At 26.6% G+C, this 72,089-nt stretch overlaps 5 protein-coding genes across 14 annotated transcripts in view; 2 read left to right on the forward strand and 3 right to left on the reverse strand.

Moving 5' to 3' along the window:
• Window positions 1-7,658: 7,658 nt before the first annotated feature.
• LOC113560209 (vesicle-associated membrane protein 7) lies at window positions 7,659-15,081 on the reverse strand. Of its 2 annotated transcripts, none has more exons than XM_026965977.1 (6): window positions 14,449-15,081; window positions 9,176-9,405; window positions 8,888-9,025; window positions 8,731-8,821; window positions 8,511-8,671; window positions 7,659-7,929 (listed from the first exon to the last, which is right to left on the reverse strand). In XM_026965977.1, the coding sequence occupies exons 2-6, from the start codon at window positions 9,377-9,379 to the stop codon at window positions 7,870-7,872; spliced, it is 654 nt and encodes a 217-aa protein (XP_026821778.1). In that variant the 5' UTR covers window positions 9,380-9,405; window positions 14,449-15,081; the 3' UTR covers window positions 7,659-7,869. The 2 variants fall into 2 exon arrangements, with proteins under 2 accessions (XP_026821778.1, XP_026821777.1); XM_026965976.1 differs by having other exon boundaries at window positions 7,660-7,929; window positions 14,445-15,081.
• Window positions 15,082-15,242: 161 nt separating this feature from the next.
• On the forward strand, window positions 15,243-43,140 carry LOC113560208 (probable phospholipid-transporting ATPase IA). Of its 9 annotated transcripts, none has more exons than XM_026965966.1 (24): window positions 15,708-15,724; window positions 30,407-30,513; window positions 30,722-30,875; window positions 32,547-32,767; window positions 36,227-36,325; window positions 36,392-36,552; window positions 36,637-36,834; window positions 36,894-37,171; window positions 37,246-37,355; window positions 37,417-37,512; window positions 37,584-37,700; window positions 37,777-37,903; window positions 37,969-38,165; window positions 38,225-38,509; window positions 38,575-38,727; window positions 38,789-38,989; window positions 39,047-39,205; window positions 39,262-39,447; window positions 39,519-39,776; window positions 39,847-39,965; window positions 40,531-40,665; window positions 40,751-40,846; window positions 41,234-41,325; window positions 41,468-43,140. In XM_026965966.1, exons 3-24 carry the CDS (start codon window positions 30,824-30,826, stop codon window positions 41,563-41,565), a joined length of 3,438 nt encoding a protein of 1,145 aa, XP_026821767.1. In that variant the 5' UTR covers window positions 15,708-15,724; window positions 30,407-30,513; window positions 30,722-30,823; the 3' UTR covers window positions 41,566-43,140. The 9 variants fall into 9 exon arrangements, with proteins under 9 accessions (XP_026821769.1, XP_026821771.1, XP_026821773.1 ...); XM_026965965.1 differs by lacking the exon at window positions 15,708-15,724 and adding an exon at window positions 28,374-28,503; XM_026965969.1 differs by lacking the exon at window positions 15,708-15,724 and adding an exon at window positions 28,374-28,503 and having other exon boundaries at window positions 30,777-30,875.
• Window positions 43,141-51,505: 8,365 nt separating this feature from the next.
• Window positions 51,506-52,834, forward strand: LOC113560118 (facilitated trehalose transporter Tret1-2 homolog). The gene has a single exon (XM_026965887.1). The coding sequence runs from the start codon at window positions 51,506-51,508 to the stop codon at window positions 52,832-52,834; it is 1,329 nt and encodes a 442-aa protein (XP_026821688.1).
• A 9,399-nt stretch (window positions 52,835-62,233) lies between these two features.
• On the reverse strand, window positions 62,234-66,089 carry LOC113559901. Its single transcript, XM_026965681.1, has 6 exons — window positions 65,840-66,089; window positions 65,334-65,655; window positions 65,081-65,170; window positions 64,378-64,570; window positions 62,674-62,760; window positions 62,234-62,574 (listed from the first exon to the last, which is right to left on the reverse strand). Exons 1-6 carry the CDS (start codon window positions 65,955-65,957, stop codon window positions 62,263-62,265), a joined length of 1,122 nt encoding a protein of 373 aa, XP_026821482.1. The 5' UTR covers window positions 65,958-66,089; the 3' UTR covers window positions 62,234-62,262.
• A 4,127-nt stretch (window positions 66,090-70,216) lies between these two features.
• LOC113559854 (golgin subfamily A member 6-like protein 6) overlaps window positions 70,217-72,089 on the reverse strand; it is a 4,315-nt gene continuing 2,442 nt past the window's right edge. Inside the window, exons 6-9 of the mRNA XM_026965629.1 lie at window positions 71,420-71,598; window positions 71,180-71,356; window positions 70,894-71,106; window positions 70,217-70,503 (exon numbers count right to left, since the gene is read on the reverse strand). Coding sequence (XP_026821430.1) covers window positions 70,405-70,503; window positions 70,894-71,106; window positions 71,180-71,356; window positions 71,420-71,598 — 668 coding nt within the window. The 3' untranslated portion in view covers window positions 70,217-70,404. The remainder of the gene's footprint in view (window positions 70,504-70,893; window positions 71,107-71,179; window positions 71,357-71,419; window positions 71,599-72,089) is intronic.

Raw genomic sequence — 72,089 nt, forward strand, 5'->3', positions numbered from 1 at the left:
GGTACTAGGCAGTTAACTTTAACCTCCCCAAGTACCAACTACATTAAATTTGCTAACAAAAACCACCTCCAAGTTGAAAATCTAATAATTTTTATAGCTCCAAAAGATGATAACAAATACAAAAAAAAAAATTTAAAAACGCAAAGAAATATATTTATAAGTTATAACCCTGGACCACGTAAGGACGTCAGGTCCATAACAGCAACATACCACCGTCGCTCGTTTCTACCTTGTTCCACTTTCCAAGCCAAAGATGGTGAGGGGACCAAGTCGGCTGCATGCGTAAGTATCTACGACCAGTGGTAAAGTCAAAATATCACGATTTGCCTTGGTGAGTGATAACGTCCTACGATTACCAACTATTACAAGTGACAGGATGTATAATTAATATTAGTATTTTGATTTAATATAAAATCTGACATAGATATCTAAATATTACAATCAATTTAATTAGTATTTTATCCTTACTACTCGAGAAACATCAATTTTGGCGTACAAAAATAAATAACAATCAATCGATGTCATCCCAGTCCGCGTCAACCATCTCCCTCCCCTCCCAATAAAGGTAAAAAAAAAATCGTATCTATGCCACTAGTCACTACTGAATGTCAGCAAGTGCCTGCAAGGCTGCAACTGCCAAGTGTCTTGTACTCTTGTGTTAGAACGAACTCAACGAACCTCCAGGAACAAGAACCAACACGTTCGATTGTGTTCACATTCTTTCCTGACGGTTATAAAATTATTATTGATTTATCTTGTGTAAGTACTAGGTACGTCGTACGTTTACATATTGCATGAATAACAGATTGTACGACGATGATTGTATATTTGTATATTATAATAATTTTTACCCTAAGGCCAAAATAGTGTTTTTATAACACGCAATGACGCGACGCGGTGGACGGGTTTATCATTTCTAACAATACAGGCATTGTACTCAATGTAGGTCTAAAAATAATTAAAAATAATACAAAAAAATCGTACGTATGGTTATTTATATACAAATATTATTATAATATATTATGCAGCCAGTGACAGGCTCGTGGATTATTTATATAATATAATATTCATATATAACTCGTATTACACCAGATGTTCAATAAATTTGGAAGTTCTTGATAGTTACCTACCTTATATTATGCATATTGTAATACCCACATGGGCAATAATAGATAACAGTGTTGTACATTTATAATGTGAAATATTTAATAACCTCATTAATTAATAATTATCGTTTATCAGTCCCGATTAGTCTAATGACCGTTTCCAATCGTATTGAACACTCTATAGGCTGTATAAGTATTATAATATAATGCATTAATACAAAAATTATTTTATTTTATGCCAATACAGGCCGAGGTTCAGAAACAAAAAGTGATAAATAAAAGATTACCATTTTACAAATATTTTAATAAAAATAATAATAGTTACAGTAATAAGCTAATAACAACAATGATGATAAATAAGTATATATTATATACCTACTACAATGGAACAAACCACTTTTGTGAACTCGATAGAAAAAAACTAATTAGAAACATTTTTTTTTTTGGATCGTTTGTAAAAGTTTAATTTACAACTTAGGTGCTTAAGTGTATTAGTGTATTTAAGTATATAACTTCAAAAAAATCTATTGTTTTAATAATTCAGTTATTATTTATTAATTTGAATACATGTTTTGTATTTTAAAATACAATTTATCAAAGGAATTTGTTTAAATAAAAAATATTTTTAACTTATATTAATACAAAATACAATTTTTTTTTTACAATTATTGAATCAAATATATATCAAATTTAAAGATACGCGCCTTAATTATTGAACTACATCAGTTTTTTTTTTGAACAATTATCTCCATTGATTATGTTACTTGTAGTTAGAAAACGTATTATTTGTTGTAAGTATTTCAGTTCCCTTTTCTTATATGTATATTGCTCGTATAATTTTTAGTAAAATATTTTCTTTAAATTACAATTTTTTTTGTCGTATAACTATAAACATATTTAAAACCATCCAAAATCTAAATTTTTACCTTTGACAAATTCCATTTTAATAACGGTAATTACTGTTGATGAAATAACACGCAGGTACTGAATAAATGAAAAATTCTTAATTCATCGTCTTGTCAAAATATAGCAATTTAACTTTTATTACATACTATAGTGTTTTTATAAATACACACACGCAAATTATTTACAAATTTCAAAGCACTGCGTTACATTACAATTACATAAAATTTACATTTATTGTTATTAACTAAAATTAAAATCAATGATATGTATATTTTTTTTTTGCAGAAGTTGTAGCTTTTTTTTGGCCCTTGAAAATATTTTTTCCTTTAAGTTTATTTATCTATAGGTTAATTTACTCTAATATTTATTAATTTATTTATTATTCTAAATAGCAATTACCAAGTTACGTATCAATACTAACGAGTAACGACACAAAATGAATCTGTTGAACGAAAATTTATCATTATATTATCACAAATAAAATAAAATAATAATAATAATGTATATTTTTATTTAATATGTGATATTATGTTGTATGCGAATCGGAGAGAAGACATTGATATCCTAGGGATCGTAAACCTTTCATATTTAACTATTTAAGGTGTTCAATATAGGCAATACGATGTGAATGACGTATGAGTTATTGTGAGCATGTAATAATAAATAATGATTACGGTAGTCACTAAGTAGTGAATAATAGTGTGGCGTATTGGCGTGTATATGAATTAATTACAGTATGGGCCATTTTTTTTCACTCAAATCTAATCATGTATATCATGATTATGATGCACACACTAAAAAAATATAAAGAATAAGAAATATCGTTGTATTTTTAAAAGTTGTTTTAAAACTGAATGCACTATAGAACTTAAAAATAACATTATGTATAACTGTAAATATTTAGATAGGTAAGTTGTAAGTAATTAAATTATATTATATTATGAATTAACTTACTAAAAAATTATTAAGTTATTTTTAAATTACATATCTAATTGTTTTTATTTGGTCAAGCATTAGGTACTTTTTGGTTAATATAGTAACTTCAATATTTATATTGAAATAATTTATTTAACATAAAACATTTATTTTGTTAATAAATTAACTAAAAAAAGATAATCACATATATGAAATATATAAAATGATGTTAATTTAAAAATAATAATTGTTTAACACATTTGCATTTTCTAAAATATTATAGATACATATTATAAATAAAACTTTTTGTCGAATAGCAATTACAAAAATTGTATTTTTAAAATATTGAACTTATATGATTTATTTATTTCATTATCAATTAGTTCTTAAAATGTGTTAAAAAAGAAGTAAGTCAAGTAACAAATAATTGTATTATAAAAAAGTAACTTAAATTACATATACAGATGTTATATATTACATAGTTATTTCATTACAGTAACTTGTAACTTAGTTAAGTTATTCCCCAATACTGGTTTACAGATTGAAGTATTATTAGTATTATTATTTATTAGAAATGTGTCATGAATTTACATATTCACTGTGCTCACAAATAATTCTTTTATCAGGGCAATACAAATTCCTAGAAATTATTCATGTCATAACTTTATTATATTAAGAACAATAAATACTGTTTAAAATTAGTCAAATAATTTATACATTTTTAACCGCCATAATTTTTAACATAATATTATAATAATGTCTAAACTGAAAACACAATAAATAAAAATAAAAACAAGTAATGTAAAAAAATAACTAAAAATAATTCATGTAAATAATATCTAGAAATGTATTAAACCAACAACCTATCTACTATAAAATATTTAATTGTAGTAATGATTTATGTAAGTAAGTTAAAACTTACATAAATGTAAATTTCTAGCTATAAGTATTGAAGATTTAGTACTTAAGAGTTATTTTATTTATATTTCTACCAATTTTTTTGGCCATCAACCTATAGATAATTTGCTAATGGTCATTACATAATTATTGTTGACATTTTATTATACGAAAATAGATTTTATCTCACTTACATTAAAATTTGGTATACAAATTAATATTTTCAATTCAATTTTAACACAAGGAAATGTTTCCTGTAGAGGTATTTTCTCATTTTTTAATGCTGTTTCATAAACGTCAATTGATTTAAATATTTTATATTAGAAAAAAATTCAAATTATATTATCAGATTAAATGTTAAAACAATATTATTTAGTTGAAATGTATTTGAATTGTTATTGTATATTTCTTAGATGGGTACCTAAATAAAAGAAAGGTAAATTCAAATAATTTGTAGTTACCTATTTGAATAGTAATTAATTTTGCTTTGTGTTCAATAGAATTCCTTTGATTTGAACCAGTAAATAAAAACTCGAAAACTGTAATAACTTTAATTATCCGAATATTCAATCTTAATTGATTTTGATACTAAATACCTCAAAGACTAGTAAATTGGATATTTTATATAAAATATATTTTTAATAAATTAATAACAATTAAGTGTAAATCTAGTTGTTTGCAGCTTTTGTCATTGTACAGTAACTAGATAATTATAAGAACATTAAGAACACAAGATTCTAAAAATTAAGTAATTAATAAATAGGATGTAAAAATTACCTATTTTAGTTGCAAATTATAAAAAATATACTCAATGATTTTGGTAGTATATTAAATTTACATAAAACGCTTTTTCAAAACATTCATAAAAACAATTTATTTAACTACAGAGTTGATTTTTGTTAATATTAATATACATAAAATTTTTTTTAAAAAACAATTTATTAATGATTATTTATTATTTATAGAATAGGTTTATAAGTAGATATGCTATAAATCAGTGGTTCTTAACGGGAGCGGTATAACCACTTGGGGGCATTTCAGTCTCTGTGGGGGGCGATAGTTTTGAAGGGGGCGTTAAGGGGTCGATGAGCTTTTTCAAACGAAACAAAGAAATCAGTTGGACATTTGCAACAAAGATGATCTACGTTTAGCTTTGACCAATATCAAACCAGACATCGCTATATTAGTAACTACTCATCAGGCTCAGGACAGTCATTGATGGGTATAATTTTTATATTTTATAAATTTTTTTTCACAATTAAGTAAATCTTTTTGTACAGTAAATTAAAATTGTTTTATTAAGTGGTGTACAATATAACCATAACTATTTAAAAATAAAAGTTTTTGCTTTAATTAATAATGTTATACTGATGAATAAATAAATAAATATATATATATATATATTTATAAGAAGAAAATTTGATTTTGCATGAGGGGGGGCATTAACAGTTAGTTATTACAATAAAGGGGGCGCTGAACTAAAAAAGGTTAAGAACCACTGCTATAAATCATTAGCATTTAAAAAATATGCAAGTTTTACATGCTTTAATTTCTGAGTTTTAGTATTAATAAAATCAATACAACAATGAATGGAAATCACTTTAAATTTAATAGCATTTATTATCTAAGTTTTTATGTAAGTCATATAGATAATAGATTAATCTGTTGGTAGATAATAAATATAATAAAACAACATATAACGTGAACATCAGTACATCACTCGTTTTCAGTATTTCAGCTAAACGTAAATTTAAATTGAACCAGAATTTTCACTATAGGCTATAACTTATTTGTTTCCCCCTTAATGTGTAAATTGTATATAAATGACTATAAAATAATTTTTAACATAATAAGGTTAATATGTAGTAGATAAATCAACCAGTATTAAGTTAAGCTAGACTACAAGCCAAATTTATCTTACACATCATAATTTAACATTTTAATACAATATAATATAGGTATGAGTTTTACATATGCATTACCTCATTTATCCTAACCTTAGAATTTTATTATAAATATTAAAATTATTTTTTATTTTATCATTTTAACTAATGAACAAATAAAAATAATTTATTAATTTATTATTATTTTTTTATGCTTAATGTAGTCGAATTAATTTTTTTTTTGCATCTTGAATATCTGTTTTTACCTTCCAGTTTCCCCATACTGACAGGTTCTAATAAAATGGTTATTATTTTAAACCAAATATATAAAATATGTGGTTCTCGACTTTTTTTAAGTAGTCTGCAAGCCACCAGGATCATTGGAAAAAAATAATAATAAATAAAACTTTTAATTTTGTTTTGTAACCATGCTGGAGAAAGGAAAAATTTAAATATATTTATATATCTACTTTCCCAGAAATAATTGTTATTAATTTGTATAAAATATTTTATTATTAGGGCTAATATTTCTCTGCATTTGCATGTTTTTTTCTTTGAGTCCGAATTATTGATTGATTGTCAAATATGTCCACAATTTGGCTTATTCTCAATTAAATAGAACAATTGTTATTTCATATTTTTAACATAATGTATACAATTGTATATTATATATTTTTATGAGAATTTTTTTAACTTTATATGGTATATATTTAATTAATGTCTATAATTATTGGATTATCATAAATATACTACTTATCTAAACTAAAATGGACTTTGTACTAAAGAAAAATAAGGGATTCAAAACACTTAAAAAAATGTGTAGCAATTTAAACAGTGAATATGAAATGGAAGAAAAATATGTTAATATTATTTTAAATCCGGGACAAATGGTGTTGTTTAAATATGTATCAACAACATCATGGGATGGGGAAAGGAGTTTCAGCCAATATAAATCCATTCTTCAATCTAACCGTTGGTCTTTAGAAAATTTAAAAAAACATATACTAATAGCAAAATAACATTAAATAATAACATAAACTAATATTTAATGTAATAAATCAGCGGTTCTCAAACTTTTTTTTTTATGTACCACTTAGGTACATTATCAATCAGTCGCGTACCACTAATAACTAAAAATAGAACGATTTAAATTCCAAATTGTACACTTAAATACATTTATTTTAAATAATAAGGCAGTAAAATACTACATCTAAAGAGCAATTATTATTTGTTTTTTAAAAATGATATGTATTAAATAATTGAATAGGTTTATTATCGAAAAGCGGCTATCCGTGTTCCTCTATGTAGTTTTTCACATACCACAGTTGGAGTATCGCTGTAATAAATAATAATATAAACTAATATCAGAAAAAAAATTGTTTTTGCATATTTTACAATTTTTACTGCATAGAAATCATAGCCCTATTTATAATTGATACTTTATATTTAACATGTTTGTTTTAAGTTGTTCTGTCAAACACCAATGGCCATACAACATTAACGTAAGATCATTATTTATAAGTAAATTGTAGATAATAAATTAACTAACACATAATAATTATTATATAATTTTAATAGTACATCACTCAATAAAATAAAATATAAAGTGATTTTCTAAACTTAGTTTTGATATGGAAATAAAATATTAAAAACTTATTTTAAGCCATGTAAAATTGTTAACTAAATAAAAATTACAACATTTTAAAATGGCATATTATGTACTGTATTTATGTAAAAGATTTAAGAGTTTTTGGATTATTCTAGTGAAATATTTTGTTCTTGAGTTAGAAAAAATAACTGCTTACTAACCGAATAAATTATTCTAATTAAAAAAGAAAAAAAATTGAACAGATTTTTCATATAAATAAAATAAAATTTGTCACATAAAAGACTATTTTTATAATAAAAATTGATTATAGAATAATTGATTTTACAATAGTATATTTTATCACAATATTTCAACGCCTAACATGTACATAACAATTAACAATTGACTAAAAAGATATAACAAAAGTAATCTATGATAATTAAATTTTACAATAATAAAGTATAAATAAGTTTTAAGCATAGGTATTGTAACTTTCATGTAAATATAAAATTTGAGACGTTGTATTGGTATAAGTATACATAAAAATATATTATAAATTCATAAAAATTATTGATTAACTACAATTGAGAGCAAGTGATCCACAGAAGAACGCAGTAATGAAATAGATAATAGCCTGGAAAAAAAAATTATTTAGATAATTTTAAAATGTGTTGCTGAAAAATATTCAAATTAAAAATTTTTCTTTTTGTGCATATGATTAACAAAAATTTTAAAATCTTGCTATTTTGTTTTATAAAATATTTTATTCAAGCACTTTCAGAAGAAGAAATAATATAAGTAATCTAATTTTATTCTTAAATATTATGAATATTTCATAAAGGATCTGTAATACATTACAAAAGTCAGATCAGACATTAGATTTTAATTTTAGTACCTATAAATTTACAATAAGGAAACAACTGAATTCATTATTAAATTTAGATTTTTTTGATAATTGTTTGTCAAAAATGATAAGTGTGTAAAAATATTTGAAATTAAAATTATTTAATAAAATGGAAATAGAATTTTGCCGATTATACATACATATTATATCAAATTTAATAAACATAATTAGATTTTTTTACCAATTTTACAAGTTTAATATGTAATTTTAAAGTCTTTTTTTATGTAAATTTATAGATTATTTTTTAAACTTTTAACCATACTATTTCAAAGTCTATGACAATTATTATATGATATAAATATTTTACTTACAAGTCCTACAGCTATAAATAAAACATAAATTTTGACATTTTTCCAGAATAATGAACGCTGTAGAGTACGACTTTGTACTCTGAAATTCATGGATTGCGAACATAGGTTTTCAGTTTTATTAACCAATAGTTCAAGCTTTTCTCCACGAAGAGCTACACTGTCTGAAAATAATAGTAATTTATTGTTTAAATTTAAATAGTGGTAAAGATTATCTATTTACCAATATTTCGAACCATTATGTCTTTTAATTCATCTAGTTCCCCATGTACTTTAGATAATGTATCAAATTCGTTTGGACTGGAAAATCGTTTCTGTGAAAAAGACATTTGTTATTATTTTTGAAATAAAGATTTTGTATAGCATACAATGTTTAGTACCATTTCAGAAGCGAGTATTGGAGCAAACTCAGAATTCATAGCATATGCAATAGCATTGGATGCTCGATGACCATATGTAGCTTGAAATCTTCGTTTTATTTCATTTAAGAAAAAAAATGCTTTGGATCTTTGGAATTCCTATAAATACATAAAAATAATTAAACTATAATATACTTGATCATAAAATTTAATAATACACAAATTAATTTTTTTTTTATATTGAAATATATAATATATTTTATTATAATTTTATTCTATCTTATTAAAATAACTAATGTAAAAACTTACATCATCTGTGATACACATATAAACTATCTGATCTTCACAAATGTAATGATACAAGTAACGGTCATGTAGTAAACTTTGTTTTTTGTTTTCTGGTCCAATCTGGATTAAAACACCTTCCAGAATTTCTCCAAAATTGCCCTGGTAGTTGGCATGCTTGGCTAGCACGACCATACCCCTGGCTACTACACTGTAGAAGAGTGGCATTGTTTATCAATTATACTATAAGCTGCCTGAAATAAATAGTAAATAATTTAGTTATAACTAAATCAATTAATAGTAATACTAATTATGAAATTAGTGATTATTTTTCACAGGTGTCTTAGGTTATTCATAATTTGTAATTTAAATTTAAAATAAGATTTTCTTTAGTGATTTAAAGTGTAAGTTAAATTAGGAAGTTAAGTTTTAATTCATTATTCAAATATTACAAGGTTGATAATATATAGTTTTTAGGATCTTTGCATAAGAGAAAGAATTATATATAATGTGCCTATAAGATTTCTACATTTTTATAAATTTATATTTTAAAATTTTTGAGTCGAAATAAATAAAAATATAAAAGATTAGTTATCTATCTATTGGTTATTAATCATATGCACTGAATAATATAATTTATATTTATACTTAATATTATAAAGAATTTAATGTATTACATTAATTAATCTAGTTGACTAATATTTTATTAAAAACCTAATTTATCACTTAATATTGTCTATTAATAAATAATTTGATTTTTCAATACTAACTATAGTGTGCTTTTTGAAGAAAAACCTAATATTATTTATCAAATGATAAGTTTATGCAATATTACTATTGGAAAAATATCTGTATACAAGAACATTTTACTCTTTAAGTTTAGATAATTTAATTTAAAAAAAAATGTTATTATTATTTATTATATAATCATATAAAATCGAATAATAATGACACATTTAGTTTTAAGGATGAACAGAAAAATATAGTTACATATTAATTTCTAAGCCTTATGCAATGATATTTTGTATTTTTAACCATTTTTAGATACAAAACAATAATAATCTTAACAATAAAAAATAAAATTAAAATAACATCAATAGAAGTGGTGATAAGTTCTTCATAACTAAATAGTTTTTTAGTTTAAATAAGTTTTAATAGATTTTAGAATCATCAAATTGTATCATTTAATTTTATTTATGAAAGTAAATAAATCAATTGAAGGTATTAATAGTTTCAAATGAAATACACAAGAAACTAGTCAGTAGTACACTATTGTGCCTAAATAAATTCAAATGTGATTGTTTGTGCATATATCATGGCCATTGACAGGTTAATAATATAAAATAATTAATAACATTCAATTATTCATAGGTAAGATTACGTTTATTATAATAAACTAACTGAATTTTCAAACGTTTTATTATTATAATTATTTCTTACGTTATTAATTATTTCATGAGCTTATCGTATAATAAAGAATGATCATAAATTCATAAATAAAAGTACTGTCAATTTAATCAAAATCATATTAATCGTGTTATCAAATATAAATTAACATTTCAATTATGTGTGTTACAAAATTATTAAAGAACAATTTGGAATATATCTATACGGTTACTGTTAACTTCCTTATCTAAAAATAAATAATGAATATAGATTTATAAAAAAAAAAAAAAATAAGTCATGTATGATAACTTATAAGTTATAACTGTAATAAGTATTGTCTAGAATCTAGATTATACAGGTAGATTCTTTTATCATTAAACACTCATTATTTTGTCAAGTATTGATTTTTTAAAATATTTTGTTACATGCTTTGCTTAAACTGTATGAAATTTTTATTTTGTTCACCCTTTTATTTAATAGTGAAACCACTATCAACTTTTGATTTTAAAATGGCGATCTATATTTACTAAATTAATAGGGCTATTTTTTACTGAATTTTAACATTAAATTATTAATTAATTAATTAATTCTTTAGTTTAATTATTAACTTTTCAAAGTTGGGCGGTTTTCTTGTTTTTATTTGTAGACGAGACTACAGCTATTATCGCGACTACCGAAATCTTAATAATGTCCATGTGCCATATTCCAATGCCCCAATTTACAATCATTATATTATATGTTTATATGAATACTTTTCTGTATATTAAATGTACTCACTAGTTAAAAGTAGTTTAGCAGTCCTACTATGATTTCAGAAAAGTAATCACTTAGGCCTGGGATTCGTAAGTAAATACATATTTTTACTAAAACATGATAAATTAAGTATTACAAATGATAAATTAATTTCACGTTATTTGCAATATTATAAGACATATTTTTTTCTTACATATTTTGTAAATGTTGACAATTTTTGGTGGTTTAGTATTATTATACAATTAATAGTTTGATAATAGTACTTGTAAAAATTGTAAGTGAATAATGTATATAGGAAATAAGTATATGAAAGTATTAAACTTGATTATAGTTTATCTTTTTTGTTTCTGTTCGATAACTATATATTAATGATCTTCGATTATACTTTGTATTCAACAATTATTAAACAAAATATATTTATGAATTTTCAACAGTGTCAGTACTTTTGTTCGTGTAGTGGTAAAAATATCTTTATATTTTATATTTTTTTAATTAAACTGATTAGAAATTAAAAAACAATGAATTGTATATTATTCTTCAAAAATTATTAAGAATTTAATTTTAATTTTATGTACTACAATAATTTTAAATTTTTCTTATTACATATTTTTTTTATATACTGCATTATTTGGCTATTTTGATTACATATATATGTATATATTTTTGGTTTTTATTGCATAAAATCCCAGTCCTAATAATCAATTTATTTTTATTAAATATTATTAATATTATGATCCCTCTACCTAAGATTAAAGAAGAAGCAGTAAAGCTGCTTTAGAAATGTGGTATTTTACATACCCGAAGACAATATAAGAATGTTTATTAATTAGTAAAACTAATAACTATACTTTGGAAAACTCATATTTTGAAAATGTAATTTAAAAATTTTCAAAAAAGGTTTTAGTCAATAACACTGTCATCATTCATTTATTACAGTTACACGGATTTATTTTTGCTTGGACAGAATAGCAAACTACTATTATAATGTGCAACAAAAAATTGTTAAATAAACAAAAATATTTCTGTGTAGTGAAATAACTATTTGTGTTTCAGAATTGAGGCAAAAAATCAAAGAAAAATTGTTGAGATAGAAGAAAGTTTATTTTCTAAGCATAAAAATAAGCAAGCAGAATACTGAAATAATTCAATTATTGTAAATCAGAATTAATTTTCATAGTGCTAATTTCAAAATTCAATAAACAATAATTATTGTTTATATACAGGTAACCCATTGCAATTTATTTTAAACCAATGGAGATATCATAATTTTATTTTTTTTATAAGACTCGCAGTGATAAGGATTATAAGTATTACACATTTTAATTTAATTTAATATTTTGGTAAAAAGTTAAAAAATTATTTTTTATTTAATAATTTAAAAAAAAATCAGAGCCATTTTATGGTTTATTTTTCTTAAAATTATGACGTTTTAACATTGTATTTTTATTAATCTCATGATTTTCAATATTTTTTCTAGTTTTGACTCTTGAAAAAAGTTGTGAATTATTTATTACCCTAAGTGCCAGTATTATCAAATATGTAGCCCGCTGGCTCGTGTCTGTTTAATGATACAAAAATATTCTCAAAACTAAAAAAAAATATTTAAAACCATAATGCTAATAAAAATAAAGAAAAATAAACTACAAAATGACTATCTTTGATTTTTATACCAAACCTTTAAATTAAATTAAAATATGAAATATTTTTAGTCCTTGAGTCTTTAAAAAAAACCATAATAACTATGATCATGGAAGGAATTACGGCCTGGACCAACTGGGCCATGGCCCAGGCTAATTGGCTCCATATAATGTCAAGTACATTTGCTGAGAACATATTATTTTAAATGTAATAAATAGAATAGTTTAAATGTTTAAAATATATTTAGTATCAGTGTTTCACACGAAGATTTAAGTTTAAACTAAAAGTGATACAATTTTAGATTTATAACATTATAACATCAATAATTACTTATGTTATACATTGTTATTGTAATAAAAAACATTGGTGTTCCCTATCGCCTTCCACCCTTTCCTTTGGGTATGATAGATGCAAATGACTCTCATGAGTGGTGTCTAATGAAAATGTCTAGTTTCCCCTATGATTATGATATCTCCATTATTTCAGGAGATATTGCAATCATAGATGCCCAGAAGGAGGAGCATCATTTGCTCTCCCTAGCTTTTGCAAAATTATTTTTTAATTTAATGTTTTAAGATATATTATTATTTACTATATACAAATTGAAAGTGGTTATATGAATAATAGATTACCATTATAAAAACATAATATTAGATTATTTGCCCTAAATATATTTCTCCTCAAATCCTAACATTGCCCCCCCCCAGAAAAATTTTGGGGAGCGCCTATGCAATGGGTAAATCCTCACAGGACACTCTGTACAAAGTATATTTTATTTATTATCACTTATAAGTATAACAAATATATATATATTATAAGAATAATGAATAAGCATTAGGTAGTTAATAGGTAGATAATAACTAAGCTTTAATTAGTTTCCAAAATACAGTTTAACCACATGTATAGGTACTTCTTTAAATAAACATTGATCATATTATATTTAAATGCTATGGGTAGCATAAAACAATTATTGTTTTATACCTAACTTAATTTTCATTCTAATAAGACAAGAAAAAACCCTTTTTAAAAATATGTTAGCAAATTTTTAACAGCTTACCAAGATGTAATTACATTTTATGATTTTATTATCAAAATTAAAAATATTTTGTACTCAAATTTGAAACTAAAGAAAAAGAAAATTGTTTTTTAATTGAGAAATAGTATTGTAGCTTACCTATAGAGAAATTGACGACTATTTGATAGTTGTTTGAATGTAATGTACTATATATGTAGAATATTAATCAAATCTATTTAGATATCTACTTAGATTATGGAACTTAAAATAGACTGATAAAAATTATGATAAATTATCAGAAAATCACCGAATAAAATTTGTACATAATATATCGGTCTCAAGTGATTGTTCAAGTAGGAGTATTATAGTAGTGTGTCCTAGTAAAGATTTTATCGTATAAATTAAAAAAAAAAAAAAAATAACAAGTAATAGGAACGTATATATTATGTGGGTAGGTAGGTGTACTAGTCAGTACAGTACCTAAAAATGCGCATTACTTACTTACGACGTAATTGTGAGTTCTCAGACGACGACGTTCATCTTTCGACGAATCCAAAGTGTCAATAGCACACTGGGCAAGTGTGTGCGATTCCACTCGATAATGTCCGCACGGATAGTAATCGACACTCGTCGTCGATCGTGCGTTCAGCGGCCGTGTATTACTACTATTACTTATCACTTTTTTGTTTTTGGGGTTTCTTTACGTCAGTCGCTGATGGGGTGGGAAGCCGGACGACAACGGTCGTGTGCGACACCAGACACGGAACTGTTAGCTAACCGAGACGGGAAAACGATATGTATGACGCAACTGTGTGCAACGACGACACACAATGTATTAATGTTTTTCGAAGAGGGCACGCGCGCGGGCTACACAACAACGGACACACTACTCCCGTAACGATTACGATATTGAAAAAAATCAAAGTTGTTGTTGTTGTTGTTGTTGTCGATGTCGATCCGCCGCTGCACGCCGAGTGTTCGCGTTATCTCCACCACCGCTTATCTATATCGCATAGGCACACCAGCAGCTACGTGATATTCCGGACGGGAATATCGGACAAAGAAAACAACGACGATAGTGGAGAATAATGAATTGATATTCGGAGATTGACCAGTTGTACCGATTAACGTCGCGTAACGCGCGTTTACGTCGATTATTTTGGACTTTGTTGCACCCCCAAAAAAAAATTAATATCTATGCGATAACCTCTGACCAGCGTTTTTTTGCGTACTCGACATTATCGAAGTTGCCAATGATTTTAGCGCTCGCGAGAGAAAATGAAAAATAGAAAGACGTTGTAGCGGTCCGAAAACGATTATTGTCGGCCAAACGACGCCTTCGTAAATGGCATGACGAATTATTTATGGTAAAAGGATTACTGATAACGCGGCTCACTGCTCCACCGCCGAACACTGATGATAACGGGTTCACAGACATTGGGCATCGTACCGTGTGATTGTTACTTGTTAGGGCTTTACGAACTTATTTGTCGCTTTTCAACCAAAACGCCAGAAATAAATTCACAAACACACCTGTCTCATTGGATTCTCACGTTTATGACATTCGTTTCGAACGCGTACTACTTTACGTTTGTTTACATTTTTTTTTCCAACGTTAATAGTGCATTCACGATGTATTTCCATTGACTGTCAGTAATGTGCCGACACTCTAGTGACGTCTTACACTTAGGCTGTGGTTAATGTTGGTCGTGTCTCAAGGTACGAACAAGCTATGACCATGTTCTCTTGGATACGCAACAGGAGGCAATTGACTAGACTTGGTTAGTATAATGATAAGTTTTTGTTGCTTTTATACCGGCTAATTAAATTAATTTATACACTAAACTAATCGCTGAAAAAATATTGATATTCGCATAAATGGCACAATATTACTTCTCTTTTATGTACACGAGAAATTCAGTAAATAATGTCCATAATTTTCTAGTATTCACAATAAATTGTGTACGATTATTTGACTTTAATTCTCGTTTTGAGAAATAGGGCGTTTTCACTTTCACATAATTTAGAAAGCTGTTTACCAAACTCATTACCAATTTTTCAAAATTGTTTCACTTATTTTTAAAAGTTATTCAACTAAATATAGTCTTTTATTTGAGTATAAAAATACTTAAGCTTAATTTGAAATGCCTACGATTAGTTAGTTTTTGTGTTTGTATTGGTTGAGGTATTGGATAATGATAATAACTTTTAATATAATAATGTTTTTGAATAATAATAGCTTTTTATTGATATCACTTAATTATCTTTTGTCATCTAACAGCACTTATTTTATTTTTACTTAAGACTTAATTATTCAATTTGAAGAATTTTTATTGTTTTCCATCATTACATGATAACAATAAAAATGTTTAGTCCTGAGTTGAATTATGGAAATTTAATCATTCCAGTTACCTTTTGTTTTATTAACTTCCTTTTAAAATAACTATAATTTAAATTTATCATGTGAAAAAAAACTACCAGACATGCGTAAAAGGCAAAAGTGAATAATATATTGATATTAACTAGTAACTAGTAACCTATTATGTTAACTTGAAAATATGGGTTGAACTGATTATATCGTTTTAACAGCCACGTGTATCATATATAACATATATTTATGCTATTCAATTTTATTATTGGTTCATTAAGCCTAACTAAAAAATAAAGAATCTATTTTTATGAATTTTTTGAACAATATTATTTGTCGGCTTGTCACTACCGATCTACAAAAAGTTCTTGATATAAAGGGTTCCTCTTTGTATTGTACTGGAAAATATCATTCATTTGTTTGATAATATATTAATATACCTTTTTTTTAAAAAAAATATTTTATTAAATTGTATATATCAATCTGCTGTATAATATAATAGAGTTATTAGTATTTTGGTTTTTGAACTAAAATATATAGTTTGTAGTTCTATATTATAAACTGTATACAAAAAGATTAAAAACCAATGTATCAGATAAATACCAAATTATCATATTTTCTTTTAGACAATTGTGTTTATACATAAATAGTAGTACTTACTTTATTTGTTTGAATATTGCTTTTTATTATCATATATTTATATGTTCTGATATGCTACAAATAATCCCTGTTTTATATGTGAATTAAATAGTATCTATTTGGTGATGTTTTATATAGCCATGAAAAATTGATAGTTAATCTATTACACTGTAGTTGTACATTAGTACAACTAAATATTGTACAAGAGCACGAGAAAAAGGATAAAGTTTACTTATTGGAGTATTTAAACATATATTTTAATTTTGACTTTTAATAAGTAGGTAGACATTACTAGTACAAATTTTCATTTGTATACTTTTATATCTAACCAAAAAAATTTTTCTTTTGGCATTAATACAAAATCAACTTTGGTTTTAACTGTTTATAGTTTTTTTTTGGAAAAATATCGACCACCTTTAAACACAATGCTTGTGATGCTGGTAAATTAAAATATAAATTTTAATTACTTATTAATTTATTATAAATAAAATAAAATAGGTACATCATTCAGACCAATTTCTTGCTTCTATGCTTAATGTAATTGTTTGAAAAAGAAAATACCTTTATTTATGCAACAAAATTTATATTTGAAAATATTTCAACTTTACTTTTTCATATTAATTAAGTTAAAAAATATTTTTCATTTAAATACATATTGAGAATGCAGTTCCAATTTCCATTAATCTATGTTAAATTGACATCTATTTCACAAGCTATTCTCATCAAGACATGCCATTAAATGTAGTAGAACCTCTTTTGTATTTTTTAGTTATTACTTGCCTACTTGTATCACTGTCTATTGGTGATGTTATTGGCTGGTAATATTTATAGATTTAATCATGGGTGCTCAATGTTCATATACATTTTATTTATTGGAATGGGGATGCAATATTAATTTAAATATATTAAAAGATTTTTTTTTAAAGTTTTATAAAAGTTATATTTAGAGGTTAGTAGTATATTTAATAATTAGTTTTTAAATTTTAAGATTACCTAATTAGCATAAAATTAATTTCATGTATTAAAATTTCCTAGTAAAAAGTTTATTAAATTATTTTTATATTATTAAGTGAAAAAATATGCATAAAAATCTATAAATTATAAATTTATTACATATCAATCTAAGATTTAATTTATTATTTAATAATTTTGTAAAAAAATTGAAAATATGGACTGTTTTTGCCAAAATGATTTATGGATTCTTTCCTAAAACAATGTATTTTTTCTTACTGTGTTGTCTGTGTTCATTCATCATATAGAGTTTAATGAGTCGTTCTTCACTTATTTTAGATTATCTTGTATTTATTTGTCCAATCCAAGTCCAAGTACTAAAAGATTTCAATCATGGTACAGAGTATTTGACTTTTCTATTACATTTTTGATTTGATATGAATAGTAAATTCCCAGTTAAGGTAGTTCATTGAATGCAAGTTTAAAAACCAATTTAATTAATCTTACCATTTTTAGAGTTATTGAATAGTAGTTAAAAAAGATAACTCAAAAAAGTTTAACTTTAAAAAATCATGTTCAACTTTTATTAAAACGATGACTTTGTATTTGTATGTAAAAATATTTTGTAGTTTAGTAGGTATTGTCAGTCATTGTGTTAATATTAAAAAAAAAAATAAAAGCTCAATATCTATAGCTTATATATTTTTAGATTTGCCTTTTTAATTTTTTCAATTATTTAAAATATTAGCATAATAAGTTTATAAAATGTTTATTATATAAGATAATTTTTTAAATCCTGATATATTTAAAATGTTGGTCTTAATACTATTGTTTGAAAAAAAAATATTTATGCTTCAAAACAAATTATTAAGTGATTACTTTATTGTTAAATAATTGTTGATGTGTATCAAAGTATATAAGTATTTAAGTATACCTATATCGCAGTAGCTTAGTAATTTTGAGTTTATTAATTATTATTTAATATTGATCAGCTCTCAGGAAAATAGAAAAAAAATTGTATATTTTTTTTACCATTTACAATTAATACAATATGTTTCTATGTAAGTAAAAATCACAAGCAGTTTACCTAATTTACCATATGTCAATAATTAATTGTATATTTGAGTTTAAATTTTTGATGGTAAATAGAATAAAATATATAGAGCTTTTGGAATTGAAAATAATTAATTAACTTTGTGTAAAAAATTAAGTACAGAGTATTATATTTACAATATTTTGAATTAAAAAAATTAAATTTTAGTTAAAAATTTAAAAGACTACTCGGACATATTTTGGCATTTAGTATGTCCTAAAAATCACACATCAATCTATGTATCTTTGTGAGAAAGTAATACATCAATGTATTTAAATGCAGTTTTTAACAATAATCACTAAAATTTTTATTTAATGGCATACATTTCCAGGTATAGCCTATGTATTGTATTTACTAATTATCTGAATAATTGGACAACTTTCTGCTATAATGTATTTGTTTATATAAAATAATAAGTATTAATTTTAGAAATTTTATATATACATTGTACTAATGAGTTAACAAATTAGTTAGCTAAATAGTTTAATATTCCGCAATTAGAGTCAAAAAGCTTTGATAGTAATTATTTGTTATAAAAAATAATATTGATGGTATTATTATACAATATTTAAAAGCTTATCTACTTAGCTTACTTTCCCCCTTTTGAATTGTGTATGTACTTAAATATATTTGAACAAACTGTTGCATGGCCTTACAAAATTTCCCGTCTGAAATGTTTTGTTAAGTTATTGAAAAAACTGTTTATAGATACATTGATTTACCATAGAGATAATTATGATGATATGGGGCATTTAAGACACACTATACATTATAAATTGCAAAAAAATATGAACACCATAAGTGTGCGCAAGTCTTCTTGGCAGGGGAGGCAAGACTTCAAACACCTTCCCCCGATTTTTCCCAGCTAAGACCTTGATGTGAAGCAACGATAATTTAAATAAATTCTCACACAAACTCAAGTATATGGTTCTACTAAACCATGGTATGGTTTTATAGGGTTAAGAGTTAAGTTAAGTATAAAATTACCGAAAGAGTTTTCATTAAGTCCTTTTTAATAATAATATCTTTAACGATCAAAAAGACATAATGAAGAATAATTAAGAACACATCACAAAAATGCTTGCCAAGATAGAGATCGGCATGTAAACTTTTTTGATTTTGATTCAATTTTTATAAATTTGTTAATTGTTTGCAATATGTATGTATAATGTATTTTATTTTCATTTTCATTTAGTGAGATTTATCTCCAAAACTGGAGAGCGGATTTTGTTATTTGGGGTCTTGTTAGATTCACATTGACTTGGAGAAGTCCAGTGAAGATTTTCAGAACTTTGTCTTTTATAGTTGATTCACTACAGAGCTTCAAAAAAAATTAAAACACTTTATTGAGAGTTTTTTTTATGTTTTTCAGCTTTATAGCTTTATAATGAGTTAACGATTGAAGATAAAGTTCTGCAAATCTTCATAGCACTTCTCCTAATCAATGTGAATCTAACAAGACCCCAAATAACAAAAATCTGTTTTCCAGTTTCGGTAATTTACCACGTTAAATGAAAATTAGCAAAAAATAACTATTTTTTAACTGTGAAAAATTAAACAATTTTTTTTGAAAATTTTGAATCTCATATTTTGTATTTACTTGATAATTCCTTTTTAATGAGCTATCAATCAACTTTTTAGCTATAATAGTTTTGGAAAAACATTAAAATAAAATAGATATTTTGGGACTGTCACGCCAACGTTTTTGTGGATTCAAATCGTTGTGTGTACCGCTTGGGTGTGATATCGGATCTCTCTCATTAATATTTTATGTTAAAGCTAGCTTAATTATCCACCTACTCATTACAACTGAGTTACATTTTTATCATTTTCCAATTTAACATAAATTCTTGAAGTTTTAAAAATTCAGACTTTTTTCATTTCAATTACCATACTTACTTGATTAAAAATCAAGAAAGTAAAAAAAATTACTTAATAAGAAGACATAATTTGAACAACTTTTTAATTAGGTAATATGTTTTATTTAAGTTCCATCTACGTTGTTTAGTGGTAGTAGGTTCTAATGTTTTAAAAATGTCTATTACTTCTTCATAAATTTTAAATGTATATTTTGTTTTGTTTTAATATTATTTAATATTTATTATTTTAAAATAGCATAGGTACTAATATACTAATATTGAACATTTGAACATATTATTATTTAAATATTATCAAAAATTGGTAGGTATTATTGTATAATAAGATGTTGGGAAGCGGAAAATCTCGTAGGGGAGGCAGCTGCTTCCTCTGCCTCCCCCGTGCGCACGCTTATAATGAACACCTTTATGTTTGAAATCCAATCTGCATTAAATTTACATCTTGCAATTATAAGTGTTGAAAACAATATAAAAAACCTTTAATAATATAATTTATTAGTTGTTTTTGTAAACATATTTATAGTTACCAAAAAAGAATTTATATCAAAATTTAAGATATATATTAAAAATTGATGATGTTTATGTTGGGTAATTTCGATTAAATCTCTAGAAATTTTAAAATACAGATTTATACCTAATTCTTGAAAATTCAAAAAATTTGTCTCCTTGTAAATTATCAGCATGTCAAACAATATTATAATTTTATGAATTGGAATAATATTAAAAACTAATCTTGAGTTAACTTAATATTGGGTAATTTAGATATTACAAATAATAAATATAGGTATAATATTAATACATTTGAAATCTCTGTGCATTTACTATTAAAATAATGTATATTTGTTGAATAAATGCCATCATTATATTTTTCATATTACAATTAATGTAACTATTGATTTTGTAATTACCTGTAAAAAAATCATTGGTTCCTCTTATTCTGAAGTGGTTCTAATATTTGAAGAGCATTGTGTTAATTTTAAATGTTAAGTTACTATGGTTACTTATAGTTTATAATACCATTTTTTCTTCTGAAATTATTGTAAAGCCAGTTATATTTATTCTTTTTGACCCAACAGAAAGAGATATAATTCTTTGTTCATTTTAATTTGCTGTTGATTTTTTCTATTGTCTGTATTTAAATAGTTATTTTTTGTTATTTCAATACAGAAAACTCTATTCTAATATATAGAGTAAGTTTATTAGTTAAATTTAAACATTTAAAATACTTGAGATTGGACTTTGTATTTAAATAGCAAGTGTTGATATTAATTTGTTGTATTTTTTATGATTACATTGATAGTATATTGATAAATTGTTATGGCTGTGTAGCCTTCTTTCCAGTGCCAAAATTCCGCTTAGGAAAATAGGCAGCTCCTATAGAGTCCTTACCTTCCCAGGGCTCAGCACCCAGCCAAGTACCAAAAAAAACCTGTCACACAAAATGGTTTAATGTGGCAAAATATTTTGTGTACAGAGTATTATTGATTTATGTTTTTATTTTTTTTTAAGACTTAGATAGAAATTGGCTTTTACAAATATTATTATGGAGTAGGTAGTAACTTGAAAATTAATATATTGTTATGGATGTATAAAATGATGATATGTATCGAAACCATTATTTTTTACATTTTAAAAGCAGTTTTTATAAATTTATTTTTAAAAGGCCCATTTTAAGATGCTACCTGCTGCATTGAGACTTTGAGACCCTTAAGTTTGGTACTGCTTCTTTTAGATTTTGAGGGTATCTACAATTTATTGTTTTTTATGTGTGTCATTATTTTTAAGACAGTAAAAATTTAACATTTAATTTTGAGAGTGGTTTCTGGTAGAAAATTGGATCTAGTTATTTCTTTGGAGGAGTGGGGATTTTTATTCAAAACTATAGCTTTTAACAAAATTGATATTTTTTATTAATTATAGCTCATAAATGAATGGAGTTTAGGGACATATAATTTTCATCAATGTATATTTGCATTTTCTAGTCATAAAATAATTTTCGAAATATATTAGCTTTTTTTGTGCTATTAATAAGAATTTAAAATTTTTGATTTATAATTTATTTATAATACAATTATTTCATTACAATATTATGTTATAAGCATTTAAAGTTAAAATGTTAAAAAAATGTCCAAAATTTTTAGTATTTTTTTTATAAAAAATATAAAAAAGTTTTATGAAATTTTACAAATATTTTGTATGACCGTCTAAAGTTTAAATCTTGACAAAATTGAATATTTAATAACATTAATCGTAGAACTTAAAACATTCAACTATTACTCAAATTATTATTTTCGGTGAAATTTTCAAAATATTTAGATTCATTTTAAACTATTTTTAAGTATTTGAAATTTTTGAAGTGTGTTAATAATATAGTTCAGTAGTTCCAACCTATTTCATTATTAAGATGCAGTGGAATTAATCTTCATAAGCATTCTTCGCTCATTTTCAGGCGTAACTACGGTTTCTAAGATCCTAAAAAATTAAATCATAAGTAAAAACAAATACTAAATCGATTTTAGTATTAATAATATATTAAAAATAAATAATTTATTTGTATTTTAATTTTATAAAAATGAGAAAAATATATTTTAAAATTAAAACATCGAAATAAAATAATAAGAAATTAATGACCTTCAAAAGTTATTAATAATTGAGTTTTTAAAATTATTAATTATAAATTAACTGAAATATACCATTTCAATGTAACAAAAAAAATTTAAGAATTATAAAAAACAAGTTTAAAAACAAATCTTCCCAAGTTTCTCTTTTTTAGTATTATTCATACTCGAAATTAAAATCTGTATACTGGCCACAGGGAATTACTTCTTTGGAATCTTGTTACTTTTTATTTTTTTGTTTCTCTGTGAAGTATTTTAGAATCTGATTGTATAATGGTTATACTAATTTTGTAAAATAAACTTAAAATTAGAACTCGTCATATAAATAAAAAATAATTTTTATTTACATCAATGTACTTTTAAAAATTATGTTCATTATTTTAGATTATTATCTATATTTTGTTTTGTTTATTTTTGTTAGGTAATTATTTTAGTGGTTATTGCTTCCTTCCCATTGAAGTAGGAGACGAACCTGATAGTATCTAAATCCAGCCACACCCATGTAAACAGATATTTGAAATATTGGAACACCCCACCCAAAGTAATCAATAATTTATACATCCTATAAGAAAATCCAACATTCTTTGTTCGGATAGCACGCTAACCTTTACTTATAAGAAATATTTTGTTCTCTAGAGTTTCCTGTAGTACCCATAAAAAGCCCTCTTCCTTTTTCCATAAAGACGAATAGAAGTCGAAAAAATAAATAATACTTAATATTAATTTAAGTTATCGCTTTTTATTCTTGTATAATATTATATTACATTATGTCATTTTTCATAAATTTCATTAATGTCAAATGTTGAAATACGCCAGTCTCAACCTGAATTGAGTTTTTTTCTTAATGACTAGAAAACTGTGTATAGAAAATGCTAACAATTGAAATTGATTAAAAGTAATAATAAATGTATCAAATAAAAAGGCAGCCTACTGCTGTGTCGTAATAAATTAACATACCTTTCGATTTCGTGATTATTTGACGTTTGTTATTATTATGACAAAGAAAAATGAAATAAAAAATATATTGACGCAGTAAGTCTAGTAATATATATTAATATTTCAATTAGAAAAATAATAAATCGTTAATTAGTAAACAAATGTGGTTTTTTTTTGTGATACTTGTCATTTAATTCTAATTTTCATGACGTATCTTATATTTTCATCGGCGGACAGTACTGTAATGTAGTGATTAAAATAATATTTTTTTTAAATTTTCTGAAAACAGAACTGTTTGAGTTTTAGAATGTACACATGAATAATAATTGAATTTTATAACTGAAATAATAAAAAACTTAAAAAAAAATAGATTTGGATAAACTAATCAAATTGGCGGTTGATAGCACTTAGATTTAATGTCAATAAGAAAAGAGTTCTTTCTTTGACGTTTAAAAATATTTGAATCCACAAAAAATATTTAAATATTATAAATTTATAATAAAATTAAATATGATTCATAAAGTTTTCTTATAAATATTCAACATGTTTTTAATGAAAACCTGACTTTCTTAAGTATTTACTTGATCAATAAAATATACTTTTGTGTAATCTCTGATTTTATCGGCATTTTACATTATCTTAATGGTTCTTATAATCTTATTTCCTATAATTCTATCCATTACAATTTGTAAAACCAAAAGAATACAATATTCATATAAACAATATATTAAAAAAATGTTAATGAATTTTAATTTTTTATTTTCAATTTTATTTTTTATGTAGGTACTAATATTATTAATTACGTTTTTATATTTTATGAACTATACGTTTCATATTCGCAAGTTTGCGCGAGTTGTTACTGAAACAATATACTTATGGGTACTGTACTACTACTGCTGATTAGTGTATAGAAACATTTATGTTAAATCAAATTATAAAAAAAAAATATTCTTTTAAATATAAATTTTAAGAAAGACGATCTAAAATGTATACAATTTACAAAAAAATACCTATAATATTAAAAATGTAATAGTATAAAAAACTAAAGAGCATTTATAGCTAAAAATTCTTAAAAATACAAAAATATGGAAAATAAAATTTAATTAATACTAAAAGAAAAAAAATGTATACAAAATTCATAATCGTCCTTATCCTAGTTTTTAGTTATTATAAAAAAATTAAATTTTGAATTGAGATAGTCATTATTAATTAATTAATATTTATAATTTTTAATATTATTTTTGGTATATTTAATATGTTTAACGTATTATACCAATATTTTTTATTTTTTATAAAATTGATGACACAATTAGATCATTATTAATTTATTTTTTACGGCCCAGGAGTTCAATTTCAATGAAAAAACTGAGGGTGCTGAAGCTCCTTTATCTTTTTTTTTTTTTATAATTTTATCTTTTAAGGTTATGGATACCTGTTACTATTAAAATCAATTAAAATCAAAATATGAAACAATTTGCTGGTGCTTATTTCAAAATTGGGGGTGGTAAGCACACCCAAAACTTAAGCCCCCTAAAATTGCGCTTATGCTTTCGGGCTAAATTTATGTTTCCCGGAAAGTAAATAGTAATATTAAGATTAGAATTTAAGTAAAAAGGGTTTAGAGGATTTCTTTAATATATAGTATTAATTTGAAGTGCACCTGCCTTGTAGAGTAGGAATAGTAACTGTTATTTATGATTTAAAATTGAATTCAATGATATATCATTGCAAACAAAAAACTATTCTAAGCTGAGAACTCTGTCTCTATTTTTTTATGGATAATTAATAATTTTATTTTATTACTATTAGTAATACAGTAGGATGAATTACTAATTGCCAAAAATGTACATAAATAGATTAGAATTTTCTTTTCATATCTTAATTTTACAATAAAATTATTTTCGTATATAAAATTTATCAATTATGTGTTTAATAAATGATAAAATTATTTCGAAATGTTATAAAATAATAAACTATTTTATTATACAAATGCACATAATTCACACAATCGGCCGATAATACTTTTAGTGATAAATCAAAAAGTTATTAATTAATAAAAAATAGTTGGTAGTTAGTACTTAATAAGTTTTAAAATTATTTAAATTTTTTATTATCAATTGATAAATGGAGATTTTATAGTTAATAAACATAAAAATATACGTGCTTAACTATTGTACCTATTGGCTAAATATAATTCCTTAAAATAATAAGGGACTTATACCTTTAAGAAAAATACCATTGTTATCAATGACTTTGGATGATGTTTTAAATAAATCATTTTTTTTTTTTATTAAATTAAATAATAATAATAATTATAATATAAACAAATACTATACAGTTGGATTTTTTTGGTATTCTCTTTCATTTAGAATTAATTTAATACCTAATATAATATCTCTGCTTGTGAAGTGTATCAAAATGTAAGAGGCTATTAAAATTAAAGGAAATTAATTTGTTTTAACATCACGTATACTTATATAATAACATAGTTGTTTTAATTATACGTTTTCAGTAAATTTGGTATTCACTCTTATATAAGCTAAAAGCCACAAAATTGATTCTATACTGAATACAGATTTGCTATGTTTTACTTCGGTTAGATGGAAACAACACGTGTTGGGTCGTCTTTTTAATTTTTTGAAATTTCGTTGATAGCTATGTTTTATTTTTTAACTTATTTATTCTATAGACGACATGTCACTGCTTAATGCCTTATTTGGTTATTTGTTATTACACTCAAAACTCATGACTAATAAAATAATAATAAATTCATGTATGGATTCTTCGGTGATAAATATTTCTCAAAATTGAAATAAATTAAATAAATATTTAATTTAGTTACCTAGTTATTACCCTGTTGTAAGAGTTGATTTTTTATTTTTATGGAAAATTGTTTTTATACATAAATAAATCTATTAATAGACACGCGCTTCATTATACATTTTTGTCCCTTCCAATGATTAAAATCACATAATTTATTTTACCTATTCATTTTTATATTTTAAAAAGTTATTTTGTTTATCGTGATTCGTAGAGTAATAAAATAATATGCCACCGGGAGGAGTGAAGGGGAAACACGTCTACTACACCCCCGCATGGATGACATTTGATTGTATTCACCCGCTGACATGGCATAACCATCAGTCTTTCACTTATACTTGCGGCTTTCGGACGTATGAAAGTTGATTGTTAGACCGTAAGCGTGCTTAGTTTTTATAGTAGTAATAAATTATTTAGAAAAAACGAAAACAATTGCGATTTAAACGTTAGACATTTTCACAATATTAAATAAATGTATACTTAAACATATATTTTCTTATTACTATCCATTAAATTATGCGAAAATTATAAGTTATTGATCTCAAATCGTGTTAATAATAATAAAAAATTAATATATATGTTCATGTAATCAATTGCTGTCGGCCGTATAATTGGTAAATTAGAATTTCTTAATTAAAATTTATTTTTACGCTATATCAGTCGATTTGAGTATGGAAATGTAATATACAAAAGTGTATTGTTATGGTTATTCTTGTATACAAGTACTCAAAAAGGTATGTTCAAAAGTTTACACGTTGTTGGAATGTGGTCATTTTGTCTTTCGATGATCATAAGTGATCATTTCATTGACATTCCATAACATTTAATATACCTTACCTAAGAACATAATTCAATAACTTTTTCATCGTAATAAATAATATCAGTTAAAAGTAATTATTTTGTTGTTATTATGCCATTAAATTGTAATTCATTAATACGTTTTTTAACGATATTATTTTGTCGTGCAATTTTTTACTTGAAATATGTTTAGATTAGATAAAATTACTGAACGTTGTTATTATCTAAATAATACTTATTTGAACAGTCTGAGCGGATACGTTTTAATTAGACAGTCTTCTTCACATTTTTCTTATCGAACATTTAAAGTTAATTGATTATTTGATTATTTATTATGTTAATATATTATTATAGTCTATTTAGTTATTAAAATTTGATGTTGTGTATACTGTCGACTGTTACTCAGTTTAGTTGTCAAACTGTAACATTTTGAAGCTATTTCAGTAATTTGTATGTGCTAGTGAGTAATGCAATATTTTTTAGTAATAAATATTAAAATACATTGTTTTAGGGCTGTCATTTTTTTTTTAAATATATTATTTTAATTGTCATCCATTTTTACATTATGTAGGTAACAATTATTAATAATTAGTACATAATATTCAATATTGTTTAATTTAATGTTTTTTTTGTCTGATGACTACTTATTATTATTAACAGGAATTAGGGATATACCTACATTTATTATATTTTTATGATATTAATTTTCTTCGAATGTTTTAATGATTAGTTTATACATATTTGAATAATAAATATATAATTAAACCGATTTTTAAATTAAATTAACTAATAAAATATATGTGCATTATCGACAATCAATTGCATAATAGAATGTGTATTTTATTACATTATTTACAAAACATAGATAACTTGTATGATATTTTTCAATTCTTACTACAACTGTTAAAATGCTATATTCTTTTAGGTATACATAATATAATATCTAATTATATCAAGTGTTCTGATTATGATAAAGAGGTTACATATCACTATATCAATAGCGAGTTAAGTGGTTCTTATTGTTTTTATTGTTACTATTAAATCTTAAAAAACATCTGGAAAATATTTATTTAATATAAAATATTTAAATTCGATTTTCATCAACTGAAAAATAAATCATATAGTCCCGTCCATGAAAATCGCTCGATAATAAAATACATTCACGTCATAATTGTATGATTATCGTTTATAGAATCATTTTATGATTGAATAACGCATTTTATTCCTTTTGAAATAGGTACCTGAGACCTTTCGTTTTTAAATATTCTATAGTTGCATTTTACATCAATAATCATTCAAGTCAATTTCTCAAGTATCTACTGTCTAGTTTAGGCAGTTTAGCTCAGTATAGAATTAGAAAAATATTATTTTATAGTACCTACTTATTAATTGTATGTGATTAGATTTAGCATACAATAATTTTGTATATAAATCTACTAATATTTTATAACATGAATTACTTAAATTTTAGTTTAACGAATGTAATGGAATTTTGAAATATTTGTACGTTAGAATCGTTGAGTGTATCTATAGTGACTATTGTATTACATGTACAATCTATATTATTGAATGGCTTGTATGCGATGCAGCGCTCGTGTACAGTGAATGTCACATTTCACTAAACAAGTGTTACCCACGTTAATTAGTCACCCGAGCAGTACCTAGGTATGTGTTATATAAACACATAATTTAAAAAAAAAAATGTTTCACCTCGTACTAATAATGAAAATATACTACATTGAATATTTCAATCTGATTATGTATCAGTACTAAAACAGTTCTTTTTTGTGTAAAGAATCGATTAAACTTAAGTATTTTATTTTAAAATAACTTGAATTGTTTTTTCATTGCTATTCATAATATTATTTTTACAAATGATTTGGATTCGAATAATATTTTTAAAAATTATGATTTATTTTTTTAATTTAAAAAATACTAAAAAATATAATAAAAATAAGGCTTTTTTAACTATTTCTTTTTTCATTAAGGCTCGACGGGTAAGAATTAAAAAAAATATTATTCATATTAAGACAATTTTTTTCTATTAGATTACATACGTAAAATTAACAGACAACAGTAGTTTAATTTAATAGATCCATTCGCATTTATATAATATGTAGTCTTAATTGTTTAATTAATCTTTAGTAGTTATAAACTTAGATATTTGATAATTATAATGGTTAATTGGCGATATGCTGAGTGTTTTCAGTGTTCCGATTACTTTACGATTAGGAACCTCATTTAGTTCATTATACACCCTGTATATATTTTTAAATCATTGATTAATGGTCTAAAAGTAACATGTCTTAAATTATTCATTACTTTTTTATCGGTAATTTCATTATGACCTTGTTGGCTTAAAGTTTCAGATAGCGATTTATATGGTATTATGGTTGCAGGGACATTATGTCGGCAAAATGTAATTACTTACACGAAGTGTATTACGAACGACGCTATCCTGGTATACAATGTACGTGGCTTTTAAACATTATTTTCCCAACATATTATGTCCATGTGTTTATCTTACCTCACAAAATGGTCCATAAAACGTCGACATAACCTTATTAATTTTTTCATTGATTAAATTAAATATCAAATAAGATTTTTATTTTTTTGGTGTCGGGTAATTTTATTTTACATCGTAATATTTTAGTTGGTATAATAATATTTGTATGTAGTAGCGTGTGTGCTGATTTGGTTTTTATGAACAGACAAAATATAATGTTTTGCTAGCTTGTCTTCCTATCGTTCTTACCTCAGTGTGCAAAATATTATAATCCATGTCAAAAAAAGGGAATTCACAGGCTCCACAATCCAGTAGCCAAGGCATAGGTAAGAGAAATACAATAATATATATGTATTTGTATTATACAATAATATATATGAGTTCCTATATTATTATATACGTATATACACCCACATGTATACATTTATTATTATTCTTATCTAATTTTTAATTTACTTATCTAATTAACAACATTAAGTATGGATATTTTGTAAATTTGTTAAACACGTATGAAAAAAATGTCTATACCTATTTATGTTCTAATTAGATCTAACAAGTAACTAAAATCATTGATTGTATTATATTTTTATCATATACTATATTTTATTTTATAATCAATGCTAGGACATGCATTATTGAACTCCATAGCAGAATAATGATAAAAGTATATTATTTTAAGTATTTAATATTGCACAAAATATAATTGAATTCAAATATTTTATTGTCATCAAAGCTTTTGTAGTTTTTTAGACATATGTAGAATGTAGATTGTAGATTGTATGCATGTTCAAAATATATGCTTATTAATATAATAACATGGTATTAGAATAAAATAAGAACATTATTCATTATAATAACTTGATATATGTGTGCTAATTTGAGTATTAATAAAAGAAATTTTGATTCATCTATTTTAATAAATTTAAAAACTATATTATATAGTTATTAGTTTTTTTTAAAGTCAACTATCTCTTATTTTACAAATTTCTCAAGAAATATCACAGATAACTAAATTTTTAAGTAAATTTATCGTGTTTTTTGCATATAAATTAATTAATTCCTATTTATATAAATAAAAATAACCTAATGTTGGATCTAATTGTTTTTAGATGTCGAACCAACAATAGGCTATTAAGGATTTTTTAATTTAAAATATATACTACTATGATGTTCCTATTTACGCTATATATATATTTATAATTCTCAAATTATGCAGTACACACAAACGAGCGTTCTATCACCCGTAAGTAAATTACGAGTATTCTCAGTGGGGCCCAGTATTTCATTATATGAAATTAAAATTAAATAAATAAAAAAAAAAAATAAACTATATGATGTTTCTAGTGGTACCTTTTTAAAAAAAACTAGGTAGTTAAATGTTTTAAAAAACTTGTAATTCCAGTCGTTTTTTTCGTTGAGCAACTCGTTTTATGTATAATAAAAACCGTGAAAAAATAATTTATTTAAATTTACATTTATGTACACAGACTGTTCCATCGACTTTTTTTCGAGTATAGTATAATAAAATCTTTCGTGGGACAATAATAAACAGATCGCTGTGTGTCAAGCTTGTCACATACTACGGTTTTATTTATCCTTTAACAATGTTTGATGTGGTGAATACACACTACATTTATTATCGTTATTCCATGTTGCATCTACAGTATCACCTATTTTGAATATCAAACACGATCGAAAATCAAATTATCTACTCAGTTTTTATTCTGTTTCAGTGGATATTGGGTGTAATGGGTGTATAATGTATATATACCTAGTGTTATTTTTAAAAAACTTCATACTAGGTATTAGTGTACAATGTACGTCAGTTCGAACTATACTGAATACTGTTCTCAGATAAATGAAACCATAGTGTGTAACCAACTTTATACTGTGTAAATAAACCGAAATAATATCATTATGTAAATACTATATAGTAAATGTGTTTTTTTGCACATACATGCCGATATTAATCCTCAAATTTTTGCACGGTGTTTCAGATCAGTATGGGTTCGAAGACGATGGACCGCCAGATACTGTCGATTGCCTGGGTGCAAGAGACAGCAGGACGATACACGTCAACTCAATTCAAAACTTCAAGCACTGTTCGAACTGTATATCTACGGCCAAGTACAGTATATTGTCGTTCTTGCCCATATTCCTCTTCGAACAGTTCCGGCGTTATTCAAACTGCTTTTTCCTGCTTATAGCACTCTTGCAGGTAAGTTAAAGTCTTATCTGTTAACGCAATTTTGTTTAGTTTAGTGACGTGTACTGCATATATATAATAATAATGATAATTGAAAAATAATAACGATAAATATTATGAACCTTAAACAGAGTCCTTAGTGCACAATTTGTCTCCGGTTGTGTATTTTGAAATAATGGAACCGAAAATATTAACCTCGCTGTAGTAATTCCTTACAATTCTGAATAAAATTAAGTAGATATTTGAATATTATTCCAGCTAGCGCATATTTATAATAATTAGGATTGACAAATATTAACATTTAAAGATAGATATTGAATCAATGCAAGTATAAACGAGACCACTGCAATAATAGGATGCAAGTATTGGTAAAAGTGTCTGTAAAAAAATATTTAAAATACATTGTCACAATATTTTTCTAATTAATTGTTTAAAATAATAATTATTACGAATTTATCATTATCTTGAAAATTTGCTATTTTATGGTAACACATTTATTAAATTTTTATTCATAAGGTTATTTGCTGGAAATTTAAAAAAAAAGTTTAGCATAATCAAAATAATTTTTTATTAATAATTGAAGTTAAAACTTTGACAAAATTGGATATTCAAACGTATAATTTTACTAACGTATATATTTTTATTTTACTTGTTTTTATATTATAATATATATATTTTTTTACGTTTCTGAGTGTTTAACCTTAAAAATACATATATTTGGGCGAAATTCCCGTAAATAATTCAAATAAATAAATAATAATGAATTATTCTAATCAATTTTTGTTATTTTATTTTTATTCAAAAAGTATTGAATATAGAAAAGAAAAACTTGAAATATTTTTGTGTATGGATATATTCATATGTAGCATCTTTTTTTGTAAAACATTTCTGGTAAGGGTAACGAAAATTTAGTTATTTAAAAAAAATAAACATTTCAGGTTGTTTTGAATTATATACAGTTTTTAATTTGTAACGATTACATAATATTATGTATCATTATTAATTATAATATTGACTAAAATTGTTATTAATAATTTGGTTTTGTACTGAAAATTATACATTTATTACGTATGGAAACCCCAACGGATTGATAACAAATCATAATTTGAGTATATTTATATATGTGTGAGTGCTTCTGCTTGGCGCCACATGTATATCGTCACACGCATCTTATGATTATTGTTGGGCGTCGCTATTTTGAATTTATGTGTCACCACCACTCGTTTGAACGATAAACTGCAGATATACAATGAGGAAAATAGCGTTTCCCTTGTGTATTTGACGTGTAATTTGCTAAAAGTATGATATTTTATGCACTCTTTGATATTAACTGACCTTACTGTCGAGGCCACTCGGCTGTAAATGTTAATGGCTTCGTGACCTTTGCATCGGGGTCCTGGGAATATTCTATAAATTCGTTGTTCCAGTGGAATATTGTATATACATATTACATATTTACATTTCTACGTATATTTCTATAAAATACATATTGTATCGTAGGTATATATAACAATAATACGAGTAAATAATGAATCCATTTTATGAATTTACTACAAAAATAAATGTATTGTTGATGTTTTTAAAAATCTAGTGTGTCATAAGATAAATATTTAAATTTATTATTAAAATTATGTTATTCACCTTCAATTTTACTATTATATACCTACTACTTACACTTAACACTTACATTAGGTATGTAATGGACATTTTAAATGCACTTGGAACTCGTTTACACATAATATTATAATTTGGCTCACGGTATACAGTTTATTTACATAAACAATTATGATCATTTTTATTTGATGATCGATGACTGTACGTCTGTACGTAAAGATTATTTCAACTTCAAATATACTTCTACGACAAAATCGACTATACCAATATGTACCGAGGGGCTTTGGGCAATCTATCTAAAAATCGGCAATAATAAAATGTGGAAAAATCAAAGGCGGATTATTTTTATATTGTAATTGCTTCCCTATATCAATATTTTGTAAAACATAATCCACGTATTAATGTTTAAACATTAGTTGTATTGTAAATCAAAAATATCTTTAGATAGGCGAGTATAATTTCTGAAGTTATTGCAGTGATCGAATAGAGGTAAAAGGAGTTCTTTTACATTTTCTTTCTATAATGTGAGCACTTCTACTATAATAATTAGTCAATGTGTTATTTTTAAAACAGCTTGGTATGTTGTTTTTACTTTAAAAAATTATATCGAATGAGATATTCAAATTAAATTTAATGAATTATAGGACTTAGTACTTGCCTATCATTATTATGAATTATGATATTGCATTATTGCTCAACGCAGCTATGAAATATAATTTTTTTAAAAGGTGTGCACCTCTGTGATTATTGTATACAATAAATGATTCTCAGTGGAGACGGTCTGTTAAATTATATCATTAAGTACATTTCATAACACGTTTTTTGGTATTGCGAATAATTTATTTTACTATTGGTATTACGGTAGGTTAATTTAATTTTTGCCAAACACATTACATTTATTATATTATTAATATTTAATTATTATAATAATAATAAACATAATTTATACCATCTAAAATATTTTAATTTATGCATTCATAAGTACAAATTAATAGTAAAAATATTTAAATATGTACCTCTAATAAGTATCCTATAAATAAAGTTGAAAAAATTTGATTGAATATGACATAAACTATGTTAATTTCTTTTAGTATTTATTTAAAAATAAAAAAAACAAAAAATAAAACTGATGATTAATAACAAAATATATAGTCATACATATTTATTTAATCATATAAATATATGAGGACCAAATAACCCTCTCTTAAGAATTTTAAAATAAAAATTGTGTTCTTATTTGTTAAATAAATTTAAAAATTAAATAAATGTTTTTAGTTATTTTCATTAGATTTTAAAATAAATATTTAGGTCATTTAATTTCTTTAATTTGTTATAGTTTTTTAGCTCAAGACTGTAATTTTATAAAAAAAATTTAATTTGTACTTGTCAATAAATAGTCTACCTTTGGTTATATATTATTTTAAAATATCCGCTTTCAAATTTTTGTTTGTACTAGCCACTAAGTACTTACTAGGATATATAAGAAAACTTTAAAAAAAAAAAAAATCTAAAATTATTTGTAAATTATTTTTTAAATGAATTAATTAATAATTTGAAATTCTTACATTTTCTTTTATTTATTTATATTCTTAATTAAATATTATATTTTTGAATTAGTAGAAAAATAATTTGATAAACTAGGATTAAAGAAATTAGTATATAGAATTTGTTTAATAATTCAATTTTATGTTGGTACTTAATGTTGCTTTCAAACATTTATAAAATTTATAACATAACTTAAGTGCCATATTTGTTAAAATGTATTTTCTTGGTGTTTTTAATATTAATTGTAAGTCTATAGTACTTGAACTAAAATGACAAGCAAAAACTTAAAGTATTATTTTTATTTGATTACAGCAAATACCGGAAGTGTCTCCCACTGGTCGGTTCACAACGTTAGTACCATTATGTTTTATTCTTTTAGTCTCGGCACTTAAAGAAATTGTTGAAGACTTTGTAAGTTTACTCATTATACTACAATTATTATTATTACTTATTTTTTTGATATGTGTGTGCTTTTAGAAAAGACATAGAGCGGACCGTGAAATCAATCATCGAAAAGTTGAAGTCTTAAATAACGGTATTTGGACGCCACAACGATGGGATCTCATAAATGTAGGTGACATTGTTAGAGTGCAAAACAATACGTTCTTCCCTGCCGATCTTCTTATACTTTCTTCCAGGTATATTTCTTAATATTCATATGCGTATTCACACATTATTATAGTTTATTGGTCCTGTGGTCATTATATTGTTTTTGTTTCCAGCGAACCACAAAGTATGTGTTATATCGAAACAATGAACCTAGATGGCGAAACAAATTTAAAAATACGACAAGGTCTTCCAGAAACATCGCGTTATGTCGATGCAAATGATCTCATGCGCTTTAAAGGAGTAATTGAGTGTGAGCTTCCAAATCGGTTAATCTACGATTTTGCTGGCAGCTTAAAATTAGTGGATAGAGTGTGAGTATTTGTTATGTAATTAGTATTGTATTCAGCATTGTGATATATTTTGTTTTCAGTCCGCTGTCTTTGGGTCCAAACCATCTTCTGTTGCGAGGTGCCATGTTGCGTAACACAGCTTGGGTGTGTTGTGTTGTTATATATACTGGTCACGAGACAAAGCTCATGATGAATCAGACTTCAGCTCCTTTGAAAAGATCAACAGTAGACAAAATTGTTAACACCCAAATTATAATGCTTTTCTTGTTGCTGTGTACATTGTGTTTAATAAGCGCATTTTGCAACATTATTTGGACCAAACAAAAGGGATCAAAAGACTGGTATTTACAAGTAGATGGTAAGTTCTTAAATTTATTCCTTGTCTTGTTGAATTTAAAATATTTTTTTATATATTTGTATTTTTATTTTCAGAATTTGTCACATTCAAATTTGCATTTAATTTACTCACATTCTTTATATTATTTAACAATTTAATTCCTATTTCGTTGCAAGTAACTGTTGAGGTTGTACGTTTTATGCAAGTAAGTTGTCTCATATTGCTTAATGGTCATTCAATATTTTATATATATAATTGTTTTTTAGGCATTGTTTATCAATAACGATATTGAAATGTATCACGAAGAAAGTAATACACCAGCTATGGCACGAACTTCAAATTTAAATGAAGAATTGGGCATGGTAATAAGTTTTAAAGTATTTTGTATTTTTGTATGAATAATATTTGTAATATTAGTTTTTTTTTTTTTTAGGTTAAATATATTTTTTCTGATAAGACTGGTACATTAACAAGAAACGTCATGGAATTTAAACATTGTTCAATAGCTGGAGTACTTTACTTAGAAGGTTCACAAGAGACCTTAATAAATGTGTGTAAATATTGTATTTTTAATTTTACCTTTAAAATTGTTTTAAAATATAAAATTGGATTTATCTTTTACATAGAACTCAAAAAACCACCCAACGCGAGATTATGTTTTAGAATTTTTAAGAATGATGTCTGTTTGTCATACGGTTATTCCAGAAAAGATTAAAGATTCCGATGAAATTTTATACCATGCTTCATCTCCAGGTTTTTAAATTATATATGTTGTATATTAATATATAACTTTATTTACCTATTTTTATTATTATTAGATGAGCAAGCACTGTTAAAAGGATGTCAATTGTTTGGTTATGTGTTCCATACTCGTACTCCAAGATCGGTCACTGTTTCAGCTTTGGGTATCAATGAAGAATATGAAGTGTTGACTGTCATAGAGTTTACCAGCGCTAGAAAGAGAATGTCTGTGATAGTGCGTGCACCTGATAAAAAGATTTATCTTTATTGTAAAGTGAGTTAGTTTTAGTATAATAAGTCGATTTCAAATATTTAAACTAAATTTTTTTTTAGGGTGCAGATACTGTTATTTTCGAACGTCTTTCAAGAGTAGGTGAAGAGTATAAAGACATAACATTGAAGCATCTTGAAGAGTTTGCAAATAATGGTTATCGTACATTGTGTTTTGCTTATGCCGAGATTTCGGAGCACACTTATCGGGATTGGAATGAAGAATTTTTGAAAGCTGGTAATGTTTTGACCAATCGTGAGGGTGCTATTGATGAGGTTGCCAAGTTAATTGAAGTAAATCTCATTCTTCTTGGGGCAACAGCCGTTGAAGACAAATTACAAGATCAAGTCAGTTTATATTAATTCATTTAAATGTTTGATGATAAGTGAATAATGAATCTGTTTTGATAAAGGTACCAGAAACTATTGCAGCTTTGATAAAAGCAGATATTAACGTTTGGGTATTGACTGGAGATAAACAAGAAACTGCTATTAATATTGGATACTCGACAAATCTGATTACACAAGGAACTCCTTTAATTATACTCAATGAGCCTACATTGGACGTTAGTGTACTATTTAGTCAGTATTAAACCATAATAATTAACTGTTGGTTTTAATTTAAAGGAACTTAGAGAATCATTACGACAGCACATGAGTGAACGGGGACCAGCTGTAGGAAAGCCTGATAATCCTTTAACGCTGGTAATTGATGGCCAATCATTGAAACATGCACTGTCTCATGATCTTAAAATGGATTTCTTAGAACTATGCATGAGTTGCAAGTCTGTTATATGCTGCCGTGTATCACCTATGCAAAAAGCCGAAGTATGTATTGCACTACAATTATATAGTATACTGTTATTATATTTTATTTTGAAACAGGTTGTAGAATTAGTAACGCTGAATACACGTCAAGTGACATTAGCTATTGGCGATGGTGCAAATGATGTCGCAATGATACAAAAAGCACATGTTGGCGTTGGTATATCGGGTGTTGAAGGATTACAGGCTGCTTGTGCATCTGATTATTCTATAGCCCAAGTATGTATTATAATAGACTAAAATTATATTTTTCTATTAACATTAATAAATTATAGTTTAAGTTCCTGTTGAAATTGTTATTTGTCCACGGTGCTTGGAATTATAATAGAATGTCAAAGTTGATTTTGTATAGTTTTTACAAAAATATATGCTTGTACATCATTGAACTATGGTTTGCAATTTATTCTGGGTGGTCTGGTCAAATCATTTTTGAAAGATGGACAATTGGATTATATAATGTTGTAAGTGTTTTAAAGTTTAAAATGTAATTAAAAATTTTTATTTTAAATTTTTAATTTAATTCTGTTCATAGCTGTTTACTGCTGCTCCACCCTTGGTAATTGGTATATTTGACATTGTGTGCACTGCAAACACAAGGCTCAAGTTTCCTCAGCTCTATTCACAGACTTTGGATACATTTAATGTACGGATATTTTGGATATGGGTGATAAACGCTATACTTCATTCATTTCTCTTGTTCTGGATTTGTATGTTTGCATTGAAACACGAAGTTGTTTGGTCTAATGGAAAAGAAGGCGGTTACTTACTCATGGGAAATTTTATATACACAGTAAAATAATTTCTAGTATTCACTTAATACTGTAAAATATACATCAAACATTACATATTTTATATTTCAGTATGTAGTCATTGTTGTGTGTCTTAAAGCTGGCCTTCACATACAATCATGGTCTTATATTGTACATACAGCCATATGGGGTTCAATTGTTGCATGGTTTGTGTTTCTAGTCATTTACAGGTAAGTGTATTGAAGTATAGTTGATAATCAAAGAAAAATATATTATTTATAATAATTTTTATTGTCATTAGTATGTTTTAAACAATTGATATTATTTCCTATTATACCTATTGTATTAAGAACTACAGTTATTATACAAAAAGGTGGTATTTAGACCTGATTTTCTGAGACTGATTAAATAGGTTTTAATTTTGTAAACAGATTTTGATTCATTAACATTATTAATATTCTAAACAAAAGTTATAATATAATACTTAAATTGTAAAAATTGTATTGCAATTATTATATTATTTTTATATTTTTTACTATAGTAGTATTAATGTATAATAATATACTACACTTTTAACTGTAGACCATTTAATATATATTATTAAAATTAAAAAGTATTAATTATTTAAAATGTCATATAGTATTTTAATTTTAAAATTATAAAGTCACGTAGTTAATTTCAACTTTTATTTATTGAATCAAGATAATAAGATTTTTTGTTATAATTTTCAAATAAAACTATGTAAATTATTTGAATTTCAATGGTTAATACTTAGATTTTTTATCTTTGTTTCAGTCACGTATGGCAGGTATTCCCTATTGGTTCTGTGTTTACTGGCATGGATGTTATGGTATTCACATCACCAATTTTCTGGATTTTAATGCTGTTTTCAGTAACTGTTGTTATGGGATTGGATTTAGCAGCTTTATCGTAAGTAAACGTGGTTTAAAAAAAATGCCATTATATATTTATATCTAATGTATAATTAACTTTCCAACTTTTATTTTGTTTCCAGAATTCAAACAACTACTAAAAAAACTCTGGTCCAAACATTAAGGGAAAACGAATTACGAAAACCAGACACAAATAATGTTGTTAATCCAAGACATAGGTTTGTGTAAATTGTTATGCTACAAACATTTATTGTGTTCTCGAAATAATCTTTGATGTACAGTTTTATATTAGATGAATAAATTTTTATACTGTGTAAAAAGTGTCATTATTAATTAGTTAGTAATATATTTTATTCAGAAATATTTCATGATATCGATTTTGTAGTAGATACTAGATATATTGTGTTGTTGAACTATTGTATACGAGTTGAAATGTAAAATTATATTGGTTGAACGATATCTATAAAATCATAGTTAGTGACATGCAATATCATTTATTTTCTATTGCACATATATTATGTAAATTATTCATTTGTTGTATTAAAGTTTTCAAGTGTAGTCACGTATGTTAATATGTGTGCACGTTATTTATTTATTGTTTCTAGAACAAACGAAAAGGCACGTCTCCTTGAGAACGTAAAAAATGTTTTCAATTTCAAATCTCGATTACAATCGACCACGGAAGTTGAAATGAACCGTAAGTGACAAAAAAACTGGATGTTGTGACTTATTGTTTTTACGTTAGTTTGGTTTCTGCACGCAGTTTTGTTTGTTCGGTGATCCAGTTTGATCAATGACCACTGGTGTTCGTTTATCGGTTAATTAATATTATTTTTTAGATGGTTTTGCTTTTTCACAAGAAGAAGGAGGCGCCGTCAGTCAGTCAGATATGATACGCGTGTACAACACGTGCTCGCCAACTCCAGAAGTCGTATAAATGCGTGCGAACTGCCGCTAAACCATTGTTAGTAATAATAATCTTAAACATATAATATCGCGTGTCAAGCACTTTTTTTAATTTTACAATCTGTTAGCTGGTCACTCATATTATTATTTTTATTGTTGTTAATTTTATTATTGTCTCTATAATTTTTGTTATGATGTTACTATGATTATTTTTATTATTATTATCATCATCATTATCATTTCCATCATCAATCATCGTCATCATCATGAATGTATTTTGTCTTTGTGCTCACCATAATAGTGTTATTTTAATGTTAAGTACATCAAAATATCTGCTTGAAAATTTCATCGATTCATACTTGTTGAAATTTGCTTACTACATTGAATCTCGGCTGTTCACTGAATAAATGAAAAACAAAGATAGTATATACTACACTATATAAAGACTTACAAAATTAATTATTAACTTATGTGAATAAAAATTACTTATAGTTTATAAACTATTGGTACAAAAAGGAGAAACAGTTAATAGTGAATGCGCGCCCCACCATATTTCGACTTATAAATCACATAATAATATATTTTATACTATTTATGATTGTTAGCTAATCGTGACTATATCGGGAAAACAATTATATTAATTCTGATGATTTTTTTTTTATCTAGTGTAGTACATACAGAACTTTGTTAGTTATACATTTATATTCACAGAAGACCTAATTACTAGTCGAAGTTTTTTTTTTTGTAGGGTACATGGCGAACACAGTACTTAACTAGTAGTCTGTAAACCTATTATATTGTGGACTGCACACTTTTTCGTATTAAGTACCTATATCTAAAAAACATGTAGTGTTTTTTATTAGATTGAACTTCCATACTAAAGGCTAAATTATCGTGGAAAAATCTACGAGTTTTTATTTCTATATTTTAGATTAATTTTTAATAAAATAATAATTAAGTTGAAATTACTTACATTAATTACGTATTATATAGGCCACAGCATACATTTAATTAAAATGTATATTAATGTTTACATTATTACCTATTTAAATTATTATTTCATGGTATTTTATCTAGAAATAGTTTTATGTCTTCCACATTCACTTGAAGCTCGCAATAACTAATGTGTACAGATGTGTGTGTGGTTCATGATAAAATAGGTTTTTGAATGAAAAAAAATATAATATTAACGTTATTCGTATTTCGTGTATAATATATGTATTAAACGAGACAGCTCGACCATGTCAAACATTTTTATATATTGTGGATATCGTTTTCTTGCTTTCTATATAGCTGCTAAAATAATGAGATATTTACGAAAAATGTAATACATCCAATGCATACAACACTTTTTAAGACGACACCCGTTGTTCTTTTTTTTATAGCCGAGCTCATTACTTAAGCATTTTTTACAGTTGCGTGCACCTACCTATGTGCGTTAGAGTGACCAGCTGACAGTTTATCGGGACAAATATTTTTGTTTCTTTCCGATTTTTCTCCGATCACATTTCTGTTAATTATAATGTATTAAGTCTAGTTTATAATTTATGATGTCAGTTTTAATTTGATTTAATTATCGTTATTATTATTATTATTATTATTATTATTACTGTTGTTTACGATTATCTCGATGACCTTTGAAACCTCAGACCAACCGAAACAAATCGTACAAAATTCGCTAATCGACACTTGTCCCCTTGGGTAGTGATGGATGCGTAGAGGAATTTAAGGTAATTGTAGAATCGTCGAACCGTATCATCTCCAAAATATGCTCGAGACTGCGTGGCAGGACGCACAATCAATCATCGAAAAGTTGGAAACCGTCCCTCAGTGCTGTTGCCAAGCATTCCTCTGACCCACGGACGCGAGCCTGTCATTTATCCTGTCTGTATAAAATATAATAAGACTAGTCAATGATATTTTTATACGTGCCTATAACTATAATATGTTTATACCTAACTTGTCACACCTAATATTGTGCGTTTCTCGTATAGATATCTATCGCGCACGCGTGTGTACAATACTTAGACATTCAATATGAATTTATACTATTCTATTCATACCCACCACTATTTTATATTAAAACGATAATGTTAATGTAAATATACTATATACACATTTTAAAATACGTAGGTATGCGTGTACAAATCTCTGAACTTGAACACTTCGTTTATAATATACTCGAACGCGCATGTCCTATAATATAATACAAAACACGGGGTGGTACTCGATGTCTTGGTCACGTATTTTATACTTAACTGATAATGTTGTAGGGCTGAAGTTCGTTTTTGTTTTGTATCGGCTGATGTCGTGTTTCTCTTCTGTAACTGTACAATTCGAAGGTCGACTTCCGCGTTTTAAATTCAACAGTACGGTACCTATAGGTATTCTCGATTTAACTGGTCGGCTATGTTACGCGAATATAATATTATACTGATCGCCAGGTGACGGCTGACCTTGGTCTCTACGACGCAAATGTCCACGTATCATATGTAGGTTAGATCATGGCAGGAACGTCATTGAAAATTGTGCACAACGGACCGCAGTTAGGTTTACATTTTCTTTTACATTCTCACGTCAGACACAAACTTTGTTTTATTCGTTTGAGCGGATATAGTGGGACATGCGCGTTCTGCGTTTTCCGTTCAGTGTAGAGGTACGAAGGCATCTAACCTAATAATATAATATATTGTATTGTACACCTGTTGAATTAAGGAGGTAAACGATGACTGATAGGGCGCGTTCGTTATTTTTTTTATTGTTTGTTTATTTTTTAACGTCAAATCGATTAAGCGAATACCTAATGATATTAATATAAAATAATATTATCGTATAATTTAGTACCTATTTATTATAGGTATATGTTAATAAATGTGTATTTATAATTATTATTAAACACCAATGTGATAGATACTTTTGCTAAACTGATCTGTGGAACCATTAACGTTTTACTAAAAATACACGAGTTTCCATCACATCTATTAATTATAATATATTGTCATGTCATGTGTGTGCTTCTCGTGTGTTATCTGAAAGATCGGGGCATACCGCCTAATAATATTAAATAGTCTTACAGCTAAATATACATATATATACTCATATATATATATATATATATATTTATTTTAATATTACAAAATATATTTAATTTATATCGTAGTAACATATTATTTATACAAAATGCTGTTTTTTTAGATAAATATAAATGTCAATTTCTATATCAGTTGTGTTGAATTTGTCACAGTTTGTTAATTTGTTGACCCTATGGCCATATGTAACGTGTTCAATAATATATTATACTAATCATCGCTAACGCGCTATATGTTTTTTTAAAAAAAAAATGTTAAATTATTAAAACGGTAAACTTGGATCAAAAAAGATTTTATTCACCATGTCTTAATTGCGTGTTATTACACTTTTCAAATACTTTCTCCCCGTATACCTAATGGCTAATACACTCAACACAATATAAGTTGGTACTTGGGTGTTCAGTTAGTTTCTTCAGTTTTATTATGTACTTGCGTGGAACGTGTTGTATACGTATAATATAATTACATTATAAAACTGAAAACTCAATCTATATAGTGAAAAATTGGATTTTATATTTTAATGTAACACAAGTTTTATGATAAATTAGAAATTGGTTGCTGCTTAAAAAACTTGTAGTGTAATTTTGGTCAGTCACAAAAATTAAGTAACTAAAAAGTATGAAGAATGTGTACTTAATGATTTTTATAAACTCTTTTAAGAGTATATAGTTAGTTATATTAGTTCTAAAAATCTAATTTTTTGAGACTGATTTTTTATAATTTGATTAGATAGCCAATTTTGTGTTTGTTTTTGTATTTTCTAATCAAAATTTACAATTGCTTCAAATAACTACAGTTAGTTTGTCGTTAGGTGGGTCGTGTATCGTAATAAAAAATACCTAATAATATTTTGTAGTAAAAAATATCAGTTCATTGTAATATTTCCACAAAAATATAGTGGTATAAACAGTTAGTGGCATTATAGCATTACGAATTTATACGTTATCTAGAAGATACCTAGTGGTTAGTACATGTTCAATAAGTTTCTACTGTAAAAATTGCATTAAATTGAATTTTTAATTGTACAACGAATATACAACGAACTCTAGGGAAAAAATTTGTTATTATGATACCTTGATAGTTGATATATGATCTTAACAACGTTTATCTTAAATAAAAATGTTTTTATTCAATTATAATTGCAAGTAGGAACTTACAGTAAGTATGGTTATGTGATATATAAGCATTTAAATAGTATTTTACACACGTGTAAGAGCGAACCACTCATAAAATATCTAAAGTCTTAGTCGCGTTTTAAATGTACAATATATAATTATAATATAAAGTTTTAAACTTTTTACATTTATATTTATATTTCTGATCAGTGGATTCAGTTGTACCTAGGTATTTAGGCACTGTATACAACATTTCCTATGTAGTGTAATTATGTGATAAAGTGAAACAAGTCAAGGCAAATAATTAATTTCTATAGTTGTCTAGGTAAGTACATATTCTTACTTTATACAATTGAAAGTATACCCATCTACCTACAGTTTACATTTTGATCTACCTACTGGTTACTATGTATAATATTGTGTCTACAGAGTTTAGATAATAGACTCAGACTAAGAACAAAATGTACTTTATAAAATTATAACTCAAACTTTGTCGTTGTTCCATAAACGAATCATAAACGAAGAGTGAATCGAGGAAGTGATCGATTTATATTAATGTGTTTTTTTATGTTCTTAATAGTTAGTAAACAAATGAAATTTGAATTGTACAGGTACAATGTAAAACACCATGTACCTAATCAGTAATCATGATGAATAAGGTGTTTAATAACAATAAAAATCAATATGACAATTAAAAATAACTGCAAGTCTCCTAAAGATAAGTAACTATTATTTACATACCTATGTAATATATATATATATATGTAATAAAATAGTATAGATTAAAAAAAAAATAATGTAAGTTTAATTTTTAATGCATTCTTATCAAAATAGATACAGTTATCGGTGAGAAATCGAGAACTATATTATAGAGCTTATATTATTTTTTATAGGCACCTATTAAAATTAATATGACGGTGGTGAAAGTATTATGGTATTTTAATGTTAAATTTATTCTAAGTTTCATTGCAATTTGATGAAATAATTTTTATTTTTAAAATATAATGTAAATATTCATATTGTTCATATTTCCATGTATTTTTATGCTAAAATTAATAGTTTTTCATTTTTTGCCCACGTATTATCTACTTTGTCCTTAAGAGGATCTTAAAAAACTCATAACTCGCTTTAAAATAAAAATATAACAAAACGCCTATGAGATGCCCTAGATAATGTTCTTAACTTTAAATTTTATAATAGGTCATTTCACTCTAATTTGAGAAATGAATATGGTTATAATCATTTTTGTGAACGTAAAATTGTCTATGTTGCGCGTGGGTTAGAGAGAGATAACAAATACTACAGTGGCATCCTCTTAATATATACAGTAGAACCTCGATTATCCGTGTTCGCGATTAACCGTGCTCACTTTTCCGAAAATTTAAAGATAAGTATGGATTGTAGATGTATTATGTATAAAAAAATAATTTAAATGCATTAATTTACAGTCTACAGCTGACCATATTGTATTTTATCATAATTTATTATGAACATCAAAAACTTTAACAAAATTTACCAGCAATTTTGATAGAATCACCAAATTGTGTTTTAAACTGTGATATTCTTATTTCTTACCACTCAAAATGTAAAAAAAAATTACTTACATGTGTTTACAAAAAAAAGAAGATAAAATTGTTATTATTTTAAAATATATTGTATTTTTATACTAATTATTGTAATGAGTATATTAAATTTACATTTTATATTTTTTTATTTAAATAAATGTACAAAAACAAATGATATATTTAAAATTTAAAAATATATTCATTTTTAAGTAGTTATGAAATGCATGATTTTCACCAACTAAAAGTGTGCTGTTTTGGGACTCAACAATTTTAAGGCCCCTTACCTGTGTAAATGTTTGCAAAGTTAAATCTAATCTGACCCCGAAACTCTTTCAAATATGTAGGTATAGAGATATCTACTATATGCTTATAAATGCACACGCGCATCATGTTGGTCGTCAATGTGTGTATAATATCATAAATTATGTACATTGTAAAAATATATGCTGTGTTCAACAAAAAAGTGTATAAATCAGAATGCTTAGACATTTTTATAAGCGTGTCGCCAAATTTCGGCGGACTCGCCGTAAAAATAATTGTAAATAAAGAATATAATATCGTGAATGTGTACACGCCGTAAAAAAAAGTAGTTGATTCAACTCAAAATCACGATGTTAAATAAATATTAGTTAAATCAACTACCTACATAGTGCACGTCATAATATATTATATCAACCACAACAGAGCGTACGTTGTTGAAAATTAATTATATTATTCGCAATATTACCCAAAGGCTAAAATTAATTAAAATAAGATGTATAATGTGTAGGTGATAGGTATTCAAGAGATTAAGAGAATGTTGTTTATAAACAGGAGTTCAATTAATTTAGAATTAATTTTGTTGTCGTTTCGACTTTAAAATAGTGTTGAATTAACGATCTATTCGTGGTGTTATTTTTAGAAAATATTCAGTAAATTCTTTTATCATAATAAAAAGGTGTATTATAATTAATACACCTTAACAACCTTAACATTTAAGTGTAGTTTATTTCTCAAAAGTACATTAATTTCAAACCACGATACCTATAACTATAAGTTTATTAAAAAATGTCAAGATAGTTTCCATTCGTTATTCGTTTGACGACTGACGGACGAGTCGTCCTCGTCCAGTAACCTGCTATTTCTGCATCTGTACTATAGACGATACCTACGTATACGATACACGGTCTCGGTACGTATCTATATAATATTATACATTATTACCTACTCATACTAAAATACTACTCTTATAGCATTTGTAGGTTTAGCATTTATTGATATATCAATTTATATACTTATATGCTGTGTTATACTTATAGGTATGTATGTATTATATCTTAACTCTTAAAATATAGTTATTTCAGCTTTGCTATTTTTACTTACTTAATATTCTTTATAATCTTTTAGGTATTTAAAATTTGAGTTTAATATGCATTGAAATCTGGATCTATAGTAAAGCCTTTTGAGATATATTCTACTTATTTGTCCATTGAGGTTAAAACTGACGAGTATTATAAAGTATGGTACCTATTGAAATAAGCTAATGGATTGGACAAGCAAAATAAGTTCATTCATTGCCTTAAATTTGCATGTTATTAAAATTTGGTATAAAATAATTGAAGATTGTATTTTATCCAATTTAATTTTTATGTTACATACAACTATAATTTATGGACTGTTTAGAATTTTTTAAGCACGACTAACGATGACAATTATATTTTAATTGACTTTCACAAAAATAGAGGCTAATTGTCTGATGACTTACAAAATTTCCATTCACAATTGTTGTCAGTAAATCATTTATTTCAAAATCAATGCAAGTATGTATAGTAAGTATGTAAGCATATATTAATTATTTAGCTATAAATTATAATTTTATATCATTGATAAAAGACCTTTAGCTAGGTTTGTATTTATTGTATATTTGTTATTTTGTTAAATCTAAAATAATATAAGGTTAGGTTAGGAATATAAGGTAGAGATTATATTTTATTAAAAATAGTTTTTACTAGGTATCTATAGGTATATAAATAGAATAAACTCAATCTAGTACAATATTTTTATTTATAATAAAAATAAATTTCTCAATTTCTTTTTATGTTGTAGAGAAACGATAGCATATTATTATGTAAATTCAATTGAATGCAGCTGCAAGCTTGAAAAACAAAACCATAGAATATTTATCTATTTATTTTTTAATCATTATAAGGGGTCGAAACAGGCCTTTTTGAATTTGAATACAGAAAAACATGTAGTTTTATCGTCATATAATACTTAATAGTTTATTACCCATCTATATTATCATTATAGGATGTTTGACTACCCTGGATTACCTAATAAGTGATAGAGACTATAATATTAATTAATGATCGACCATTAATTTACATGGTCACAACAAGGGTCATAATAACCATCCTACATCACAATAAATATCAAACAGTTTTGTTTTTTTTGAATTTTTGATTCTATAAAAATAAATAACAAACAAAGTTTTATAACATAGTATAATAGTTCACTGTCTCACTAATACCATAATGTAATATTAAGTTCAATTCGCTATAGTAATCTGTTATACTAATGTTTATAACAATTATATACTTAAGAATATATATTTTTAGCAAGTCAGCAACTAATAACTATACACCACATATAATGTAGAAGACTCGTATGGTAATATTTTTGTTAGCTTAAACTTTTATCGAGTTAGTTATAGCTCTTAGACAGTGACATACGTAGTTAGATTTATAGAGTACTTAGATCTAAGTACTTATAATATTACATTGACGATTATCTAATTAACTTTGAATAAAAAAATATAATAAAAAAAAAAAAACAAAATATATCCCTACGTATCTAGAGAAATCGTCGTGAATTTAAAAAGTTTTTTCTATGATTTATAACCATAATTTTCCTAACATTTTAAATAAATTAAAGCTAGTTACAGTAAGTAAAAAGTTGGTATTTACCTAATACTAGAATAAATGTAACATAATATAAGTATAATTAATAATATAATTATAAGTATGATGTTTGGCTTCTAATAATTAAATGTTCTTCAAGCGTGCCTTAACAGTACTTAATAATTAATCCAAGTATTTAATTAATTTTATTTAGTATTTTATGATTGCGTTAATAATATAAATATAAGTATGTAACACATTTATAGTTGTTATTGTTATTTTTTTTTCTTAATAGCTTATTTAAAAAATGTGCAAACAATAAATTTATGTTACTCGGGTTATGAGCTGAAAATGTATTCTAAACAAAATAATATCAGCATCAATAGTATGTGTTATTTTTTTTTTGTTCATAAAAACCAACTTGAATAACCTGATCAGATAATTCTGTAAAAAAGTTCATCGTCATCATGAGTCGAAGAAGATTAATTTATGCGGTCATTACTGGTATGATTATTATAATAAGATAATTTAATACATTTTGATCACTATTTAAAAAAAAAAACACTAAGTAATAGGTTATAATATACTAATATATCGTCAAGTCTCGGAAGTCGTCTTTTAAATAAATAAAATTACATTAGCCTGCTCAAATTAAGATTTTTTTATTTTTAGCCATTCACTAAAGTACCAAAATATTAAAGTCTTGTGTCATCATATTGTGTTCGATTAAAGCAGTTTTTTAACGATTTTTTTTATTTCTTATCGTGCGCAAATAATTCTTGTAATATGTAAAAACCTACGTAAAAAATATATAAATTAGGTATTGTTTTTTTGAAAACAATAACACTACCAACGAATACCTCTTAATTATAAAAATCTATTATGATTTGATATTTATTAAAAATTCAAACATGAAAACTATAAAAATACATTATAGGTACTTACATAGATACATTTTATATGCAGACAAAACAAACTATTTATCGATTTAATCATATTATAATTTTACTAAAGAAGACAAAATCTAGATTATTCAAGAATAATGTGCTCAAATCAAATACTTAAAAAACGTTCAGTTTCTATTATTTCGTAGGCAGTTTTTCTAACTCTGAGTAGGTGAAAATTTCGCAAACTAAAATTCTGTGAATCGCATTCACTAGCAGCAATGTATGTAAAAAAAAAAAAAAAATGAACAAAACTGTAAAGTACAGTGGCGTAAAAACCAAAACATGCGAATCACCGTGTTTTCATCGCCGCGTTTAAAACATAATATTATAATATTATGACATATTGCACATAACAGTGGCCGCTAGTGAGTTCGTGATGGGCCTCTGGGCCGGGTGGCCGTCGTGGGCGCTGACTAAGCGGCCGGAAGCCGACACGCCGGCCGAGTGGCTGAGCCGGGACGACCACTCGTGGGCCGTGGCGTCGTTCGATCTGGCCAACCTTGTGAGCGCGTGGCCGGCCAGTCTGCTCGCCGAACGCGCCGGCCGGAAGGGGTGTCTGCTGACCGTCGGCGCGGGCCTGGTCGCGTCGTTCGCGGTGCTGTACGCGCCGAGCCGCTGGGCCGTGTTCGCGGGCCGGTCGCTGGCCGGCGTCTGCAAGTCTGTGGCGTACGCCTCGGTGCCGGGCTTCATGGCCGAAATATCGGCGGACCGGGCGCGCGGCCGGTTCAACTTGGTAGTGGTGCTGTCCGACTCGCTGGGCATGCTCGTCGCCCTGTCCGTGGGCCCGCGGGTCAGGTACGCCGTCATGAACGGGCTGTCGTTGGCCGTCGGTCTGGCGTTCCTGGTGGCCGTCGTCCGCGTGCCCGAAACGCCGCACTACCTGCTGTCCAAAAGCCGGCTGGACGACGCGAGGTCGGCGCTCCGCTGGTACCGGCCGCGGTCGACGACCGTCGACAACAACCGCCGACTCAACCAGATAACGTTGGCCGTGCGGGACGACATGCGCGAGCCCGGCACGTACCGCGAGCTGTTCACCGACGACGGCAACCGGGTCGCGGTGCTGCTGGTAGCCGGCGCGTGTTTCGCGCAGCGCGCCGGCGGCGTCGGCTGCGTGCTGGCCTACTCGACCACCACGATGCCGGCCAACGGTCCGGTCCATCCCGGCGACGTGGCCGTCGTGTTCGCCGTCGTCCGGCTGGCGTGCTCCGTGGCCGCGGTGCCGCTCATCGACGTCTACGGCCGCCGGCCACTGCTGATCGGCTCACACCTGGCGCTGGCCGCCGTGACGGCCGCGTACGCGCTCTGCTTGTTGTACGTCGACGACCGGCCCGACAACTGGGGCCCGTCCGTGTGCGTCGTCCTGTTCTCGGTGGCCTACTCGATGGGCGCCGGTATCGTGCCCGGCGCGCTTGTCGGCGAGATGTTCCCGGCCAACGTCAAGTCGCGCGCCGTCACCGTGGTGGCCGTCGTCTCGTCGCTGGGCTCGTTCGTCATCAACAAAGCGTACCTGCCCGTCAGCGACGCGTTCGGCGTGTACGTCATGTTCTTCGTGTTCTGCGCAGTCAACGCCACGTGGACAGTCCTCGCGTACCAGTTCCTGTTCGAGACCAAAGGCATGTCCCTGTCCGCCATCCAAGACCACCTGGACGACTACAACTCTTCGTCGTCCGAAGACGAAGACGGCAACAAACTGCCGTTGGGTTAGGTTTGGTTTGGTTTGGTTTCTATTTCACCTTACCTTAGGTAATGCGTCTCGTCCGTCGCGAGTTATATTTTATTTTTTCATCCCTCGCTCGCGCTAAACATCGCGCATCAGTCGCAAACCCACATCACCCATCCCGCTTGCCGCGGTCATCCCCGCGGTCGTTATCTGTGAACATCTCGCGTTACATCGGGTACATAGCTTTTGCGTACGTTTTGATTACCTCATTTGACTCGATCTATCGCTCAAAACTGTCTCGACAAAGCCTGAAAAAACTATTTATATTGTAGCCAAAATGTTTCTTTATATTTTGTAAATACTCGTATTCGACCCATATATTATATTAAATGTAATCGCAACCTATATATTGTAATTCAATGAATTTTGCTCAAAAAAAATTACGATATTGACCGTCCTGTAAATAATAAAGGTAATCTAAATCAAATGACGCAATGAGCTAATTTAAAATACAGTATTCTTTTCGTAATTCAATAAATATCTTTTGCGGTTATTCTTTTAAAAATAATATACTCTAGAACGAGCGTATTTATATCATACCAAACTATTATCTGTATATTTGCTATATGTTATGAAGTACTTGTATATACTTAGATAGGTAGTTAGACGACCATGTATTTATCTTTAAATCATATTTTATAATAAATAATTCTTAAATAACCTTGTTGCATTAATCTGTTGATAATGACTAATGAGATTTATTTTAATTATTATTGTCTGTATAATTATTTATAACACTATTGGTTTCAGGTGTTTCAGCAACTTTAGGTAGGTATGTAATAATTCATAAGAATTATTACCTTCAGTGTTCAATTTGAATACTTTGGTTAAAGAACACATGCATTTGATTCAAATATTTAAATTGAAAAGACATATTGGTCTGCACAGTATGTCTAAACTACAATAGTATACTGTTAATTAATAAAGTTTTATTTTCCACAAATGTTTAATTTAGTTGCACTTAATATTTTTATATAATCAATTTGATAATTTGTGTTCAATAAATTTTAAAAATATTATAGGTTTATATTTTTTAGTGAATGGTAATTATAGTTATTATTATTTACTATTCTCTATAAATTATTGTTATGACTTTTGTGTGCAAATAATAAGATCTAATAATAAAAATGATTGAAATTATAAGCACGGAATCGACCGATGCGTATATTTTGTAGAAACGGGTTTAACTTATGATTACATGTAATCAAATTGTTGCCTATTATTAATAGTTACTGCAAGTTAACAAGTCTAACTGTCTAAGCATAAAAGTTTGGACGGTTTGGTGTACCGGTGTATTCCCTGGTATAGCCATGGTCTTTATGAAATCAAATATATGTAATAATTTTAAATAATTAACAATGTGCACTGTAGTCTGTACACACATGACACATTGTATAAGTTGGTCGTGACATTTGTCCATTTTAATACGAGGATATTTAAAAAAAAAAGCTTCGATCACATAAAATATTATGTAGAATTGTTTATAGATAAAATTATTTGATCATAAAAATAATAGTATAGAAACTACCAATATTATGTTTGTATTTATTATAATACAATAAAATATATGCTATGCATGTATAAGCATATTATGTTAAGCAACTTCTTAAATATCTATGTCTTTGAGTTGGCCTGTACATACAAGTGAATTCAGAGAGTTTTAACAGATTTTTAGATTGTTAGTAATTCAGAATATTCAGATATGTTTTAGTCAGCGCTTCAGCATTACAACTTAAAAACTTAATTTCGTATACAAAAACAAAACTCGATAAAAATATGTAAATCAGCGGTTCTCGACCTGTTTATATTTATGTACCACCTACACAGTTTGAAAATGTTAACGTACAACCACTACAACCTGAATTAATAACCTTTTTTATGCTTGTTAAAAATGTATACGTTTACTTTATAAGTACACAATTTTATTTTACTAAGAACTACAAAATTATGACAATATAACTAAGTATCTAATTTACAAAAATAAATTCAGCATCATCGATATATTATGAAAAAAAACCAACTAATATCAAATAAACCAAACAATATTTAATGTTAATAATGATTCATTCCAATTTTTTTATAAAGGGAAATATTGACACAGTACATATGTATCACGTGTGTTTGACAGCTATTGAGGTACATATCATTTGTAAATCGTATAATTTTATTAAAATATTATCCACTTTAATACTCAAGTATCCGACTATAATAACAGTGGTACGTACTCGTAAAACCTACTCGGTCTCCCGTGTCACCTGTCGCGTGAACAGGTGGGTGAGTCGAACGAGCCGTGCTGTTAGTGTCCCGAAGTGGCGGTCGATAAGAACGAACAATGAAACGCTATTGTACTTTTTACTAGTTATTTCTATGTAGACCGCGTCAACATCGGTTGCTATTTATTGTAGGTGGGGGGGGGGGGGTGATGTTTTAAAAAATACGTACATCGAAAACAATATTTTTCCACTCGTAAAAACACCATATACGGTTCCCGAGTTCATGAGACACATAATATAAGAAAAATACTTAAAGTATTGTACATAAACCTCTATTATTCATAGAACCTCTGTGTTCGGCACTAGATTTTTCTATACGTATTATCATCAATTACGATCCAGGCAAAATGGTTAAACATTTGGTACGCGGGTTTCTTATAAGTTAATCTTGTAACAGTGTTAAAAACAATTTAAATGTGTCATGGCCGTTGGTCAAAAAATTATTTTTCACAAGCGTTGTTTAGCGTTCAAATCGACTGCGAGACAATCGTTATTCGTTGTTACGACGCAGAACGAGCAGATGTCCATACCGAAAATTATTGTTTTTTCGTATACACGACGATTTATGCTTACTACTATATAGTAAGAGACTCATACTTGGGCTAGTAGCCAAGGGCGCCCGTTAGGGGGTGCAATAAGGTGACACGTTACCCCCCTAGAATAGAAAAAATATTGTTAGTTTTTTAGTTATGAATAATAAATTAATTTTTCTAATGATAATATTACGAAAATTCATTTATGATTATGATTGTCACCCCGCTGGGTTTTGACAGATGGGCGCCCTTGCTAGTAGCTAAAGTATATGGCTAGTTTTCGCGCAAAACCGCGGTTTCCACAAACAATTTGTAGACGTATAGGTTTACGCCTTCTCTAACCTAGGATTTAACTATTTTAACTCGTATATTGAAGTCGAGAGCATTATCTGTGTTTGTTGGTACGTTGGTTTTCAACGATATTTCAACGAATATACTACAATGTGCCTACTTGACTTTAAGCTCGACGATAGGTCAAGAAGCTAACATAACAATATCGGTTACTCTGATCGCGAATTCGCCATGATGTTGCACGTGAGCCAGATAGAGAGTAAACAAATAGTGTGTGCTGACATAGTGACAATACTGTGACATATTATACTCTTAATTATTATTCTTGGGTTTAAATTAATGTAAATTATCGTACGAGTACCTATTACTTCATATACTTCGTGTAAATATATACATAGATATTGTGTAAACTTGCTGTTATACTGATATTGTACCATCGCCTAAATATATTGGTATATACCATACAGTTGAAAAAAATACACAATTTGAGATAGTCGTTTGTGAATTGTCTATATATTGTATACATATTTTGTAGCTACTAGCCATACCTTTAAACATCGCACAGCGACGCTATCGTATGGTATAGGTGTATACGTAATATTGCTGTTATATATATGTACGTATATAAATTAAAAATAACTTAGTCGGTGTTGGCCGTAGGACATTACCTATATAGCGTGTCGGTGACGCAGACGACTGAAATGCGACGACATAGGCGCCTTCGTCCTAAAATACTCGGAACAGGCGTAAAAAACGAAGGTTAATTTTCTCTAAATATAATAACATTACGAGTTTACGGTGTTTAAATGTGTGTTGTGTTTGTAGGTACGGTTCGTACATATTTTGTGTTGTCATTTCGTGACTTGTATTAAAAAAAAAGCGAATGTTGTTAAATTAAATTCGAAAAAAAACCGAAAGACTTCAATGATCTCGTGACACGAGTTGATTACATCCGATTCGGCTAAAATTTTGCGCGGATAGTTTTTACGAGTATTCGAAGGATTTATAGTGTAGGTCGTAATATAGGTACCGTAATCTATAGGTATCTGGTATATAGTTAAAAAATGTTTAAGATCGATTGTTATAATAATCACATTTGATAAACCGTGTATTTATACTCTGTTACAAAACACAATCGCAGTTGGCCTTAAAAAAAAAATATAATAGCGAAAAAAAAATATTAAAGATCTCAAAATTAAATCGTATAGTGCCGTTATATAGCGTTGCCGAAAATAGACTAACAGAACTTCTATTTTTTCTGGCGAGAGAGGAGCCAATCGGGATGCGTGTTATATTCATTTATATGAAAAGTAGGTATATGGTTTGAACCACGTTCGTGTTACGCTTAATTCGCGAAATTTGTTCGAAAACATTTGACAGGAAAATTGCCGAACACGTGAAATCGGCATTTTGAAGGCCATTGCGATTGTGTTGGTAAGCAAGGTTCGATGGGGAAAAAAGGCAAACAAGTGGGTACCGCTCTGCTGTACTTAGTTGTCGAGTTGGTTACTATTATAGGTGTGTAAAATTGGAATTCAATGATGCATCACATTGTCTACGAAAAACGATTCTGAGCGGAAATGGTGTGAGCCTATATCGTTAAGTACATATGTTTTATAATGATATTATTCTTTTTTTATACAAGTCATTCATTATTTTATTTTAATTTAATTATTATAATAATTATACATAAATTTATACTACATTTTATCTTATTTGACTCAAAATTTAATAACACCTTTCTGCACTATAACAGTAAAAATAGGTTCATATTATAAATAGATAATATTTTAAAATTATAAAAAAATAATTTACATTCTTATTCATCGTCGTTTAAATAAGTAATTTCGTCCAAAATTTAAACTTAATAATAGTCTATATAGTTAACAATTTTTCAAATACATTTAGAAAAATTGTGACCATGTATTTTTAATATTTTTATTTTTTACACGTATATAAGAATAAATTAGTGGCATTTTGTATTACATTTTTAAGAATTTCAACGCATTATAATAAATAAATTTAATACATAGATTTATATATGTATAAGATATTTGAAAAAAATATTTATAAATAATATAAATAGCTCAAAAGAAACAAGATATTTTGATAATTATATAACTACTAGAAAAGAAAACGCTAACTCAAATAGTTTGAATTAGTATTTTTTTAATAGCTTGTGAAAATATCTTATAACTTATCTTGGATTATTGTTTTTTGAACTAAAACAAAATAAAAAAAATCTATCTCGTCAAAAACTGATGCTGCATAAAATATTCCATTTTACGTATTTTTTGTTTTTTATTTGCTCATCCTGATTAATGGAAATAATTAGACACAATTTGGCATTTGCTACCATAAAACGTTTTCGAAGACGATGAAGCATTTTGTCAATATAAAAATTAGTCTTCATACATGATAAAAAAATTAAAATTAAAACAAGCACTTGTCTCTCCGCTCAGAATCTAAATCTTATCAAACGAATTAAAATTTCAATCAAGTGCTATTAATATAAGATAATTTATCTTTCAGTAGAAAAATAATAACAACAGTCTATCTTTAATACCTAAAACGGGTTAATTTTTTTTATATCATACCTATTACAATAATTAAGCAGTTAGGTACACTTTGATAGAATTTAATTTTATAGATTAAACATATTTAACTATAACGTGTGTCAAGTATTTATGTATTTATAAGCATGAATATATCTATATTTAAAAAGGATAAAATAACACAGTTATATTTGTCTTGTATTTTTTTTTCGACAATCGACCTATTTTTAAACAATGGAGTGCTCTGTCTAGTGCTTAAATTACATTTGTATACATTTAAAATGATCTGAAAATGATTTTTTTTTAACAAACATTTATGTGATATGTTGATTTCAGTGCTGATGAAGTACTTACAGCTCAATTTATGAAGCATAGTTATATAATCGTTAGACTACATGGTTACAATTAATATTTTTTACTTTTATTTTACCTTTCTAATCCTATTTGCCTGTTTAGATTTTATATATTTTATATTCCATCGTTTTTATTATAACCGCACTCTATATTAGAAAATGAATAGATATATAATCATTTAGAACCTATATTTCTAACTCAACTGGCAACTTGTACTTTGTAATTTTCGCAGTTATAAATCCCAATTGTAAAACCAAAAGATCAATGGATAAAGATCTATACAATACTTATTAAAATTAAAACAAGTTACGTAGTTACGTTCATAAATTCTAAGTTCTAATTAATAAATAGTTACATCATTTTCAAGTATCTACTTAAACTTAAACTGAAACTGAAATCACAATTTTTATTACCATAAATTTAAACGAGATAAAGATTAAAGTTACATTTCAATAATTAACTACCTTCTAGAGATCTATAGGTAATGATATGACAATATCAGTATTTTTTGTTGTAAGTATATTTTAAAAATTAATGTATTTTATTGGTATAAAAGTATGTTTTTTTTTCAAAAAATATCGATACCTAACAATTGTCTATTCATTTAAAGTTTGAATAGAATCATTAATTTATTTCAATCGTGGGAAATAAATAAATTTTAAATAATATATTTTATACATCGACTATAAAACGTATAACGACATATATCTACCTACTTACACTTTTAATTATTTTCACTTTTCACTAAAATTACAATTTTACAAGTATACCTATTAAGCACTTATCGTGTAGTGTTATAAGTAATATACTAATGTGTATTAGGTATATTATTTTTGAACATAATTTATAAAGGATTTGTCGTCATATAATTCATTAATGTATTGTAATAGGTAATACACCAGTAGGTACCTATTGGCTATTATATACATTGTGTATACTGTACTGTCCGTGTGAGAGTGAAGCAGAGTGTAAAATATTTTTATTTTTTTTTTTCGTGTGGTCAGACATTTTCTATACCGAATGGTGTAGTGTTATAAATCGTCGCATTTTTCATCTCCGTTGAGCTGTATAAAGTCAATGAATGACAAAACCAATAAATCCGCTCTCTACTCATTAGGTACATGGACAATTCTTTACAAACCAACGGTTCCCAAACTGTTTTGGTTCACGGTTTTTTTTTTTAAATTAAAAACTTGTTCTATATGGACATGCCTCCCATGAATAATATAAAATATATAGATAGGTAGGTAATTAATATTGTTTAGTTTAATGTCGAAAATTAAAATTGTATGATATAAATATGTATAACATTTTAGCTTCTAGATGTTCTTCGAGAATATTATAAATATTTGAATTGGAAGCGTTTTGGTATAGGTACCTATCTCAATTCTCAGTAGAAAAGTTACAGAGTACATTGTAATTTAATGCAATGTACTTATAACTATACTCATTTAATTGAATAAAATTCATAAATAATATTCTATAATATCAAAAACACATGAAAAATAAAATATAAAAGTTTGTATATTATTATATATTATTATTATTTTTGTTTATTATTAATAAACGAGAATGATTAATTCAACTATGTAAAATCACTATTATTTTTGTATAATTAAATATTGTACAGTAACCTTTATATTAATTATAAATATTATTTTAAATGTTAAATCATTCCAGAAGGTAGTATAATCTACTATAGTACTATATCCAGTATTTAAAATATCTATGCCTTTTAATAACTTACAACTCTAAGTCACATTATTATACATTTGAGCCGGTCATTAAATCTACAAAGAATTCATTTTTCTTTCACAGAAAACTGGGAAAACACTAGAAGAAGAACAGTAGAAGATTAATCATACAAAAAATTAAAATTTATGCAAAATACATACAACTATATTACCTACTCAGAATGATTGTACTAAATATATTTTTATAATATAGACTTTGACAACTTAAAATAGTTGGCATATTAAAAATCCTACATCCCCTGTAGCTTGATATTTTGGTTTATTTTAAATCAATAAGTGTCCATAAGATCTAAATAACTTCTAAATTATAATTTAACTGAATATCAAAAAGCTACTAGGTAAATATGTATTCTAAAAACAACTATTATTGATAATAAAATATAATTATCATAGATCAAAATATTTAACTCTTGAATTATATACCTACACATAAAATGTTTATCCAATCTGGATAATTTCAAAAATGAAAAATAAAAACCAATTCAAACTGAAATAAAGTATAATTATTAATAAATATGAATCGCACTCGACAAACTAATATTATATAAAGCCCCATACTTATAGTAAAATAATTATTAATTATGTTTTTATTAAAATTAAAAATTGCTGATGAAAAAGTATTTCGCTTGCATGGGATATTTCATGATCATTTAACTTTTCATATAAATACTAATAAATTACTATAAATACTCTAATCAATCATCATTCAACACCCAAAACTCAGTCACTTGAATCCTTATAGATGTCTTGATTTTAAATGACAAGGCACTATTAATCCTTAAACACATTTAAATTAAAAATTAACCTACATAAATATAAATAAATGTATTATATATCTTAAAAAAATAAAATAAAAATTTATCGTATCTTTGAGTTAACACTTATTTATTATAGCAATAAATGTCAGATATCATTAAGGTAACCGAATAGGTATAATAGGAATAGACTAACTACTCGTATTAAGTACTTCAAAAGTATAATAATAGACATTGCAATTGGCACAATCTTTTCAATAAATTGTAAACTGAAATAGTTTATACAGTCATAAAATATCAGTAAAAAAATATCACATTAAACATAACAAAACATTAAAAAAGATAGGAACAAAATAAATTATGATTATTATTACAAATTAATGTAATTTAGTAATGTACTAATATTGATATGATATCTACAAAATTTAAGGTTGAGTAGTGTGTTCACAATTATAACACTTTTGTAAAAGGATCAGATACAATAGTACTATAACATATTGAGACAGAAATAAATTATTTTTTATTTTAGGTGCATACTCTTAACAGTCTTAACAATGTATAATAATACTACGTTAGAATTTAGTAGCTTTAAAATGATCACTGAAACTAAAATGATATAAACTTATATTCCTTATTGAGGAATAAGGTACATTGTAAATGATAAGAATACATTTTGTAAAATAACAGAACTATGAACATTTTAAAAATAACTCAAAGAAATTGAAAATATCATTTAGGTGATATTGATTGAAATAACATAAAAAATAGATGACTAATAAAAAAAAAAAAAAAATGTATTATTGATTTTATATAAAGCTATGATTTGTATATTTTTATTAATGCATTTGAAAAAAGAATTTAATTTAATTAATAATTTACCAAAAAAAAAAAAAAAACATTATAAACAGTACTTTTTAGGTGGAGGCATAATAGGTATGAAATCGGTAAACTGATCTTGAGCAAATGCTTCATTATCTATTTTACCATATACTTCGGTTTGCATGAGTATCTTCAATTGTGGCTCGTTCTCAGAATTCTTTTGGGTTTTTTTGGTAACAAAACTAAATGACTCCAGTTCAGTTTTTTTATCCTCTGGCATTTTCAAAGATCTAATAGACATATCCCAGTAACTGTTTTGGTCCACTTGTATAGAATTTTCAAAAGGTGTTTTTTGAACTTTTGAATTTTCACACTTCATAAATGTTGATATCTGGAGTAATAAAAAAGTAACATTCAAAATAACATTAAATTATATATTATATAAAATATAATTAAAATATGGAGACCAAAGTAAAATTCATATACTCACTATATCTTCTTGTACATGCCTCTTAAATGTTAAAATATCGTCTTTCTGCTTTTGAGCTTTTAAGATTAATTCATCAACTGTCCGTTTCTAAACCATAAACAGTACATTCAAAATTAATATACTATAATTGATTATTTTTTATACAAGATATTTATAATTCATGCAAAGCTAACACTGTGATTTGGAAGGCGCTGAACAATCTATAAATGAGGGGTTCACTAACTCTTAGAGTCGTAGACAAGAAATAAAATTGGAATTATTGTCTTAATCCTTAACTATCCTGAGTTTTACACAATATCGTCATACTTTATCTTAAACTAATCTAAAAGGTTTTTCATATCTTGTAAAATTAATCTGTATTAATATTTTGTTAAAAAAAACCATAGTATTAATTTTAAGCTGTTAACATAGCAGTTTTAGAATCTGATAAGAAAATACCTACTGTTGTTGAAATCTATAACAAGATCAGTTCATTGATCAGAAATTAAAATATACAAGATACTCAATGATAAATGATACTAGCGTTTAAAGGGAATTAAATGTATACTATAGTGACTATTAGAAAATATAATATATTATAAATTATAGTTTAATAATGATTTCTTTAAAGCACGTGTTAGGTAAGTATATAGGTAAGTAGTAAATATTATATATTGATTATCTTGTAAAAATTGCCACTAATATGAAACAAGCGCTAGGTGTAGTTGGCTAACAGCTATTCTGGTAAATCAATTCCTGAACATTAGTTGTTTATCAGATCGTTGGGTATCCAGTATATTTTAATAAGTGTCATTGATTGGAAAATAAGTGAGATTCAATATGAGATTGAGTCACATTTGATGTGAAACGCACTATAATCTATATTTTACTATATCTTAATAATTACAATCATGGGCACCCATTGAGAAACAAGACAGGGCACTTTCTCCTCCCCCCTTCTGGAAAAATAATATTGAATTATAGTTAAAAAATATTACAAATTACAATATACATATTTGAGAAATTGTTCATTCTCCTTCCCTCCTCACTAAAATATTATCTTGGGGATTATAGGATACAAGAAGAAAATTTATACTCTTTTACCACCATTTCTATTAAAATAAGTAAAACATAGGAACATTTTATGTTTAATAGGTGACTATTACAGTTTATAATTAATATGATAAAATTACCATATATTTTTATAAATGGTAACTTATTAATAGTTAAACGCATTAAAAATTGTATTCTATTCTATTTTAGATAAAAATGTAACAGTTTTTTTCTGTGGTGGACAGTAAAAGATCGTACTTGCCCCTACTGAATTTACTATCCATATGCCTGATATAGTGATATATAATGAAACTATGGCCCTCCATACAAGTCAGCCACCTGAGTACAATCTAATTATGAATAAAGTATATTATTTTATTAATCATAAACATATTAAATCAAAATTGACTCAGTTATATTAAATTAATTAATATTTTATCTGAAAAATGTACCCTACTATGTTAAAAACTTATGAAATGTAAATATTTACCTATCAAAAAGTTAAATATGCAAGTCTGTTACATATTGTTTTGGATAGACAAAATAAATTTACAAATAAAATTAACATGTACTAAGATAATCTAAATTTAAATAACATTTCTATATAGTAATGGGAATTAGTAAAATATTGTCTACATAGTATATTATATTAGTTGTAAGTTTGTTACTTACATGAATCAAACCAGGATTGGCAGTTATATTTTTAGTCATGTAATAATCACATCTAATTTCTTCAAATGATATTTCAATCAAGTTTAAACTTCCAACTGGTTGAATAGGAAATTCATGTCCAATAGGCTGGAAACACGTGAATGGCCAAATATTACTCAATGATATTTGTCTTATATGATTTTGGAATGTTTTACTGAAAACAATTTTATATTATGATACTTAGAAAAATAGCTTTACTAGTGAAAAAAAAATTAAAAACAAATAAAAATGTATAAAATTATTATAATGTCTCACTAAAAACTAACTGGAATACAATACGTGCCTTCCTCTCCTGTAAAGAAATTGAGAAAGGCGACTGTGACAATTTAATAAGTATTTTATTTTATTTAAAACAACTTAGCGATGAAATATTGTATAATTAATAAAGTTCAGTCAAAATGGTAAAAAAAACTAATTACAATTTGAGCCTTTTCCTTTTTCCGGTCTATAAATGAACAAAATGCACTGTATGACACTGACCGGTATTTGGAAAAACTTTGCAAAATAAAATCATAATAAAAGAAGTAAAACTGTGTTGTCAGAAACGTAGAAAATAAAAAAAAGTATATTGTTTAATATATATAAAGCTAAGGATTAAGTTATTACTTATTAGTTAAATATTTATCTGATATTGAGTCTTTATTTGAAATTAAATAGTACTTACATTTCATTTTCATAGTATTTTAACTTATTTTCTAAATCATTAACATTATTGGTCCTGTGCATATATTTTTGACCATCTGAATTCTTATTCCTAAAAATATTTAATAGTATAAATTGTATAGTTTTAATCATAATAAAATTAAAATTAATTGATTATTATAACATATACACATCATAATATATTATATTGAGTATGTGATGTACATATGGTGTAACTAATTACATTTAAATTTAAATATTCAAAATTTGAGTACCTATTAGAACTGGCATGAACTTTGTTTGTATTATACTCGTAATTATAATTTCTACCTCGACTGTCATCTTCTTTATAATTCTTTAAATTTTGTTGTCTTTGAGTTTGATGACCATAATAATTATTGGAATCATACAATTCTTTATCATTTCTTTGATTATAATAATTATCCCTGTCGTTATAATCCTTTTTATAGTTGTAGTTTGTGCTTTTACTTCCAGATTCGTATTTCATTTGTCTGTACTCATTATAACTATCATAGTCATTGTCATAATTTCTACTATGAGCACTATCAGATTCATAATAACTTTTGTTTACGTCCCCTAAAAATAAAACATGCAAATAATATTAAGAATAAAGTAAGAAAATACAATAAAATTTGGGCAAGTACAATATATGCGTTGTTCGATTTCCAATCAATTTATAATGTGCAAACGTTTTATTAGTAATTTTATCGGAAAAAAATGCTCTTGCCATTATTATTTATTAGTTTTGATATTAACTCACTATTACTCCTTGATTGGTGTCCATGGTTTGAGCGCTGCGGTTCATCATGCGAGAACCGACAGGACGAGCCGTAATAACAATTTCCTTGCAAATAAAATTTGCATCTCGGTGTAGACATAATTACCGCAAGAGCTCAGAATTAGTTTATGAAATCAATAGCGGAGTTCCGACGGCAGTAACGCTGTGTTTTGAATTCACTAGGAAGAGTAGAAAAAAAAACCGTAATTGACATTATCACGACGACTGTTATCAGTTTAAAACCAACGACCGTTTGATACCGATTGACGGCAGGCAATATGATACGACGATACGCGCCGCACATAACGTTATTTCTTGTACGGTCGATTTGTTCCGTCGATTGTCCGATCGCAGATTTATGACCGTATGAACATTCCGCAGCAAGGGCGTACTCAACGGTTAAAAACGGCCAAACGATTGATTCGCTAATATTCTTTGTGATGATCGTGTTTTGATTCATTGTATATTTATTACTTAACACCCAAGTATTAGGTACCCACAATTATTATCATATCGTCGAAAAAATGGTTTGACTTGGTATTCACGCCTAGGTGGATAGCAAACACTATGGATCTATAGTATTTGGTAATAGGCGTATTAAATTTATACCAGCCACAGGTACACCCAGAAACCTTATCGTCGCGACGTTGTTCGTCTGAATGACGAAAATATTTATATCTTAAATCGTGGTCTAAAAACTATGTACGGACACAGAATATGTATTATATTACCGACGAAACCGGAAACGACTTACGATTACACTTTTACCGATTAAATTTAGTTTATCGCGGCCCGGCATACCCCCGTAGGCAGGTATCGACGGTATCGTTGTGTTAACGAATTCAACTCGAGTACAGTTTTGTCGTACAACTATTCAAGTCTGCGCGATCGTGTCGTAGCGGGTTGTTCGCAAGTCTGTTGTATTTTTTTTTTTTTTTTTGTTCTAATAATCGGATTTTAATACAATGGATCAGAATCGTAGTCAATCTGGTTCGTCGTTGAATTATTTTAAAGTTTACCCTACACTAAATGTTGAACATTGAGTTTTACACTTAATAAACACAATCGACTGAACGGATTAGCTCTATATTTACAGAGAAATCGATGTTCTAACTTCAGAAGTGCTGTCAGTATTAGGGAAAAAAGATTGGTACTTAATTTTGTCATTTAGCCTTCTTCTAATAAATAGGAAAAACAATCGTGAATATATCCACGATTTAATTAATTAATAATACAGTTTTACAGTTATTATTTCAGCAACTGGTTCAAAAGAGGTTATAGCATGTGCACTGTAGCTTTCGGATTTCTGCACATACTTAAAAATAAATAAAATTACTATTTGAAATTAATTTTGTTTAGCCCCCCCCCATAAAAAAAATCCCCATTGTTCCAAAGACATACATGTTTCTATACTATGTCTTTGGTGGTTCTGATACACAAAAAATTAAAATGCCTTCTTGAAAAGTGTTGTGTGCTATATTATGTAAGCATATACATTTTAAATGTATAACAACAACATGCCTATATGAATTAGTATACCTATAAGGTATATAACAATGTTTAAATGATAATGTTTATAAATTAAATTTTCAATAAACACGTGTATGCCAATAAATTTGTCGACGAATTCAAGCAATGCGATTTCGTGATATTTGTTTATTTTAATTTATTTATCCACAATGACGTTACTTATGATACAATTTTCTTTGTCCATTGTTTCTCAACGTTCTTTCTTCAATGTATGTCAGTATAGTACTATATGTCTATATGGTACCTAAGTACGTATGCTCAACGCGTGTACAATACAATTGTATCACGAAGATGCATTTGCTTTATATGTATACACATATCACGCGAATCACGATAAAACCAATAAGGCAATAAAGTAAAAACCCTTGAAAATAGGAATGTAAGTTATTATTAAATGTTAATGCCACGCGCAACTCTAAATAAAAGACCAAGAATATACCTATCTCGCATGCCGTTCGGTTGTTATGATTTTTAATCTTTAAGTATCTGTCGCACGCAATTCGGATGCGCCGCATACCAGCATACCACCCTCATCTATTATTATAACGACAAATGGTAAACTTGATAGGTATTGTAATAATATTATGAACATTATGATCAGTAGACACAAAATACTTGTCGCAATAGGTATAATGCACATGCCACTTAGAAATAATGAATATTCGAATTAACAAATGTCATTTTTTGTTACATACTATAATACTGTATTATAATATTTTATACATCTCGTGTTAATTATACATAAATATTAAATATGAATATTATATTATATATTATATGTCAGTGTACACAATCCTATAGGAGATGAACTTAGACAATAGACATGGTAGTAGTGGCCTCGTCCTAGTGAACAGTTGAGGCAGTAGATTTTAAATTATTATATTTTTATACTTAGTAATAATTACAGCACGTAGACGTTTTTTTTAAAAATTCACTAATTATTTATTTTTTTATTTTGGCATACATTTAATTTTTGAAAATTATACAAATGTTACGATACATATTTTATGTATAGTATATAGATATGTATAACAGTATAACATACCTTTACCTATATTCATAACGTGTATAACCTAGGTATACTAATATTATAAAGATGAAAAGTTTGTATGATTATAAATACGCCCTAATTTCAGAAGCTACTGGATCGATTTAAATGAAAATTATATTTAATGAATTTCATCTTAGCTCAAAAAAATCGAATAATTTATTGTTAATATTTAGGTTAAAGAAAAAAACAATTAGAACTGTTAAATTATGTTATAGATTTTTTTTTACAAAATAATATAATATTTATTGTTTATTATTAAAATGAGCTACAAAATACAATGTCCTGCTTTTGATTGTAGCTTATATAGACTCAAAAATTACTCGATTGATTTTGACGAAAGTTTTAGTGATTGTTCTCAGAGGTATCAGAAAAGTGGGTAGTTTAAATCGCGTTATAAAATATACCACGTGCTTCGTCTAGGCGGTTTGCCTATTTAGATCAAATCGGTTAATTAATTTTGGTCATGTATAGTGTTTTATTTTATGTTTGTTTATTTTTTTTATTTATAGATATTTGTATAGCTTAATTAATGTAAAGCTATAGTCTCTAAAAGCTTAGAAAGTATTTGAGCTGGTATTTGAGTATTTGATTAATGACTACGATTTAACTTATTCATATTTGCTATTAATGTAAAATATTAATAATTTAAAATATTGCTTCAGTTTCCAACCATACCACTGAAAATGATAGATAATATTGTATTACCAGTTAGGTACCGACTACAGTTACTAATATCAGCAATTATACTATTGTCTATTGTCATCAAGCATTGCTCATCACTGTAAAGTGTAATTATTCAATCTTGTCAGCTAGTAATTGATATAGGTAATGCCTACATTGAATATACTACGTATTTTTGTATTCCAATGGAATAATTCCACGATTCAACTGCGCTCCAGTATGTAGATATCTATAACTCTGTAAGCTAAACTTATACCTACTATAAATTATTATTAATAAAAGATTGTATACATGTATACCTACAAATTGTCATCTTGTTGGTATTCAGTATTTACAATAATTACATATTAATATATTTTTTTAAATTCGCAATTATTTAAATGATTATATCATAGAAATGACTTACAAAAAGTCCATTACATTTTTGTATTTCGTTACTTGGAAACAATTCCCAGAAAATTATTTAACATGTTACTTTAGGTACACCATTACTCAACACTTCTGCCTTTGATCTGGAGACATTTAGGTCATTTAGGATATATATATGTTTCCCAATTCGTTCAATTTCATATTTATTAAATATTATTATAAACTATTATATAACGACATTTTTATAATTTTCTATACGCAGAGATAAATCTCTTTACTATGCTGTACAAACTTCACATAGCTTTTTAAATTTAAATGATTAAATCTCGAACACAATATTTATAATTGTTATACATTTATAATGAATAACTATTAGTGTTTAGTAAAAACGATGGATTTAAAAATTAAAATAATATTTACTAAAATGAGTTCTAGCTTATTTGTATACCTACAGTTAGATATTTGTTTTATGTAGGTATTATATTACAATTATAAATAAAAATATTTTAAATGTATAGAATTTAAAATTGGCATAATGTACTTTAATACTTATAATCTATACAATGCAAACCATATCAATTAAGCTTAATTTAGAGTAAATATAAATTCATATTAATTTAAAGCCTTAAGGCTTAAAGGATAAATACTGAAAGTAAGGAAACCCATTATTATATTCACTAGGTAGATAAATAGATAATTCAATATAATTTAAATAAAATTAGCCACTAGTTGATAAGCTATAGTTAACACTATAATATAATACTACAAATATAGAGATACCTACCTAGGTAATAAAAGTTAATATGAAGAAAAAGGTCATCGAAATGGATCGTCGTGATATGGTACAATTATAAAAATCTGAGTTCAATAAACAATGTGAACAGGTGTTAATGAAAAAGTGATATTACTGGAAAGTTCATAGTTCAGATAATAGTTTTTTTAGTAATTTATCTTGCGCGGCTAATTCCATCATGAGTTTCCGATGATTTTCTAAATCGATTTGTCTTTGTTTTTCCTAAACAGAAAAATAATTTATTATCAATATCAATTAAATCAAATAAAAATTGTAGGTACAATCAGATTAAGAATATTTTTATTTAATGAAGTAAAAACTGAAAATTTTAAAATCTGAATAATTGAGTACCTAGATTTTTGGCACCCCACTCACACAAAAATTGTGTAAAATAGAAACGTAACAAACAGAGAATACGTTCATAACATGTCTGATTTTATAAAATGAAACTAAATTATTTTTTCATGGGTTCAATATTATGTTGGTAACGCATTAAAAGTTAAAAATATTGGTAATCTGTAGTGTACTATACTATATATCCGTGTAATATATTGGTAATAGATATAATTATATATATAAATAATGCATAATATGTTAATATTTAACACTTACGATTATTTGTTTATTGTCCTTAATTTGGTCGTTAAGGTCTTTTCTAAATTGCCATTTGTATTTTTTTTGAATTTCCCACTGTCGTTTTTCCTCTTTTAAATAGTCTTCGTATTCTTTTTTCGCCTGATTAAACATTTCGCGTTTCAATACTTTTTGTTCTTCTAAAAGGGCCTTACGTGCTTTTAATTGATCCATTAAAACATTATTACCCTCCTATGAAAATATAATTATATTGTAACGCCTACACATCGCACATGTACTTTAAATAAACTTAGCGTACTCGTACCTTCATACGCTTTCGCCGTGCTTCATCACTTTGACGTTCGACAGATAGTTTAAGCTCTTCAATTTCATTTATTTGTTTCATAATTGTTTTTGATATTTCATCATTTTGCCTTTTGCGTTCTTCTTTAATAATTGCTTGATGTTCTTTAAATAATTCGTTTTCACGTCTTATTTGAAGCTGTAATATTTCAAAAATGTATTAATTTATGTTTTAAAAACTGATATCTAAATTGTTGTTTACCTTTGCCTCCATTTCGCTCGCTGAATCATCCTTTAAATTTTGTCTCATCGTGAGCTTAAAAGTTTCATCAAACATTGTTCTCGCTTCGTTCATTTTCTTAAACAAAATCGCTCTTTCTTTGGTGAATAATGCTATTTCATTTTTTGTCTGCAATTGTTTTCTTTTACGTTCCAATTTTTCTTTAATAAAATTAATATATGATTCGTAAATTTGGATCGTAAAATGTCCTGTTATTACTTTAGTTATTATCTAGATATTGATGATAAATTTAATATTCCTAAATAGGTATGTATTTATTTTTATTCACACATTTACTGAAAATAATTGAACTAAAATACAGTGCTGTAATGTATCTTAAGTATACGTATAGGTATCTAAATGCTTTTTCGTATATTTTATCGTTGCTTATTTAATTTAAAAAAAAAATGAATTTATACCTGTATTTTAAATAAAAAATTATTGTGTTTCTTAATTGAAATACCTATCCAAGATACTTTTTAATATTAATCTATTACAATATTAGTCAAATGAATAATATTTTATGTACCTATTAAACCTATATTTTTATTTCATTTTGTTAAACTATAACTAAATTTATAACTTTTATTATTTATTAATTATATTTTGAATTATTATTTTTGATAGACAATGATTGTAATGTAAGTATAAA

This window comes from Rhopalosiphum maidis, chromosome 3, assembly GCF_003676215.2.
Source record: "Rhopalosiphum maidis isolate BTI-1 chromosome 3, ASM367621v3, whole genome shotgun sequence".
In the NCBI taxonomy this organism is placed as follows: Eukaryota; Metazoa; Arthropoda; class Insecta; order Hemiptera; family Aphididae; genus Rhopalosiphum; species Rhopalosiphum maidis.

Bases quoted from the DNA above. Each gene is read 5' to 3' on its own strand.
- LOC113560209 (XM_026965977.1), bottom strand. From the start codon at position 9,379: ATGCCACTCTTCTACAGTGTAGTAGCCAGGGGTATGGTCGTGCTAGCC. The intron at 9,026-9,175 runs GTAAGTTTTTAC...ATGTATTTATAG, and splicing joins ATATGTGTATCACAGATGAT to GAATTCCAAAGATCCAAAGC. The intron at 7,930-8,510 runs GTAAGTAAAATA...TTTTTTTTCCAG, and splicing joins TATTTATAGCTGTAGGACTT to GCTATTATCTATTTCATTAC.
- LOC113560208 (XM_026965968.1), top strand. From the start codon at position 30,824: ATGTCAAAAAAAGGGAATTCACAGGCTCCACAATCCAGTAGCCAAGGC. The intron at 38,728-38,788 runs GTTAGTGTACTA...TTTAATTTAAAG, and splicing joins TCAATGAGCCTACATTGGAC to GAACTTAGAGAATCATTACG. The intron at 39,448-39,518 runs GTAAGTGTTTTA...TTCTGTTCATAG, and splicing joins CAATTGGATTATATAATGTT to CTGTTTACTGCTGCTCCACC.
- LOC113560118 (XM_026965887.1), top strand. From the start codon at position 51,506: ATGGGCCTCTGGGCCGGGTGGCCGTCGTGGGCGCTGACTAAGCGGCCG.
- LOC113559901 (XM_026965681.1), bottom strand. From the start codon at position 65,957: ATGTCTACACCGAGATGCAAATTTTATTTGCAAGGAAATTGTTATTAC. The intron at 65,656-65,839 runs GTGAGTTAATAT...TTTTATTTTTAG, and splicing joins ACACCAATCAAGGAGTAATA to GGGACGTAAACAAAAGTTAT. The intron at 64,571-65,080 runs GTAAGTACTATT...AATTGTTTTCAG, and splicing joins AAATACTATGAAAATGAAAT to TAAAACATTCCAAAATCATA.